This window comes from Gossypium hirsutum, chromosome D03, assembly GCF_007990345.1.
Source record: "Gossypium hirsutum isolate 1008001.06 chromosome D03, Gossypium_hirsutum_v2.1, whole genome shotgun sequence".
Classification (NCBI taxonomy): domain Eukaryota; kingdom Viridiplantae; phylum Streptophyta; class Magnoliopsida; order Malvales; family Malvaceae; genus Gossypium; species Gossypium hirsutum.
In genome coordinates, this window is record NC_053439.1 from 42,756,048 (window position 1) to 42,828,136 (window position 72,089).

The 72,089-nt window shown below is 33.3% G+C and overlaps 2 protein-coding genes and 1 pseudogene across 2 annotated transcripts; 1 reads left to right on the forward strand and 2 right to left on the reverse strand.

Annotated features, from left to right (window-relative positions):
- Positions 1–10,369: 10,369 nt before the first annotated feature.
- LOC107949659 (probable pectinesterase/pectinesterase inhibitor 33) lies at positions 10,370–12,337 on the reverse strand. The gene is made up of 2 exons (XM_016884384.2): positions 11,293–12,337; positions 10,370–11,192 (listed from the first exon to the last, which is right to left on the reverse strand). Exons 1-2 carry the CDS (start codon positions 12,161–12,163, stop codon positions 10,498–10,500), a joined length of 1,566 nt encoding a protein of 521 aa, XP_016739873.1. The 5' UTR covers positions 12,164–12,337; the 3' UTR covers positions 10,370–10,497.
- Positions 12,338–13,924: 1,587 nt separating this feature from the next.
- Positions 13,925–18,429, forward strand: LOC107949884 (endoglucanase 8-like; annotated as a pseudogene).
- Positions 18,430–51,169: 32,740 nt separating this feature from the next.
- LOC107949658 (21 kDa protein) lies at positions 51,170–52,131 on the reverse strand. The gene has a single exon (XM_016884383.2). It carries the CDS (start codon positions 51,976–51,978, stop codon positions 51,373–51,375), a length of 606 nt encoding a protein of 201 aa, XP_016739872.1. The 5' UTR covers positions 51,979–52,131; the 3' UTR covers positions 51,170–51,372.
- Positions 52,132–72,089: the final 19,958 nt, after the last annotated feature.

Below are 72,089 nucleotides of genomic sequence, written 5' to 3' on the forward strand. Positions count from 1 at the left end.
AATCTATCGAATAAAACCTAAACATAACCTATGCATGTCGGGCATCATTCCACATCCAAGCATCAACCAAAATATATTATTTAACATGATGCTTCCTCAATTATAAAGAGACTAGACATATAATCCAAGCAACCAAACAATCCATCAACAACATGACTAAAGTCATTACATATATACATAATATTCAAATAGCAACAAGCCACAAAATGACCATTATAAATATATAAACATCTTAGGTACATGCCAAGACTAAAAAGAACCATTCACTGACATTTGAGTTCGGGATTGTCGCTGAATGTTGAAACGAAGATCAAATCCTTAAGTACCTAACTTGCGCACGGACAGTAAAACTGTACATTGAGTAACTCAATGGTACTTCTATAATCCGAATATTAATAACTAATCTAACATATAATGATGTATAAGTTAACATACATAATAAAATGCAATATACCCATTACCATATACCAATTCACTTATTTATTTCTCAAATCTATCACATATTTACTAATACTAGAACATGTCATATTCACTTCATATATCATTTGCTAATTAGATCAGATGTTAGCATATTCCATCTCAAAATTTTACCATTGAATACATTCAAAGTTCATAATCATCCTTAACTTAAATGTTCCACCATCATGGTTCCAGTTTCCATTTTCAATTCCCTATTAACATGACTCGGACTCGGATGGATACGCGAATCCAGCCAACACACTAATTTGGGAATTAGTGCCTGAAGGATAAATCTGTGATAATAAATTGCGCTTTGCGCTGGCATGTTAAAATCGACAAATAAATGTGCCCATCACTGATTGATATAACCGACAAATGGAATGCCCAACACTCCCCAATACGTAGCCGTATAACCCTGAACTCTTCCTATCTTATGGCATGCCATTTATACCCGACCTTGCCTGAGCAGTTAATAAGGTAACATGTTTCTCGATTTGATTCAACATACCAAATCCTCAATATCAAAACCAAGTTTCCATCAATCCATTACCACGCATCTGTCAACATTGTTCATTTCTTAAATCAATTCAGTTCAATATATAATTCAATGTACATTATTTACATAGCTATCAAATTAAGTTTAATTTTACAACTAAACATTCAATCACATCCATTCAATTTAATTAGCATTTCACACAAATTTCCAAATAACTAACTCACCTTATCAAGTTATCATATGATGCAATGTTTATATGCAACAATTTAAATAGTTTGGATTATAGAAATACAAACCATGAACTCCGAGCTATTCGTCAACAATTTTATCTTTTCCTTTGTTTTTCGAGGGATTCGAGTCAACGTTAGCTATGGATTAAAAACCAAGACATTTCATCAATATAAAATTAAAATTTTCATTCAATTTCTAATTTATGAAACTTTTGCATTTTATTCAGTTTAGTCCTAACATAATTTTCACAATTTGTGCATTTTAGTCCCAATTGCACAAAATCATCAATTAACTTTACAATTTAGTCATTTTTCACTTTTAACCTAAAAATCTATCAAATTGGTCTTTAAAAATTTAAATATTCAACTAAGGTAACAACCTCAAATTTTAACAATACCGAAAAATACAACATGAGTCAATTAGCTCGAGGTATAAGATTTCGAAAATATAAAAATTATAAGAAAAGTACTAAATTAACTTACCAATTGAAGCTTGAAAAGTTTAATCTGTATTGACGTGTGTCATTTTCCATTTTCTTTTTGCTTCGAAAAGTTTGGGATGAAAGGAGAATAATATTTCTCTTTCCATCCACTAATATCATCGTTTCATTTCTTTTTGTTTTTATTTTATTCTTTTAATAATAATTTATCTAAATTTTATAATATAAAAGATATATAATAAGTTTTAACCCGTAACTCATATATATGGGATTTTTACCTAAATATTATAAAAAATAAAAAATAACCAAAATATTATAAAATTTTTATTATTTACGAAAATAATACAAAAAAATAAAACAGAAAAAAAAGCTACGGCCGATGTGATAGGAGCCTGAAGGAGGGGGTGCCATAGGCGGCACCGATGGTGCCTTTCCCATAGGCGGCACCACTTCTGTTATAAACCGAGATCCGTCCAGTTGAAGCAAAAAAATAAGAAGAAGAAGAATAAGAGAAAGAGGAGGTGCTGCCGGAAAAAGAGAGAAAAAGAGAGAAAGAGAAGAGAAAAAAAAGGTATTTTTTTAAGAATAATTGATTATCTTGTTGTTATGTTTTTTTCTATAATTTTTATTATTTTTTGTTGTTTAGTTATTAAGATTAATAGTTTTAGTTAGTATTATTATTATTAGTTTTTAGGGTTTAGATGTTACTTAGTATTATTGTTAGTAAAAAACTAATATTATTATTATGGTTAGTTATTATTATTATTATTGAAAAATTGCATATTGAAACATTAATTTTTTTTATTTCAGTAATTTATTTACCGTTCGAGATTTATTTTGACAGATTGAATATTGAAGATGGATGATAAGTTTTTTGTATGCGTTTATTTCAATGGAGTCATCTTGACAACAAGTGTTGGATGTGTATTTGAATGTCGACAACAAATAGCAATGAGATTTAATAGAAATGTCTCGCTGGATGAAATGAAGGCAAGGATTAATGCAAAAATTCTTAGACATTGTGGGAGAAGGATATCAAAATTTTTCTACAAGTTTCCAATTTCGACAAATCCGGTCAAATTCTCCGGAATGGAACTTGTAGACGACGAAAACGTGGAGACAATGATCGCTCTTTACTGTGGGGATGGGAGTGACAAGAATGCACTGATTCACTTATTTGCTGAGTTAGCTGGTATGGAGCAAAATGAAGATGTCAATGTATCTGATGAATAACACAGAGCTCAAGAACCGCGGATGGTGGCTCCAATATCATACGTTAATAGTGAATGGACTGTGGGTGGGATCGGCATCGATCTGAATATTACACCCGATATTGATGTGTTTGGTGGTGAAGAAGAAGGTGGTAGCGATCATTGGGATGAAGAGGTCGATAGTGACGGTGATCCTGATGTGGACGATGTACCTGATGACATTGACGATGAAGATGTCAACAACGATGGAAACATTAACGCTTCTTCGGTCGGGGACCAGATGCGACGTATTTTGATACATAATAATCTTGGGCCACACATGTCGCTCATAGACCCCGACGCAACGTATGTAGTTGAGTTTTCGGAGTACCCTGAAATAGTTTATCCTCACGGGCTGGCCGTAAATTCTGATCATGATGAGTTATTCATAGGCCAGAGATTCAGCTGTAAAGAAGAATGCGTATTTGCTATTAAATGACACAGCATGAACTTATCAGTGGATTATAAAGTCACAGTGTCTATTCCGACAATATATATTGGGGAGTGTTGGAAGGCAGCGGAAGACTGCAATTGGCGGGTACGAGCTGCATTCATTAAAAGTTCTCAAATGTGGGAGATACAAAAATTTATGATCCTCATACATACACATCAACACGTATGACAGAAGATCATATAAAACTTGATTCGAAAACTATCTATACGTGTATCATGCCAATGGTGAAGGACATGCCGACCATTAAAGTTTCGGTACTGATTGCCGAAATACAAGCACGATTCCAGTATCGAGTATCATATCGAAAGGCATGGATAGCTAAACAGATGGTAATGGAGCAACTGTATGGGGATTACGATTCGTCGTATAACGAGCTACAAAGATGGATAGCTGCTATACGGGAGTACATTGAGTTGTAGACAATGCCTTATTACGGCCCGGACGACCAATTACAGTTGGTAAAAAAAATTTTCCATCGGATATTCTGGACGTTTGATCCATGTGTGCGGGCATTTCCCCACTGTAAGCCGTTTGTGCAGGTGGATGGGACCTGGCTGTATGGAAAATATACACATATCCTACTTCTTGCGGTTGCTCAAGACAACAATAGAAACGTGCTCCCGATAGCATTTGCCATCGTAGATAAAGAGAACTTGGAGTCTTGTGAATTCTTCCTCACTAACCTACGGAGGTATGTTATTAGCAACGATAACATTTGCATCATCTCTGATAGAGGGAAAGGTTTAATTGCAACAATTAGGCGTTCCAGTGTGCCATGGAGATCTATTTACTGCATCCATCACATTGCGGCTAACTTCCACAAAGATTATAAGAATGCAGACTGGAAGAGACAAGTCATGACAATAAGTAAATGATAACGTTATATTTTCAATATAAGTTGTAATGTTTTATGTTATCGAGTTACTATAACTTATTTTTTCTTAATATGTATGCAGCATACGAATTAGAGCCACATATTTTCCGCCAAAGAATGATCCGACTTGAGAGTGACATGGAGGAGTAGACAAACACATCTTTCCGACAATGGTTGGGCACAATGGAGTCGTGGCAATGGGCTCAAAGTTTTAACGAGGGCTTTCGTTATGGCCAAATAACCACAAACTTAGTCGAGGTAATCAACGCTGTCTTGTTGAAAACACATCATCTTCCGATTGCATCTGTCTTTTCTGCTACTTTTTACAGGCTGGCTACCTTGATGCCAAGAAGGGGTCAGCAACAAGTCGACCAGATAGAGGCGGGACACGTGTTTTTCGAACATATCAGGGATGCAATGGTTGCAAACCGTCGGATGGCGAGGTCAATAAATGTAGAAATATATTCACGACGACTGGAAACATTTCGAGTTACTGAGACCATCAATCATCGACCTAGTATACCAACTAGGTCCTATGGAGTTGATCTCCGGAACAGGCGGTGCGAGTGCAGGAGGTTCGAAACACTTCATTATCTATGTGCGCATGTCATGGCAGCGTGTGCTAAAGTCAACCTTAATGTTGAACAATATGTCGATGATGTGTACACGCTCGAGCGCACATTGCGTGTCTGGGAAAATGAGTTCCTCGTCTTGCCTAACCTATCTACGTAAGAGGTGCCTCCAACGATTTTCGAGCTTCTCCTAGACAGAGAGCTACGCAGTAATCCAAGAGGTCGTCTGCAATCAAGTTGAATCCGTAATGAAATGGACATTAGGGAGAAATCAAACTATAAGCGTTGTGGAATATGCAGGTTAAGTGGTCATAGTTGGAAAGAATGCTCTTGGCGAAACTTTCATGTTGGACAGTCGTCCAGATCGGGTCGAAATTGACCTAATGCTGTAAAATTGTTATGTGTAATGTTATAAAAACTATAATTCATTTGAAATAATTAAAATTATTCAGCTTATGCTTATGCTTAAATTGTCCTTAAATTAAGTTATAAAATAGTATATGGCATTTGGAATTATTAAAAGTATATCGAAAATGGAGCCATTTAACCTTAAATTCAGCTTTAATATAATGTAAAATTAGAATAATTAAATTTATACAAAACGTACAAACTTTGTAATGTACAAAAAGTGCAATAAACCCCTAAAATTGATGGTTCAATAGTGTGGTCTTAGGGGTATACCTATTCGGAGGTCGACGATCACGTTCTGGGTGTTTGCGACAACCAACATCATCATTCGGCGCAGGTGGAGTTGTGACAAACATAGAGGAAAAATCTTGTGGCTTGTTCGGCATCGACAAACTTGTACCGGAAGGAGTCCCATGATGCTGCGGATACGGGTCGGATAGGCCGGGCATGCCGTACTGCGGCGGGTAGGATCCAAAGAGTTCAAATTCGTATGCAAATTTGCCCATTGAGAAGCTCGAAATATAGTCACTGCCCGCTAAATCAGGATGATAGCTATGTGAATCCACATGTGAATGTGATTGTTCGGGATCTGGCTGGGGCTCCTGCTCGGGCTCTGGTTCCGGATCATAATATGCCACAGGCTCAACCTCCATCGAGGCCGCTGGGTACGATCCTCCAGGTTGTTGCATGTGCAGGGGAACTACAGCCGACTGGCCTTCAAGTATATATGGCTTCCCGCAACTAAAGTACCATCGTATGTACTCTAATGATGGTTGCAAATCGGAAGCCATAACCATCTGAGGTCTTCGACGCATCCGATCGTTCCACAGCACAACAAATTTTCGATGCTTAATGCCCCAATCCAACTGTGGTTTCCCTCTTTTATTCATCCCGTGAACCGCCCCCACCTCGCATGGCGGATCCAGGATATGTTGAATGTAGCCAAACTATTGTAGCACCCGATCCCCGTGATACCACTCTACTACATTAAAATTTATAATTGGCGCGTTAGTGCACTATATGTCAGAATGAGCGTATGCGGACGAGGGTACCACATTTGTTAATTTTTGGCCTACGATATGGCATCCATATAAACTGCATGATTAATAACATGGTTATAATTAGCCATAACGTTTGAGTAAGATATAGAAAGTAAGATGTCATGAATATTAGAATAGCAGCTTACCCCTTCCCCAGCATGCTGTTCGATCATGAGTCAGTATATCGGGACAGTGTGTGACCTCCCGATACTCGGATAAAGACTCCACCTACAAAAAACAAATATAGGGTTTAGGGTTGGTAACATTAGTCAATATACTATGACTACAAATAATGACAAGTTATATTTTATCACCTGTTCACTAGTGGATAAACATATGGTTGGTGACTAACCGATGCCAAAAATGGCATTCGATAGAGCGCCCAGGACTGCAGCAATGTGAGGCATCCGCCTATGTCTACAATATTCGGGTTTGTCATCAGACAAACCTCCCAATATAACACAGCTAGAACGACGGAGCCCCAGCTATACGAGCGGACATTGGACAAATCAGCTAATAGGGGCAAGTACATCATATGCACCTTGTTGTTGTTTGCATCGGGCATCAGTACTCCCCCTAGGATATGCATGATGTACGCTCAAGCAGCGCACATCAGCTCGCCTTCAGTGGCATTCGCTGATAACTGTCCAAATTTGGCTTTCAACCATGTAAATTTTAAGCCTGTAAAATTTGACTCATTGTCCTCTGGCGACTCTCCAAGTACCTGATAACAAAGTGCAACCGGATCGGTAAATGGAGATACTCTCGTTACGGGAGTCCCATGGATTGGGAGCCCAAGTTGCATCGCAACATCCTCCAAGGTCACCGTGCACTCCCACACGGAAAATGAAAAGTGTGGGTCTCTAGGCGCCACCGCTCCACTAGCGCAGGTATTAAATCATAGTGCAAGTCGAAGGTCCAGATCAATGCTGCTTTCCCAAATCCGGCTTCCTCCAAGTACGACATCATTCATCCATCCGGAGCTTTCTTTAAACCATTCACACGACCCCTTATTACTCGGTACGAGTCCTGATAGTGTTAAAGTACAGAAAAAATTAGGATAACATGATTTATTTCTATATATTCGTATATCCTTTTTAAATAGAACCCGTGATTAACAAATAATAAATCATACCGCATTATTAGCCGTATCAGATATGTGTCTACCGGGTTGAATCAATGGAGCCATTGCCATGCCTGTAAATTCAAAAAAAAGTTAGTAAAAAACTCTCATTTCGGCAATTTATTCGTACTATTTTTCTGAATTTTTAAAAAATTTAGTAAAAGACTCTTACTTCGGCCCTTTGTTCGTATTTTCAGTGCATTATGTTTGAAATTTATTAATTTAGTTTGTTTTTTAAATTAATTTAGTGTAAAAAAAAACCCTTATTCCTGCCATTTGCTCGTATTATTTCCCCAAATTTTATTACTTTCAATAAAAATATATTATTTTTGTATTTTATTATTTTATATTATTTCAGTACATTTTGTTTGAAATATTTGTATTAATTATTTTTGAATTTTTAAAAAATTTAGTAAAAGACTCTTACTTCGGCCCTTTGTTCGTATTTTTTTCTCTACATTTTATTACTTTAAAAAATATCATAATTTCTAATTTTATAATTTTGCATTATTTCAGTGCATTATTTTTTAATTTTATTAATTTAGTGTGTTTTTTAAATTAATTTAGTGTAAAAAAACCCTTATTCTTGCCCTTTGCTCGTATTATTTTTTCGAATTTTATTACTTTCAATAAAAATATATTACTTTTGTATTTTATTATTTTATATTATTTCATTACATTTTGTTTGAAATATTTGTATTAATTATTTCTGAATTTTTAAAAAATTTAGTAAAACTCTCTTATTTCGGCCATTTCTTTGTATTTTTTCTCCGCTTTTTATTACTTTAAAAAATATCATAATTTCTAATTTTATTATTTTACATGATTTTAGTACATTATGTTTGAAATTTATTAATTTAGTGTGTTTTTTAAATATACCATTTTTTTCGAATTTTTTTACTTTCGGTGAATATACAATTTCCGTTTTTTTCTTTTCGTATTTTATATTTTCTTAAACATATTTTTTATCATTTTATTTTTAATGCTATTTTTCTAAAAAATCTAATTATAACATCTTAAATAAATTTCATAAAAAAATATTCCTAATCAACATACAATATACATAACATGGATTTTTTCATGCTAAATAAATTTCATAATATATATATGCTAAATAAAATAATAAAACACATACAATGTACATTACATACATTTTTTACACAAATATTACAAAAAATTTAAATTAATAAAACAAAAATTACCTTCTTTTTTTCCTTCCTTCCCTCTTCTTCTTCTTCTTTCTTTTTTTTTCTTCTCCTTTCCTTTTCTTTCCTTCTTTTTCTTTCTTTTTTCTTCTCCTTTCCTTTTCTTTCCTTCTTTCTTTCTTTCCTCTCCTTTCCTTTTCTTTCTTTCTTTCTTCTTCTTTCCCTCTCATTCTCTTCCCCCCACCCACCAGCTCAATGGCCCCATAAATAGGCAGTGCCGCCTGTGGGAGAGGCACCATCGGTGCCGCCTGTGGGAGGGCCACCATCGGTGCCGCCTCTGACAGAGGCACAACTGGTGCCGCCTATGGCACCCCCTCCTTCAGGCTCCTGTCACATCGGCCGCAGCTTTTTTTCTTTCTATTTTATTATTATTTTTGTATTATTTTCGTAAATAATAAAAAAATGTATAATATTTTGGTTATTTTTTTTATTTTTTATAATATTTAGGTAAAAATCCACATATATATTCATATATAATGGTTTATTTACTTTATAAGTCCTATATATTAAATTCTAATTGTAATTTCTTAATAATTCTTACTTGGTTTACTTACATAATTTAGTCATTGTACTCTAATTAAATACTATTTCGAAGAAATTACCTATCTGAAATTTAATTCACTCCTAACATAGATTCGTAAATATTTAATAAAAATATTTACGAATTCGATTTATGGAAACAGGATCCCGAAATCACACTTTCCGATGCCACTGAATTCCTGGTCGTTACAATCTAAATCCAAATATCCAATCACTTTCCACCAACTAGTTTTTTTATACATGAGCATGTAATTCTTTACTCAAATTGCCCACAATATAGTCATAAGGAATTGGTTTTATTCTTTTTCATTCTACATCATTCTTTGGAAACTGCATGAGATTAAATTTGTCCATTCTGTTATATAGGAACAATCTCCTTTGAACAATTATGCATATTAAATCTCTCTAAATCTTTTTTGATATGGTTTTTCTAAAACAATCCCAACAAAGCTTGTGATCTATTACGTAATATTTCAATTCCTATCACATAGGATGACTCTCCTATATATTTCATTTCAAATTTATTTGAGAGAAAAACTTTCATCACGTGCAATAACCAAATTCATTTACAACAAGCAAAATAAACCTACTCCCACTTATCTTTTGGTATAAATATTGATCAACGATGTTTTCTTGAAAATCAAAAGATTTTATAGTATCATTAAACTTGATGTACCATTGCCGTAAAGTTTGTTTAAGTCTTGGCTTCTTAAATTTACGCATCATATAACATTTTCCTTCAACTATAAAATCTTCATGTTTATTCATATAAACTTCTTCAAGATTTTCATTTAGAAAGATTGTTTTCACGTCTGTATGGTGTAACCTGCCACCTATACCATAAGATAATCAAATTCAAAAAAAAAAAAAACTATTCAATTTTCTACGGTACCCCTTTTCTTTTCTTCTTTTTCCATTTTCCTTATTTAATATTTTCCTTTTCCTTTTCTTAATTTTAGATTCTGTTCCTTCTCTCTCCCCAATTTTTAAAAAAAACTCCAATGGTTGAAATTGTTTCGATTGCTATTGCATGAAAATAATGATACTATTTAAGGAAATAACAGCAGAGTGGAATCTAATTATATCATAGTACTTCTAATATATCTTATTTGAAAAATTAAATTTTTTTTATAAAATGGAATATTAAAAATTTAAACTAAGAAAAAACTCTATTTTTCCCAATTTTAGTGGAGACAAATTCCACCTGTTTGAAATTGATTAGAGTGCCAAATTTAGAATAGTTAATTTCGTAGATTCACATGTCAATATATTATGGTATTGAAAAAAAAATCAAATACAATTTATTGTTCATAATTAAGAATGTATTCACAACGAACAAAAATCAAATAATAAATACAAATATAATGAATAATGCTAAATCTCCCCCGTTCGTGTATAGGACATACTCAGAGGCCAGCAGTGAATGGTACACCAGTGGTGGGTAACCATGTCCCGCCAGCAATAAGGCTATCAACAGTGAAACGTGATGCCACACTTGGGCTAGTTATCACATGAAAGCCAGGCCATTTGACCCTCCATTTAATTGAAGAAGACGGTCCATAATTCTTGTACTCCCCATAATACAATGTACCAAGAGCAAAATCAGAATGGCCCCATTTCGACCATCCTGCAGGACTAACTAAGCTGTCAAGATAAGTTTTGAGGACAACTGTTCGAGAATACTGCTGCCATGGCCTCCCTAAGTATGTGTTGAATGCATGAACCACTGGTTTAAGATCATTTGCAGCTAAGATTCTCGAATTATGGATTGCGATCCCGGTGTTTTGGTAAGGGTCACCACGGCCTTGTGCAGTGATTATGTTTGCCTGTCCTTTTAGGGGCCTTCTAGCAAAGATTGAGCAGCTTTGCAAGACTACTGCTGCATTGCCAAATATGATGTCTACAGTGCCATAGATATAACATTCTCGGTAGAATTGCCGCTGTGAATGTACCATGAGGGTGTCTTGATATCCCACGATGGCACATCTGTAGAAGACTGAGAGATCTGATGCCGAACGGAGAGCAACTGCTTGGCCTTTTGTTGGACCTGCTGTGTTACTGAATGTTATGTCCCGAGCAATGAATCCAGGGCCATCGATCCCTACACTCAAAAGGTTAATCGTCAAAAGAGAGATCATATGGCGTTAAAAGAACAACTATGCACTTTTCAAATAAGAAAGAGAAGGAGAACAAAGTTGTACCAGCAGTTGCAGAGCTGTAGATAGTGTAACCTGTTTTAGCACTCCGGCTACTGGTGATGATTGTACGTTTCATGCCGTCACCAACCAGCATAACGTTACGGTTAGCGCTGGAAACCTCAATATTCTCCCGATAAACACCTCTTTTCACATGTATGATAAACCTGGTATACCTTTTCCTCTTTGCGGCAGCATCTAGAGCAGCTTGAACGGTCCTAAAATTTCCCGACCCATCTTTGGCCACCACAATATGCGCCTTGGTTGAAGATAGCAATAGGCGCTTATGGTGCCTGGAGAGCCAACCAGGAAAAACTTGTGTAAGGTTTCTCTTACGCAAGAAAATCCCATTAACAGCTAAACTATTGCTAATCATCTGGGATATGCTATTGGATGAAGAGGGAGTGAAAAAATCAGAAACATTGAAATCCATGAACCCAGCTTCGCATGTTTGGATATTGGTCAGTGCTGTGCTAAGCCATGTTTGTGCATCGAAATCATTGCAGCCCATCCTCCTCCTGCTCTCTAGGCCTCGTAAAGTAGTGTTGAGTTGAAGAATGGTATTATCGAAGAGCTTGAGACAATCTCTCCATGCTGCCTTCTGCTTCCAATTCTCACAGCTCTGTCCAAACTCGTTGACTTTCTTTCCGGTCATAACGGCTCGATCAAAGGCCAGTTGAACCATTATCTTCCGAAATTGAGACATGTGTTTGGGAGCAAAACGACGGCTGCCGTGGCTCATCAAATATACGCATGGTTCAGGGTGAGGAGTTTGGTTGCACCACCATGTTATATTGCTTCTCGTACTCCTAGAAAGTGTAGTGGATAACATTGAAGAGAGTGATACGAAAAAGACTAACAATATCTTGATCTCCATGGCCAATATTGGTGAGTTTTTTTTTTTTTTTGTTTGTTTCTTTGATCTGGTTGTTGAGTACGTATATAAGGGTCGTAGATATCTTTAAGTAGGAGAAAATGGACATGAGCTGAAAGACTGGATTGTTTGCAAATAAAAGAAAATGACATAATAATTGCGAATGCAAGATATACAAAGAAGATTCACTAAGGCGCTTGCTTATTATGCAGTAATAGTAGTAAATTACGACATTATATTTTATATAATAGCATTCTTTACGTAAACTGTAAAATAACACAGACTTAAGGAAAAGTTATAATAAACCTTTAATTCTAAGAAGAAAATTGGGATGCATGGACTTCCTACTTTGCCTTGCATCATGTCAGATAAACTAAAATCACACTAACTTTATGACGTGTCACAATTTCATCCAAAGATTGCTTCAAACTTCTCAGCTTGCTTAATTCAAAGAATTTTTGCACTTATATATATCCCTTTGTTCTAATATATTCTACTTTTGAACTCGATTATCTATCTTTTTGATTTCCGTTGCCAACGGTGGAATGATTTTATTGTCAATTAAAATGCAAATCATAGCTGTTAAGCAAATGGTTGAGTGGAGTTAAGATTAGAACATGTTCCTTACAAAAAGAGGTACAAATCAGTAATCTTTTATCTGAAATATCTGTTATGCATATGGGGGGGGGTCTTAGTTTGTTGAGTATATTGAGCTCATGTAAGATGGAAGCAACAGTGCCTTGAAAGGAAATAACCATTATTCTTCCATCACTCGTGTTCAGACAACCCCAAAAGCTGGAGGAACCATGTGGCTTTGTAAATTATAGGTTAAGCAAACCGTTCACTTTACAATGTAATCTATGAAATTTCAAAGAAAATGAAAAGGATATAGGTCTATTCAATTAGTTCATGTTTTGAATTGGTAATTGTTCCATTATCAAATCTTAGATCCATGGGAAAGCACTAATTCTCATTCATTTTCCAAAAAGAGGAAATAAAAATATGGAATTAATTAATTTTCAAGGCAGTTTTTAAGCATTATAAACAAGTCCTAGCTTGACTTAATTTGGGAATTCATTTAAGTTCATACTAATTGAAAACAATTTGAAGAAGGAATATGTTACCATCTATATTCATGCAAACTTGGCAACATGATAAAACAGAAAAGAAACTGGACCGGAGGATACCCAAATTTATACCTCCATATCAAATAATGAGTACTGCACCGTATGTGAAAGAGATGAATAAAAATTTATCAAAATCCTGAGTTCCGATGATAATCAATCTAATTAAAATGTTCAAATATTAAGTACATGGTTTTTAATATAATAAATTCACATTCGACTTAATTATACGGCCGTGTTTAATATGAAGATACTATCATAATTAAAATCTTACCGTTTTAATATTTAAAAGAGGATAAAAGAAATTGCAGAATGACATAAGAAACCCAGATTTTCTGTGGTTTCGTGACTCAAACTTAACTATATGTAACCAGGGTGTATTAATGGTGTTTCACAAGTAGATTGACAAAGATAAGCTTTGTTAAAGGGCATGAATTTAGCCTTTTAACCCTTTTGTATTGTAAAGATTAAAAACGAGAACGTAACTGAAACCAGACAGCTAATGCTTGAAGTGTCATAGCCATATATGCATGTGTCTTTTCAAGCAAGAACTTTGTGTTGTCACTAGTATTGCACAGTGAAAGAATAGTGTATCGGAAAATAGAGTGAAGGAATTAGGTTTAATTTCAGGGAGAGAGCAATGGGCAGTGGTAAATGTATGACTCTGCTAACGTTGTTAGCTGTATTAGGCACGGTGATGGTTGACAAAGTTGGTTCCCAAAACTATGGTGATGCACTGTCAAAGTGCATTTTATTCTTCGAAGGCCAGAGGTCAGGAAAGCTGCCATCTAATCAGAGAATGATTTGGAGAAAGGATTCTGCTCTTCGTGATGGCTCTGACCTTGGTGTACGTCTTTCTCTATTTCTATGCTACTATCTATTACTTTTTTATATTTACATATATAACATTAAAAGCATGATTGAATTTCAGATGGATTTATTAGGCGGCTATTACGATGCCGGTGATAACGTAAAATTCATTTTTCCAATGGCTTTCTCAACCACAATGCTAGCATGGAGTGTAATCGAATTCGGCCAATTTATGGGTCCAGACCTGCAACATGCACTAGACTCCATTCGTTGGGGTGCAGACTACTTGCTTAAGTCCACCGACCTCCCTGGTAAAGTCACTGCCGCCGTTGGTAACCCTATTGCCGATCACAATTGTTGGGAAAGGCCTGAAGACATGGATACTCCGAGAACCAGTTACGTGGTGAATCAAACCCACCCAGGCTCTGAAGTTTCTGCTGAGACTGCTGCTGCACTTGCCGCCTCTTCTTTGGTGTTCAAATCCGCTCACCACTGATACTCTATACTACTTGTCAATAGAGCAAAGGTGGTAAGCAATTAAAACTTTCTTCTTTCTTTTTCCAAGCAACTCTTTACTGTTTTCTTTTTCTTGGCGTGGATTGTTAGGTCTTTGAATTTGCCGATAAGTTTCGGGGAAACTACAGAGACAGTGTTGGCCAAGGAGTGTGCCCATTTTATTGTGACTGGGGTAGCTATAGCTACATGGTAGGGCATCCAGAAATTTAATATATAGATTTGGGAGATTTAAATGAATTACTACCATCGCTATAGCTCAAATTTAAAATTATTATTTTATGCAGGATGAACTGATTTGGGGAGCAGCATGGTTGTTTAAGGTGACAAACACTACACCAAAACAGGCTTTTACCGGAGTTTTTAGCGGCATTTGGATAAAAAAAGCCGCTAAAGATCGATCATTAGCGGCGTTTTCCAGAAAGCGCCGCAAAAAACCTAAGCCCAACAACGTCATTTTCCGAGCTTTCGGGGATTTAGCGGCATTTTTGAGAAAACGCCGCAAAAAAACATAAGCCCAACGACGCCGTTTTATGAACTTTTGGGGATTTAGCGGCGTTTTTAAGAAAGCGCTGCTAATGCTCAGGGCTTTAGCAACGTTTCTGAGAAAGCGCTGCAAAAAAACATAAGCCCAACGACGTCGTTTTGTGAGCTTTCGGGGATTTAGCGGCATTTTTAAGAAAGCGCCGCTAATGCTCAGGTCTTTAGCGGCGTTTTTGAGAAAATGCCGCAAAAAAACCTAAGCCCAACGACACCGTTTTGTGAGTTTTCGGGGATTTAGCGGCGTTTTTAAGAAAGTGCCGCTAATGTTCAGGTCTTTATCGGCGTTTTTGAGAAAGCGCTGCAAAAAAACCTAAGCCCAACGATGCCGTTTTCTGAGCTTTCGGGGATTTAGCAGTGTTTTTAGTAAAGCACCGCTAATGCTCAGGGCTTTAGCGACGTTTTTGAGAAAGCGCCGCAAAAAAACCTAAGCCCAACGACGTCGTTTTCTGAGCTTTCGGGGATTTAGCGGTGTTTTTAAGAAAGCGCCGCTAATGCTCAGGTCTTTATCGATGTTTTTGAGAAAGTGCAGCAAAAAAACCTAAGCCCAACAACGTTGTTTTGTGAGCTTTCGGGGATTTAGCGGCGTTTTTGAGAAAGCGCCGCAAAAAAACCTAAGCCCAACGACACCGTTTTCTGAGCTTTCGGGGATTTAGCAACGTTTTTAAGAAAGTGCCGCCAATGCTCAGGGCTTTAGCGGCGTTTTTGAGAATGCACCGCAAAAAAACCTAAGCCCAATGGCGCCGTTTTCTGGGCTTTCGGGGATTTAGCGGCAAAAGATTCTGGGGGCTTTGGCGGCGTTTTTGAAAAAGCGCCGTAATGCTGGGGGCTTTAGCGGCGTTTTTGGAAAAGCGCTGCTTAAAATATTTTATCTTAATTGGTTTATTCATATTAAATAAAATTCAATTTATTTCTAATTGAATATTTAAAATCTTCAGAAAAAAATAATGACACGTAGAAATAATTTGAAATAAAACACATGGAAAAATTAAAATACTATTATTTAAAATAATTGTAAAAGAGATAATAATAAATTTGTTTAGGGTTTTTAGTTTAGGGTATATGATTTATTTAAGATTTAAGTCCGGTTTAAGAGTTCATATTTTAAGGTTTAGGGAGTATGGGTTTAGGGATTATGGATTACGGGTTGGGATTTAAGGTTTAGAGGTTAGATGGTTAGGGGTTTAGGGGTTAGACGTGCTAGGGGTTAAAAGTTAGGGATTTAGGGGTCGAGTTAGGGTTTTGGGTTCAGATTAATTATTTTTTTAATTTATATTTTAAATATGTTCTTATATAATTGTAAAAGAGATAATAATAAATTTGTTTAGGGTTTTTAGTTTAGGGTATATAATTAATTTAAGATTTAAGGCCGGTTTAGGAGTTCATATTTTAAGGCTTAGGGAGTATGGATTTAGGGATTATGGTTTAAGGGTTGGGATTTAAGGTTTAGGGGTTAGGGGTTTAGGGGTTAGATGTTAGGGGTTAAGAGTTAGAGATTTAAGGTTTAGGGATTTAGGGGGAGATTTAAGGTTTTGAGTTAGGGATTTAGGCTAAAAATCGCCGCTAAAGGCATAAAAAAACGCCACTAAAAACTTGTTTTGGTGTAGTGAAAGGAGCAAAAGTACTGGGATTACGTTCAAAACAACATTCCAAATCTACCAAGATGAGTTATAAGGCTTGTAAATGGTGATTTACAAGCTGCTAAAACTTTGGCTGAATTCGGATGGGATACAAAGGATGCCGGTATTAATGTACTTCTTTCCTGGGTAAATAATACTGATAATCTAATTATCCCTTCTTCAATTTGATTTTCAATCATAAACCAATTTATAACATATATGATATTCTAGAATTTGGTTTTGGTTGTGCTTTGCAGTTGGTAATGAACTCGACTAGTGCTGAACCTTATGTTCCCCAAGCCGACAGGTTCGTGTGCAGCGTCTTGCCTGAATCACCGTACAAGTCTGTCACATACTCTCCAGGTTGCCTACTTAATTTCAACTTAAATTGAACTTTGAACCTTACACCTTAAATCCTAAGACAATGATTTGTAAAATGAACAAACTAATGATAGGTGGGCTTTTGTTCAAATCCGGTGGAAACAATATGCAACACGCCACTGTCCTTTCATTTCTTCTTCTTGTTTACGCTCAGTATCTGAAAAAACATGATGGATCAGTAAATTGTGGCACTTTTGTTGCAGCACCATCCAGGCTCAAGCAAATCGTAAAAGGCCAGGTAAGTTGACATGAACATTAGGTTCTTTAGAAATAGACCTACACTTATCAGTCGGTTCAGACCTCCACTTAGTTTCACCCAAGCTTCATCCTGGTCATGGATAGATCACCCAAGTTCGGGTCCATAAGCAGTGACAATTGCCCTATGAAGACTCACTTTCGCTACGACTCCGGTGGGTTCCCTTAATCAAGCCACTGCCTATGAGTCGCCGGCTCATTTTTCAACAGGCACGCAGTTAGAGCCCTAGGCTCCTTCCACTACTTGGGAGCTTACAGTTTCATGTTCTATTTCACTCTCCGACGGGGGTTCTTTTCACCCTTTCCCTCACGGTACTACTTCGCTATCGGTTACCCAAGAGTATTTAGCCTTGCAAGGTGGTCATTGCTGATTCACACGGGATTCCACGTGCCCCATGCTACTCGAGTGAAAGCGTAAGCTAGTGATGCTTTCGGCTACTGGACTATCGCCATCTAGGGTTCGGCACTTCACTGCTTCGCCTAGCATCATGACGCTTTTATTACTCTCCGACAACCCCATTTTCAACGTTTAGGTTGCAATATTCATTTACAGTCCTATGAAGTCTGAACAAGATCCCATCTAAATCAAAACATATAAGCTTACACAAACATTTGATTAATGCAGGTAGACTACATACTAGGAAAGAACCCTCTGGGGATGTCATACATGGTGGGATTTAGTCAAAATTTTTCGAAGAGAATACATCATCGGGCTTCCTCTTTACCTTCCATAGGTGCACATTCAAGGCACATCAAATGCAAAGACGGAAGCCTGTACTATGAAACCTTAAAACCAAATCCCAACTTTCTCACAGGAGCTATTATAGGAGGACTAGATATGAAGGATCAATTTCTTGATAATCGGACGAATGCTGGTGAATCAGAGCCAACCACCTATATTAACGCGCCTTTGGTTGGGTTCATCGCATATTTCAAAGCATTTCCATAAGTTTGAGCCCCCCATTTTTTGTTAAAGACTTTGAGCTATTTGGTTTACACACAAAGATTAAAACTCATTTGTTGTTGGCTAATTAATAAAAGGGAAAAGAAAAATAGTCCTAATGGCGGTGGTGTTAGCGTCCTGCCTCTTATATAAGAAGAGTTATAAGATGTAAAGTAAGAGAGATATGCCATGGAAATCCACAAATGATGAATGATTCTACAATAATAATAGGAGAAGAAGAGAAACATGCATTGTTTACAACACCTTTTAATTTCTAGATTAATTTACATTAGAATTCTAATAATAAATCATATCAAAATCTTCATCATTAGGTACATCATAGTTCTGATCCTAAAGGTGTGGATATCTATTAATAAATGGGTTAAATATAAAATTTGAACTTGTCCATTTTTTCTAAATTGGTGCTTAAACTTTTTTTCCGTCCACTAGTTTGGTACTTAAGCCTAACAACGTTAAGATTTTGCTGACGTGACGGCATGCAAGCAACTTAAGTCCCTTTTGACCCGTATTGATCCGACCCTTGGTAAAAAATGATTAAAATAATCATTTATTAATAAATAAATAAATGTTTTCCTTCGGTTACTAAATCAATTGAAACAAAAATCTTTTTGATTTCTTAAGAAACCTTTTGGATTATCCTTGAACTTCAAAAGCCATATATGATTTTATTTTATTGACATTGAATCCTTTCACCACTCTCTTTTGCATCCTTCAACATTTGTGCGAGAAAGCCTTTTGATTCCATCTGAAAAGTTCTTCGATTACCCATCTGAGAAACCTTTTCGATTACCCAGCCATCTGAAAAATTCTTCATCATCTCACTGAAAGAAGCCTTGTTTCATCATCGATTAGTCAGCCCTTTCAATTACCCAACCATTTGTGATATTTAAATCAAGATTGCCCTATTTTCTCATCGATTACTAGTATTTTACTCAACCTTTCAAGGTGTTTTTTTTCATCATTGATCACTTAGCATAACTTTTTATTGATTGGGTAACTTTTTTTACCTATATAGAAAACACTTTTTATCATCGATGTGTTTTTTATTGTGTGTGTTTTAAAAATAGAAAGTTTTTGCTTTTTCTCTGCTTGAATTTTGACTCATTCTCAGGAAGTGACAAATTTTTTATTGGGACCATCGGTTTTCTGGTTTAAAGAATATTTAACATTTTTTTCTTATTGTTTAGATACTTTATTAGTATTATAACTAATTTCTAATTTTTTTGTTGTTGGCATGCATGTGTTTGTAGATAACTCCATACTGAAGGGAATTCTATTTTAAGGGTTAAACCGATTGAGGATGAAAGCCCAGTCTATTAGTATATCTGTTATGTATGTATATTATGTATGTTATGTATATTATTGTTTATGTCTGTATATTACGTATGTTATGTAGTATATTACTATTTTTGTATTTTATGTATGTTATGTTATGTTTATTATTGTTTATAATATGTATGTTTATCATGTATGTATATTACAATTTATATTTTGTATGTGTAGTGTTTTATCATGCCTTGGGATAAATGTATGGTGCATATTAATTTCGGTGGAATTTTTTGTCATAGACCATTGTGTAGCCTATGTAGTAGGGGAAGTGTTGCAATGGGATTTTGACCTAGATTTCCTGTGTTATTCCACTTTGTGTGAGATGGTAGTGGAAGCTAGGTATATAGCTGTAAAGAACTTTGTATACTGTGAGGCTAGGTTAGATTTTAGTAAGGGACTGAGTGTTTGCTATGAAAATTCATCATTCATAGCAATGATTAATCGTATTAGAAAAATAGTGTCCATACATGTATATGTTGAACACGAGGTAGACACACCTGATGTTATTGATGATACCATGTTGTTGTTTTCCACTAAGGAAAGGGAAGTAAATAGAGGGGTTAAGGAACCAAATTGTAATAAAGAATTAAATTGTAATGAGGGAGTTAATGGTAGGGCTGAAAAACCATATACCGAGTTAGGTGGGGAATCTAATATGGGACTAGAGTTGGTTGAGAGTAGTGATGCATGTGCTGAGAGTGGGGAAAGTTCTGAAAGTAGTGAGACTAGTGATACAAACAACTCATTAGGCAGTGAAGGGGTTTTAGAGGTCGAATCTGAAGATTAAAAGGTGAGAAATATCAAGGCTTGGTATAGAAATTATAAAGGCAATAAAAAGAACCAAAGAGAAGCAACAAATAGGGTTAATAATGAGGGTTAAAAGGTAGGTGAAGGTAGTGAAAAGGGAGAGAAAAATGGTGAGATTTCAGATCCAACAGCCAGGAGAACTGATTATGTTGATTCATTAGATTTTGGGCCTTATGGAAGTGATTCAGATGGTGAGGTAGTCTGTAAGAGAAGCCGAAATGTATGTTTCAATCCTAATAACCCAATCTCACATTTAGAGCTTGGTATGGTGTTTAAGGGACTAGAGGAATTCAAGACTACTTTAGCAAAGTATGTAGTAAAAAGGAGGTTTGATATTCTCTACCTTAGGAATGAAAAGGGTAGGAGTAGGGCTAGATGTAGGGAAGATTGTTGCTCTTTTAGAATGTATGCCATTGTAGATAATAATGTGAGTTTTTCAAGATAAAAAACCTTCATAGAAACCCACAAGTGTTCAATAACTTTTAAGAACAAAATGACATATTACAAGTTTGTTGGGGAGCATTACTTAAGTAAAATCAGAGTGATTCCAAAGCTGAAGTTAACTGAGATGCAAAAACTAGCCAATGAAGAGTAGAAAGTTAATTTAAGTAGGGGTACATACAGTAGGGCTGGGAGATGGGCACTGAAGGATATCAATGGAAGGGTAAGTTATGAGTTTAATAGACTATGGGACTACTCAAATGCAGTTAGAAAGATAGATCCAGATGGCAATATAGAGGTGATTGGAGAAAGACCAACCCATACTAAGGTTCCCAAGTTTAGGAGATTTTATGTAGGGTTTAGTGCATCGAAAAAAGAGTTTCTAAAGTGTAGTAGACCTTTTATTTGTCTAGATGAATGTTTTCTAGAAGGAAGATTCAAGGGGGAACTTTTGTTTGCTGTTGGTAGAGATGGCAATGACCAAATCTAACCTATTTCATGGGTAATTGTGGAGAATGAAAGCAAAGAAACATGGTGTTGATTTATTAAGAATCTAATTTTAGATTTACAAATTGGAGATGGTTCTAGATTCACATTCATAAATGATAAACAAAAGGTATGTTAGGGACATTACTTAAATAATGTTTTCATACTATGCTTAATTTATTAAACCAACCATCTAATACCAGTGGTTTTTGTTTGCATTTAGGGATTGATGGAGGAGATATCTGAGTTGTTGCTAAGGGTTAAGCACAAACTTTGTGCAAGGCATTTATATGCCAACTAGAGGAAAGAAAATCCTAGAGGAGACTTGCAACAAGCATTTTGGGGAGCATGCAAATCACATATAATAGCTGACTTTGAAGATCACATCCAAAAGATTGACCGTATCAAAAATAGTGTCAAGGTAAGTCTACTTAGGACTGATCTTGAACAATGGTTAAAGGCTTTTTTTCTGGTAGGTCTATATGTGATGCAACTGGCAATAATTTTTCCAAGTCCTTTAATGCAATGATTTTAGGAGCTAGGTCAATGTCTATCATTTCCATGTTAGAAGAAATTAGGCAATATGTAATGGGGAGAATTGTAAACAATTTCATCAAATGTAAAAATTGGAATGACCAATTTTGTCCTAAGATATGTGAGAAGTTACACAAGAGTATTCAAATGAGTTCATACTGTCATGTTAAATGGAATGTAGCAGAAGGGTTGGAATTTGCAAACTTTGGTGATTTTGTAGTTGTTGATTTATTTTAGTGATCATGTAGTTGTGAGAGATAATATCTTACCAGCATCCCATGTCCACATGTTGTTGCAGCCATTTTCTGGAAAAAAATATGATATTTTTTATTTTGTATATAAAGGGTTTAAAAAAGATGTTTGAAAAATTGTATGACTTTGTATTGCCTACTACCCTAAGTGATAAATTTTGGTTAAAAATCGATATGGGGCCAATTGACCCCTCCCCCATTCTAAATAAAATGCTTGGGAGACCAAAAGAGAATAATGTAATAGAAGAGGGAGAGAGGAGTGGGAGTAAACTGTTTAGAAGAGGGAGAAAGATAAAGTGCCACAAGTGTTTCATGGTTGGACATAACTAAGAATTTTAATGCAATTGTTCACTAATTTGAGAACACCTAACATGCTATATTTGAAGTGTACACCTCCACCAGCTCAAATAGCTCCTGCTTCACTAGCTCTAGTAGCTCCTACTCCATCAACTCTTTCTGATCTTGCTCTATCAGCTCCTTCTCAAACTGTTGCATCTGAAGCATCTGCATCATCACCACCAACGCCTTCAACACAACCAACTACTCCCACTATGCCAACCTCTTCAACACAACAAATACTTACAAGACTTAGTAGCAAGGGAAAACAAGTTGTGTAAGGGATTGGGTTATACACTAATGAAAGGACATGGATGCAAATTTTGAATGTAAGTTACCAATTATTGAATTGTTATGATTATTGTATTTTGGTGACATGTTTTTTAATTATGTATTTTATGCATTGCATCTCGGTATGAGAGGGGAAACCATGGTGACTACCTTAACCAAGTGCACCAATAAAAAGAAGAGAATTAGCAACTAGGAAACTGTTGGTAGGACTCAGGAAAATAGGAATTAAAAAAAAGCTAAGTCCTAAGATCCTCCTAAGCACAATCGTAAGTCATGGAGGTAGTTGATGTCAATCTAATTTCATAGAAGAGTTATGGACTCTGTTTTGTTGTTTATACCTCCTAATTGACTTCAGTAAGCCATGGATAATTTGATGGTTTTATTTTGATGGTTCTATTTTGTTGGATAGTTTATGTTGATCCTTTATATGATGGTTGTATTGGATGGTTCAATTTTGTTGATGTAGATTTTGGTATCTACATACTTTTATGATAAAATTTTACAACAACATAAAAATATTTTCCATTCAATTTAATTCATTCATTCTTAATAAGATCTGTAACAAATAAATTTACAACATTTCACCATCCAAAAGTAAGATAACCCAAAAACACCATCTATGAAACAATTAACAACAACTTATAAAAAACTATTACTTTCTTGTCTTTGACATTTTAGCCTTGTACAGTGTTATATTCTCTTCCAAACAAGTTACCTAAAATCCCATTCTTCGCATTTCCTCAATATTGAGCTCATCGTTCTCAAGTTTTAATCTCATATTTCTTGTCAATAGCATCTTATTTTGAAGCATTATTTCATCGATTGTGCATCCTTATTCTTCTGTAATTGAATCCATCCCGTAACTGTTACCTTCAACCTACCAAAAAAAAAATCAAAACCCCTGGTCTTCATTTCTCACATACAAAAAAAAACACAGAATATTAAAAATCTAAGAATACATCTTAAACCCAAATTGAAACAAAATGTCAATACACAAAAAATCCTTTGTTTCTCACAAACCCAACTATGGCAGACCAAAACACAGACCTTAATTTACCTATTTGAAGTTTGCACAACTAAAGAAAATTTTCCCTTAGTTCTTTGGAGTATTCGCGTTGCAAACGAGAGCCCTTAACCTACAATGGCAATACAAAATCCTAACGCTGTTAGGCTTAAGTACTAAACTAGTGGAAGGGAAAAAGGTTACGGTAAAAATCTGAGACAAAAAAAAAGTATAAGTACCAATCTAGTAGAAGTGGACAAGTTCAAGTACCAATTTTATATTTAAACCTTAATAAATATTATGCGTTGATAGAATATACTTTTAAAAGATTCTTGCATTACTAAAAACTTGTTATTTCAAGTCAAGAAAAAGAATAAGCTTAATTTATAAATTGGTATTTAATTTTTTTGTATTTAAATATTTTTAAAAATAAAGAAAATTTATTCAGTTAGTTCAACCAGTTTTTTAGCTTGGTTCAATCGGTTTGTATTGGCTCATGATTCAATTGATTCAACCCATATCTTTTAGACTAGTACCTTGGTCAATTCCTTGTGTAAACAGTTCAATCAATTAATTTAGTTCTAAAAACGCTAATTTTGATCAGTGAAAGAACTTTTTTGATCTTGTCAAGTCAAGTCAAGTCAAGTAAGTAGGTGTTGAATTTTAAAAACAAAATTATTCACCAGCATCTCAACTTGGGGAGGGTGAAGTTCAAGCATTGTCGGTATTGCCAAACATTATAAAAAATTAACCAGGAAAAATAGAAAAAAATAAAGAGAGAAACAATGTAAAAGAGAAATACAAACTATTTTTTAAAGTTTAAATGACATGATAGTCTACTATTGGCTGAACTTTTTTTAATAAATATAACATTTTGATTAAAATTAGTAACAGAAAAATAATTTAAGTATCATTTATCCATATTGAAAGTTTTTTTTAAGATCTTTTCAAGTAAACTTATAGACTAAATTCATATATGTTAATTACTTGATTTGTAAACTGAGAAAAAAATAGATTTCTAAGATCATTTATCTCAAAACCCTTCTTTAAATAATTTACTAGTTTATAATGTTTTTAAGAATTCTAATAATATTGAGATAAACATATATAATAAATATAACAAACACTAACCTAGAACTTCTTACAAAAAATTATGGGTGAATTGGATTATTTTTGTGATGTTCCTTCAACATATATTCATTAATCTAGATACCACATTGACCAGATTGTTCCAACAGATCTAGGTAAATACTACCTTTAATGAGGTTTTTCTTTTTTTCATTTTCAGGTACCTAAAGTTTTTTAGGATTTCATGATTAGGTGTTTATTCAATAATATGTATTTCTAATATACAGAAACTGTAATGCCCTTAACCCGATTTGATGAACCAGATCCCAATCTTGGGTATTACCACACAAATATAGACACAAGCTTAAACTACTTATACAATTTACAAATAATTACAACTTACTTAATTGCAAAATTTCAAACTAAAATACATTAGTAAATACAATGAGTAATTACAACTTCAACTCGAGGTAATTAAATTTCAGCAATACTAATTTAAAAACCTAATCTATTACAGATACCCCAAAGCATGGATTTCTAAGTAGCAATTTTAAACTTAAAGCAAGCTGCCAACTTGCTCTGTATGCATAATGACCTATATGCATAATGACTTGATACGCCACTTCTTAGTGTAGTCCTGAAATCGTCCCTCCCAGCGCAGACTCGCATCAATTTACCTGTAACATATCACAAACTTAACTTGTCAGATTCCATTCGGACTACACATGCAAGCCAACAAACATTCATACAATAGTATAACCTTTATATTATACTTTTCTGATGAAGGTTTCATAGTTCATTCAATTTCCACAAAAATATCAAGCATAAACGGTATACATGCAAGAGTCAGTTTAGGGAGTCACCTGATTCTCACCTACTATAGCTCAAAACTCTAAATCCAGACTTTCATCGCACAAATCAGCAACAACTACTTGACATGGAGTAATTATCGGTGAAGATCAAGATCTACAACTCCAGCTTGAAGGAAAGAGAAATATTGTAATTTCTTTAAGATTTAGGTAGCAATACTTCCTAAGAAAGAAAGAAGAAAAACTCTCCTTTTTCTATCCTAAATATTTATATAAATAACCTAAGCACTAATTGAAACCTGACACCTATATTAAACTTTCAAGACTGCCTTTATATATAAAGAAAATAGGTTTACAATTGTAAATGGAAATTCAATATTTTATATTTCTAGTCCAACCCTTCATTCCATCCTAATTACCTCATTAGTACGTAACTAAATTGATAACCTAATAAATTGGGCGTACAATACCTTTGGCAATAACCTAATTACCCAAAAGTCCTCATTATTCTTGCCAATCTCTTCTTCTTTACAACTCAACACATTTAGAGAACAATCCTTGCATAATAATCTAATGTCAACTATGTGTCCAACCTGTACACTGAAAGAACCAATTGGCCAGATTGGGCTTCACTCAAACTACTTTTGGGTTACCCGTCTAACTCAAGGCTCTCCAAAACTAGGTGTTATAGAAATCTTAACTATTTATTATTTTTCTTTTACAAAAATTTCATCTTTGGAATCAATTGAGCTATCATGTTTTGGTTAATGTTTTTTTGAACTGGACCGATGATTAAATCAGTCAGACCATCAATTCCCAATTGAATTGGTTCAAAATTTTAAATAATAAAAAATATTTAAATAACTATATAAGTTAAATGATTAAATCTGATTCAAAAGAGTCCAATAACTTTCTTTCTGTTCTTGTTCTTTAAAAAAATAGTTTTAGATCTAGATTTGGTTATTATCTCAGTTTTTTTCTTTTTTAATTTGTCTCTCTTGCTACAAAAATGGAGAGGAAGCAATCTTTATCTTATGATTTTCATTTCAATTTCATCAAACATCATATTTTCTTGATAACAATTTATTTTAATTTGGGTCTCAGTTTACATTTTTTTCTTCTTATTTTTTATATATTTCTTTTTTTTTCTTTCTTGGGAAAAGCACATTTTCTCAAAAAATTAACCACACTAATTTTTTACCCATTTTTTGGTTTGCGGTTTGTGATTCAATCGTATTTTTTTCGGTTATTGGTCTAAGAATTTTTATACTAGTATTAAGATTGGCTACTCAACTAATTCTCGGTTCGTCCTGTCCGATTTAAATAACATTGACTTTGGGCATGACTTACTTTCTTTTGCTCTTGGAAGTTATCCTATTGAAACATGAAACCAAAGTGGAGTATTTCAACTGGTACATGAGACTATTCTCATTAGGTTAGTAAATACATTTGACAATTATTTGCAATAGTTACTAAAGAATTATCTTAGAATATTCTAGCTCATATTACTTTGTATGAGTATCTAGATATAATAATGATAATTCCTTTTATTTGATTTCTCTATTCATTTGATTATTCTCTCCCCCTAATATTAGGAAAATCACCTCATGAAATGATAATTGACAAAATATGTCATAAATGAATCTCCAATTAATGTTCAAGATATTTAATAATAAAAAGAAACTCATATAATATATATATCACATGTCCAAAAATTCCAAAATGATATATATTTAACTCCTGACCAAAAGTCAATTGTAATTGTAAGTATTTATTATAGCTTTTTGACTTGATGTGTACAAATACTGTCGCATGTAAAATATTATTTCTCTATATATGTAATGACCCGATTTTCAGTGGTAGTAGAGAATACAGTTTTGAAACCCCATTTTTACAAACCGAGTCTGTAAATATTAAATATGAATATTTATAGAGATAATATCAAAATATATTAAAGATTGGTCCTGTAATTTTGTCGAATTAATAGTTAATTAAGACTCATGCATTAAATTGTAAAAGTTCAATCACTATAGATTTTTTAATTTATAAAAGGCTTGAGAATTAAAATAGCAATTAGCCAAAGGTTTTAAATGACAATTAAACCATTTTTAAATAGGAGAAAGTGGATGATGATGGTAAAATTCACTAAATTTGATTAAGTTAAATTAAGTTAATTAAATCATTTTTATGATGATTAAATTAGTTTAATTAAACATTATTCATGCTATATAAGCAAAGTTAGTGGGAAAAGATGTTAAATTCATCTTTCATCTTTATCTTCTTGTCATCCATGAAAAATAAAAACCTAAGGGAGCTTTAAACCATTCGGTCAAAAATTAGTAGGTAAAATCAATTCCTTTTCTTGTATTTTTTTATAGATTTGAGGTCATGGGAGATTGGTTTAGCTAGTCCATGTACTAATTTGGAAAATTGTTAAAGTTTTAGAAAGTTGTCATTTTTGATTTCTTGAAGAATTAGGTTTTAAATTGATAGATTTTAGACTTAGGTTATGAAAAAGACTAGATTGTAAAGTTAATTTAGCTTATTACTAACTTTGTTACATTAGGGACCAAATTGAATAAATGTAAAACTTGTCATGAAATTATGCTAGAAATAGAAATTCTAAGGCCTTAATGAAAGTATATGAAATTGGATTTTAATTTTAAGCTAAGAATCGAAAGTTATGTTTATCCCGAGTTTAAGGACTAAATTGAATAAAATGAAATTTTAAGGGAAACCAAAAATTAAATTTTTATAGAATCATGTATATCATAGCGTATGAAATTTTTTTTATTGATTGGTGTAATAAAATTATTATTTAGATCAAGAATTGGATGAACGTGGAGTTAATTGAGAAAAAGCTAAAATTACTAATTAGTCCTTAAAGAATCAACTTGTTTTGGTGTTTCTAATAGGTAAGTTCATATGGAACTTACTATTTTAATTTATGTTATGTGTGATTTTGTGTCTGATTTCATATATATATATTTAGATATAATTAGAATTCTAGAGAATTTGGCATGTATGACTAATTATTGACTGAATTGAAATGTCATGTGATTATTGGCTATTACATAAAAGTACAGGGTACAAATGTGAAAGTTGATTGATTATAGGACATGTAAATGAACTTTATGATCATGTACAAGGATTGGTAATGACATATATATGGAAATTATGCTCGTGTGCATTTAGTAAAAGGTTAGGATACGTTTGGCATGTCAATAGGGTTATACGCGTGCTTGATTAGGGATTTTACATGTTATAACAAGGTCTAGCATTTGTTGCAAATTATTGGGTTATATATAACATAGTTTAGCCCGGGCGGGTAACTTGATATAAATTATAGCTTGTGTTAACAACCCAGATATAAAGTTAACTTGTGTGAGCAACTTGGTCACCCATTTATCCGAGTTCGTTTTACTAGAGTTCCATTAGGAGATATTCAATTTAATTAAAATGGAAAACTTGAAAGTGAATTGGAAATGGAATATTATATGCTTATAACTTGATATGTGACATGTGATTTCCTTAATGTTAGTGATATTACTCATGATATGTAAGTATGACTAACCTATTTGGTTGTTAATGTTGATATGTATCTAGTTGTGCCAATATGTGTCAAGGATAGCCATTTTGAATGTCAAGATGATTGGTAGTTATTATACTTTAAATAATCAAGGTAAGTGTGAAAAATAGAACGTCGATAATGGCAATGTATCGTAAAGAAAAAAATGAAAAATAAAACACACATAATTTTTATGTGGAACCCTTTCTGGGAAAAAACCACGAGTAAAGGAGAAGAAAACCTTTCTGAATGATACAAGAGTAGAGACGATTACATCTATTTTTAGGTTTAAAACACCTTATTCTAATCAACATCAAATAGAAGAAGTAAACTTCTATACGAATTCCACTTCGGCCCTCAGCCTTTGCCTTCGTAGATCCTCTATCCTGCCACTTGTATTTATTTTAACAAGAATTTAGGTCACACAACTTCTAACAGTAAGTATAATAATTCTATTTGAACTTACTAAGCATTCTTAATGCTTAATCTAGTTATTTTCTTCCCTTGTAGATCATCATCTTGCGAAACTTGTTGAGCCAGATCAACTAAAAGCACACACTATCAAAATAAGGTAGAATTATGTTCATTTTTAATCCATTATTTTGGCATGTATATAAGGATAACTTAGTGTAAAAATAGTCATGCTCGAGATTTTGAAAACTTTACAATTTGGGCCTATTTTAGCAAAAGAGCTTTCGTAAGCTCGTATGAGACTTGGGAATGATTTAGCTTAATATGAATGTGGATTATATGTAATTGTGTTTGTGAATAGTTGTATGATGTTTATGTGATGTTAGTTCCACTAATAATGGTCGTGACATTCCATAGCTCAAATCTAGCCATCAGGTTGGGTATTGGTTGTTAAAATATATGTGAATTTTTTTTATCATAAGTAATGACCAAGCTATTAATTAGAGGCATTTAATCAATAATTTTGTACTAAATCATTATGTGTATAAACAATAGGGTTTGTAACATCTATTCAATTTTTTATACAATAATAATTAAAAGCTTGAGATATGAATTCACTAGCATTATCAATACAACTTATCCTAATTGCATAATATGAAAATTTTGTTCTTAATCTAACTATTTGAGAAAGTAATCTCACAAACGACAACTTATGATTTGATAATAAACACACAGCTTCCACATATACACATTGAATTTAATCCAAAAAGCATAAAACATAAGACAAAAGTAGTGAAATAAATAAAATAAGGAAAGAAGGGATGTATATCTATTACTTATTTGTTTACAATACTTATACAAATTTTCTTTATACATACGACAAGTTTGAAGGAATAAAATTAATCTTAATCATAATGAATATCATAATCTTAATCAAATATATAAATTTTTTTATAATAATATAAATAAAATTTATTAAAAAGGTAATTTTATTTAAACAATTAAACTTGTCAGGCCTAGTGTTAAAATATTTATTCTTTTAGATGTTGGTTGTCATATTGTTATTGATGTATTATATCATCATCACACCAACAATTTTTAGGGCATATAATAATTAAGGCAAGTTAGTGTCAATAGTAGGGTTGTCCTGAACTGAATCACACCTATTATCTTTGAGGATATGAATAGAAAGTTGCATAAACAAGTAAGTGATTAAGAGATATAGAATGTTGTCTTTAATCTTTGTGCTCATGATGGGTTTCTTGGACCCTTCTATCATCATTTTTGAGAACTTAATAATGAAGAATTCAAGGCATACATTTTAAATTTGTTTTTTCAAAGTTGGCACTTACTAAAATAACTTAATGCTACTAATATTTTCCTTGTAACGACTTGATTTTAATCGGTGTCGAAAAATTCAGTTTCAAGGCCGAGTTTACTAAGTTAAGGAAGCCCAAAAAGTTTTAATTTAGCAATTACAAGTCGAATACGAAATTAGGAAGTAGAATCATGAAGTAAATATATAAATATATTATTAAGTATAGTGCAGTGACTAAGTTGCTAGTGACTTGAATTTAAGGAATTAAAAATGGAACTTTACAAGCCTTAAGTGTGCAATTGAACCACGATTCAAAGGTAATTTTCTCATAATTATTTAAGTTAGTGGCTTAACTTAATCTTATCTGTATTGGAACATTTTCAAATATTTATAGTATTCCAATAACTATAAATGAATGAGTGTAATTAATAAAAAGATTATATTATTTGATTTTTTTTAAAAATATAACTATTTAAATAATATTATTTGAATATTTATAATATTAAATAAATAATTATGTGTTTATTTTAAAGACATTATTATTCAGAAAGACACCTATTGATGAAAGATGTCTCTATGAAGAGACATAAAAATTCCTATAAATAGGAATAGGATTTCATTTGGAAAACACATTAAAAAAATTCTAATATTCTTTATTCCTTCCTTCATTTTCTAATATTATTAGATTATTCTATAAAGTTTACTGCAGAAATCCTTTGTAGAAATTGAGTTTCTGTTATACATGCTCAGTGTGTAGTGGACTATTCTTGTCAGTGCAAAACGCAAATAGTCATTAACTTCATTGTATCCTCGAGGTTAACTTTCTTGGAACTCATTTGCACACGAAGATAGGTGGGGGCGAATATAACCTTAAAGATAGTGGCTTGATACACGCCTTGGAGCCTTGTCCTATTTTTTTGTTCGAGTTTCGTTCGTGTGTTCTAGATTTTCCTCACCGGAGATTTGAACTAACAATTTTAAGGTTATAAGATTCATGATGACTACCACAACACATGAAAGTGGAACACTAAGGGAGTTGGCTTCTAACTTTGTCAAACTTGATTGGTTTGATGGTGACAATTTTGGACAATGGCAGAAAAAGATGCACTTCTTATTATCAACTTTAAATATTGCTTATGTTTTGCATACTCAAAGACCTGAAACAATGATAACGAATCTGTTGCTGCAACCCGAGAAAGACAAAAATGGGACAATGCTGATTACATGTGCATGCGCTACATATTAATGGTTTATCTGATGGTTTGTTCGACACCTACCAAAACGAGGTCACCGCTAAAGAATTATGGGACAAATTGGAGACAAGATACATGACCGAAGATGTTACAAGTAAGAAATTTCTTGTCAGTCGTTTCAATAATTATCAAATGGTTGATGGTCGTTCTGTTATGGAACAATTTCGTGATATTGAAAAGATGTTGAATCAATTCAAGCAATATGATATGAAAATGGATGAAATGATTGTTGTATCCTTCATAATAGACAAACTTCCTCCATCTTGAAAGACTTTAAAAGAAGTCTAAAACATAAGAAAGAGGAAATATCTCTTGAGGCTTTGGAAAATCATCTTCTTATTGAAGAAGAATATCGAAAACAAGATCAGAACCTAAATTCTGAAAATGCCAAAGTACATGTTACGGAGAAAATACAAACTATTAAACCATTCAAGAGAAAGTTCAAACAGGTTGATAGAGCACCTAAGTTCAAAAAGAATCAAAAGGGCTTATACTATCATTGTGGAAAGCCGGGACATTGCAAGAATGAATGTCAATTTTTAAAGAAGAAATCATCTTCTAAGGCTAATAATAAAGAAAAGTTCGTTGCAATGATATCTGAAATTAATATGGCACAAGATGATAATACATGGTGGATTGATACCGAAGCAACCAAACATGTGTGCAAAGACAAAAGCATGTTCACAAAGTTCACACAATGTGAAAATGATAATGTCTTGTACATGGGAAATTCTGCCACCGCAACAATCAAAGGCAAAGGGTCTGTTGAACTACAATTCACTTCTAGAAAAGTTTTAACCTTAAATGATGTATATTATGTACCAGAAGTTAGGAAGAATTTAGTGTCTGGAAGTCTGTTGAATAAGTTTGGTTTCAGACTTGTTTTTTAGGCAGATAAGTTTATTTTGTCTTAGGGAGGAATTTTTGTGGGGAATGGGTATATGTATGAGAGTATATTCAAACTCAATATTATTAATAAGAATAAAAATACTATTTCTACTTATATGGTTGAATCGTTTTGTTTGTGGCATTATAGATTAACTCTTTTGAATTATAGAAAATTGAATGACATGTATAAGTTAGATTCAATTTTTGTTTTTAATAATAATATTGAAAAATGCAATACATGTATGTTGACTAAAATTACAAGAAACCCTTTCCCTAAGGTTAAAAGGAAAACAAAATTGCTTGATTTGATATATAGTGATTTATGTGACATGCATAATACTCCTACATTAGGTGGAAAGAAATATTTTGTTACTTTTGTTGATGATTGTTCTAGATATTGTTATGTATATTTATTGCATTCAAAAGATAAAGCGCTTGATAAATTTAAATTTTATAAATCTGAAGTTAAACTTCAGTGTGAATCATTTATCAAGTGCTTAACATCAGATAGTGCTAAGAATACTACAATCCAAGTTATTTTGAATCCACTGGAATTGTCCATCAAGTTTCAGCCCCTTACACACCACAGCAATATAGTGTAGCTGAAAGGAAAAACAGAGTCTTGACTGAAATGATAAATTCAATGTTATCATATTCAAGTCTTGGACAAGATTTTTGGGGAGAAGCTATTCTAATAGCTTGTCATATATTGAATAGAGTTCCTAATAAGGAAACTAAAATAAATCTCTATGAACAATGGAAGAAAAGGAAACCAAACCTTAATTATTTGAAGGTTTCGGGTTGAGGAGCTATTGTCAAAGTTTTAACACCTAAACGTAAAAATTTAGGTGAAAAATGAATTGAATGCATATTTATAGGTTATGCACATAATAGCAAGGCATATAGGTTCATGGTAATTGAACCAAATGATTCAATTTCAAGTAAATCTGTTATTAAATCAAGAGATGCTATTTTTGATGAAAATAGATTTAATTCTATATCAAGACAAGTACAGCCACAACAATTGATTCATTCTTCAAATGAGAATGATATTCCATTGGAACAAATTGGTAATGATGATGAATCTTGTCAAGAATTAAGAAGAAGTAAAAGGATTAAAAAGGTCAAATATTTTGGACCAAATTTCATTATGTTTCTTGAAGAAGGAAAAGGTGAAAGTATATGCAATAAGATACCTTATTGTTACAATACTGAATCTGATCCTATTACATTTGAAAAGACAATAAGATACCTTATTGCTTTATGATGTGCCTTTATGGCCTAAGCCAATTTCACCTATTTCTATCTGTTGTGATAGTGAGGTTACTCTAGCAAAGGCATATAGCCAAAATATAATGGAAAGTCTAGACACATTGGATTAAGACATAGTTATGTCTAACAATTAATCTCTAATGGAGTGATCACTTTAATTATGTGAGGTCAAGTAAAAATTTGGAGGATCCTTTGACAAAAAGTCTTGCTAGAGATGCAGTAAAAAGGACCTCAAAAGGGATGAGACTCAAGCCCATTAATTAGAGTCACCCATGATGGAAACTCGACTCAGCGCTTGGTATAATATCAAGTCTTGAGTTCAATGATACAACAATTGATTGTTCTCCAGAAAATGGATGAAAGAATATTAGGATTTCTACAAATGTTGGAGCATTTTACCGGATAGCTCTCCAGAACATTAGGTGTTCATAAGAATGTATCCCTAGATCTAGAGCACTAGGTGTCCTTGATCATATATTGATATAATAATCCATGTATTCACCTATGAATTCAGAATTAGTTAATAAAAGATCCAGGTATGTGCATTTCAATTGATTGTTCGATCTACAGTAAATTAATAGTTGTACTCTAAACGTGAATAATTATAAAGAAATGTATTTGAGATTAATATTGAATATAATGACTAAATTGAATGATATGATAATGGAACATGGTAAGAAATAGAAATTGTTATAGGGAAATGAGAATGAAGTTGAAATATGAGAAATGTTATGAAGGGTATTAAGTTATTTGATAAATGAAATTGAGATGCAAACCCTGAGGGTGCATCGATATGCTTATATACAAAATGGAAATCAAGTTATGATATCTGCATAAAAGCTTAAGGATTGATATTATGAGATATTGGTTTTATTATAAACTTTATGGTATGATATTCTATAATGGACTAGTAACATGTTTAATTATTTGTTTATTTGTTATGCCTTGCTTTGTTATTCAAATTGTATTGGCACCACTAAGCATCCAATGCTCAACGTACAAACATGTTTGTTCTGTGCGTAGGGACTAGGCATATATCGATCTTTTTTATATAGTTCAAAGGTATTCAAAGTCATACAACTCAGCTCAGCAAGGTCCTTATAATATTCTTTTGAAATACCTTTAGTAATGGCATGTACCTAGGCAAATAGAAAGTAGTTAAAGTCTATGTTGTTAATGTTAGCCATGTTGTTGTGTTGGATGATTGTACATATTTTCATAAGTTAATTTCAAAGCACATATATCATGCTATGTTCAATGTCTTAGTAGATTTATGAACTTCTTATAAGAAGAATATGCTATTGATAAGTTAGTAGCTTGCCTGCCAAGTAAGCAAGTTTGTTAGTTAAGCAAGATAAACCCTTTAGCATGTATGTATCCATAATGTTTGGAGGTATTATAATGTGTGTAAATGATGTTTTAAACTTCATTTTAGAGTTTATAAGTCATGGTATTGATTCGGTAATGTCTAGGGTCAAAATAAGTAGATACAAGGTTAATTTTTTAAGTGCAGGAGTTAGGGGTTCAGTACCTGTACTCTAGGTATCGGTACCTAGTAAAAAAAATTACAATTGTTTTACAGTAACTAGGCTAGTTACCTATGCCTAAGACCATAAGTATCGATACTTAAGCCCGCATCAAGGTTCCTACTCTATTTTGTTGCATTAAAACCCTTAGAATCCCATACTTGGCCTTGGACACCTCTGAATACTTAGAAATCATTTTAAAATGTTGCTAAATTATTTAAAAAGTCTTAATTATGAATTTTAATGAGTGGATAATGTTTTCTTAATTGACCTCTTGATGATTTCTTATCAAATACAAAGTGCAAAGTTAGTTTGAGTTCTTTCAGTAACGAATAATGTGGTGTCTTGCATTCAGACTTGGCGACTGGGACAAGTGTGGGTGTCTTATTTCTCAACTTTGAATAAAATAATCCAGAAGAAATATCTCATTACAGACCAATTAGTGTCAATAATTTTAGCTACAAGGTAATAGAAAAGATTATGGCTAATTAGTTATGCATAATTCTTGTCAATGTTGTTTCCCCTCTTCAATTGACATTTGTCATAGGACATCTGTAACACCCCAAAACCGACCTAGATGTTACGGTCTGGTTATGAAGGTCACATTAATACATAAAACTTTGACCATTTATTTTCATGAAAACTTAAGTTTAAATTGAGAGTAAATAAATTAAATTAAATTAACAAAAAACATATATACCAGAAAACGTAACCATCTTCCTAGTAGTGTTGTTGTTACCAAAAATTCAGGTAAGTGCGCTTTGATGAAAACATTGTTTTATTAATTATTTAAAAGCAAACCCAATTGCTTCCACTACTCAATTCGTAAAGCAACATTTTTAAATTCAAAACTTTGCAGCAGAAAAATGCTTTAGGGTTCTACATAGAGTTTCATCTATTATGCCGTCTTGTTAAAAAGACCAATTAAAAGTATACATTCGTAAAATAAAAACCAAAACCACAATAATTATCCCACAAACAAGTTAAAAAGTTTGAAAGCCCGTAAAGTCCTAAATAAGCCCAAACATACTTAAAGTTAAAATATCTTAACGAAGCTCTGGAATCGCTGTCAAATCCTAAGTTTGACGATTATTTGGAAAGTATCAAAACAAATGAAGTGAACTAGAAGCCAAGTGTGTGTCTTGGCTCATATACAAAATTTATTATTATCATGCTCAAATGCAAACCTAAGAACAGACTGAACAGAAAATCCATATATTCAGAAGCATATATCAGAATAGAACAAACCCTACTCTCATTCGCTACACACCAACTCTGTCCAACCAATAACAACAAATAGGACTACAAGAGTCCATCCATCTAATCACACCAGTACGTAGTGGTATGTCACTCAAAAAGTTGCAGCTAAGTTTCCATATTGATATTGTGGTATAACCGCCAAAATTGTAGTTATACTGCCAGAATAGACCTCCTCCATCACATATCATACCCCGCCCTGATGCATATACATAAACATACTAGCACACACCCATAACAAATAAGAAATATGGCATGCATACGTTATTGTCATATTCACAGATCATATCATATAGCCTACACAGAGTTTATTAAACCAAATCATGCTTTCTAATATACAAACACTTAAATTTACCAATTTTATGGTTTCACATGCTCACAAATTAATTTCGAATTTGATTTTAGAGTATCAAATCCGAGCCAAATTGGGCCGAACAAATTGACCAAATTGGGCTCACATGTCCGTGTAGCCCACACGGCCCAACAGGCCAAACTGTGTGGCCCACATGACTTTCATTTTTTCTCGTGTAATCACACACGCCCGTGTGCTCCACACGACCTAGCACACATTTGGCCACACGCTTGTGTGGTGCACTACAATTTCGAAAACAACTTGCATTTTTCAAATTTTCCCGAGTTCTAATCAATGTTTCGGGTTAGAATCACACACCAGATAATATTCCTGATTAGTTACACAACTGAGAACTCTCGAATCCTGTATACGACATTAAACCATGCCCATTCACAACCAAAAATTAAACCAACATTTAACTTAATAATTTCCTTTACTAAAAATCAGTTTCCAAAACTGATATTTGGGCACTTACTTCACAAAAATAGCATCCAAAACAACAACTAATCCGCTAGAGGATCCCGAATATCGCACCCTTTGCCTAATTAAAGACCACAAAAACATTTAACATAATGAAGAAAGAGAATTAAACACCATTTCAATTCTTACCTTGCTCAAAGAACGAGTTAAATCTCAATATCAGAAAATAATGACATTACTTACACTTTACTTGGATTACGATCTAACAAACAAACTCCATGCAATGATCTCAAATAAAGAACAGGATGGCAGCAAAGCAAAATGGAAACTCAGAAAGAAGGGAATAAGAAAAGGAAAGAAAATAAAAAGAAAGAGAAGAAAAGTGAAAAGGGAGTGAGAGTGGGTAAATTGGGGTGAGTAAAATTAGGGATATTTTGCTAATTCAAAATAAAATAATTTGGTAATATCGTTACCCACCAGATTGTTTAGAATTTGAATCTAACTCAACTTCGAACACATGGCAAAGAAACAAAAAAAATTCCACTTTTGAGCACAACAAGGCTCTAACTCAAGACCCCCGGACAGACTAAAGCTTTACCACTAAACCAATAGGCTTATTCTTGTCAGCAACTCACAAAATCAAAAGATAAGCCCTAAGAATCAAGTTTGACATAATTCCAAAATTAATGGGAAAATTCCAAAACAAGGGAATCGAACTCAAGACTCAAGTAAAACATCCAAAGCACTTAACCATCATACTAAGGGTGGGTTTGGATGGGCGATTGGGTATGGTGCGGTGCAGTGCGTTTAGCTTACTTTTTGTCTCACACTACAGTATCACTAACTTTATCGACTTAGTAAGATTCGCATAAGACTTTTGTCTATCAAAAGTGGCTTTAAGTCGATCTCGAATTAATCTAACTTTATCCTCAATCTCAGAAACTAACTCCGATCCCAAAATCTTCCTCTCACCCAACTCGGTCTAACAAAGCGGAGTGCGACACTTATGACCATATAAAGCCTCATAAAGTGCCATCTGAATACTAGACTTAAAACTATTATTATAAGTGAATTCAGCTAATGGAAAAAACTCCTCCCAACTACTCCAGAAGTCAATAATACAACTCCAAAGTATATCCTCTAAAATCTAAATTACCCTCTCGGATTGACCATCAGTCTTCAGGTGAAATGTTATATTGAAGTCCAGCTGAGTATCGAGAGTTTCGTGCAGTTTCTTCCAAAATCGAGAAGTAAATCAAGGATCTCGATTGGAAATAACCGTTATTGGAATCCCATAAAGCCTAACTATCTTAGAAATGTATAACTTCACTAGCTTCTGCAAAGAATAATCGGTCCTAACCGAAATAAAATAAGTAGACTTAGTCAACCGATCCACTATAACCCATACCGGATCCTTTTTAGTAGGTGTTAAGGGCAACCCACTAACGAAGTCCATAGTTACATGTTCCCATTTTCACAACGGAGTCTTAATGGGCTGAAGCAAACATAAGGGCTACTATGCGTTTCCCGCAGAATGGATTGCTTCAAATCCGCATCACTCGGCACACAAATCTGACCTTGGAAACCTAGAATACCATCACTATTAAACCTAAAATTCAAAGTTTTACCCTCATCAATCTGCTAAACTTGACCGATCAGAGACTCATCCAGAAGTTTTTTTATCCCTAATCTCATTCATCCAAGTTGGCTTAACTTACAACTCGGCAAAAATTCCATCATCATCAAACAAACTTAGGCGAACAAACATCGCCTTCAACTCAGACATAGATCTCCGACTAAGAGCATTGGCCACCACATTAACCTTACCAGGATAATACTCTATCGTGCAACTATAATCCTTAAGCAACTTGATCCATCGACATTGCTGAAGATTCAACTCCGTCTGAGTGAGGAGATACTTGAGGCTCTTTTGATCAGTGTAAATGATACACCTTTCACCATATAGATAGTGCCTCCAAATCTTAAGAGCAAAAACAACCACAGGTAGCTTGAAATCATGTGCTAGATAACTACCTTTATTATGCTTAAGATCTCTGGGTGCATAAACTACTACCTTACCCTCTTGCATTAGAATACAACCCAAACCGGTGTCAAAAGCATCACTATACACAACAAATTCTTTCCCAACTTTGGGCTGGACTAGAATGGGTGTCTGAGTCAAACCAGATTTGAGCATCTCAAAGCTCGATTGCTTCACATTAGTCCACACACACGGTGCATTCTTACACAATAACTTAGTTAAGGGAGCTTCTATAAGTGAGAATCACTTGCCAAAGCTTCGATAATATCCCGTCAAACCAAGTAAACTCTGAAGCTCAGTTACATTTCTAGGTTACTTCTAATCCAAAATAGCCTCTATCTTTCTAGGGTCCACTCGAATACCCATGGCAGAAACCACATACCGTAGAAACTTAACTTCACTCAACAAAAATTCGCACTTACTTAACTTAGCATAGAGCTCATTCTCTCAAAAAATCTAAAGAACCACTATAAGATGCTCATTATGCTCAACCTTGGTCTTAGAGTATACCAGAATATCGTCGATAAGCATTACTAAAAACAAATCCAGATATGGTTGAAAAACTCACTTCATGAGATCCATGAATGTAGTCGAAGCATTCATCAAACTGAATGGCATGGCATGGAACTCGTAATGCTCATAACGAGTCTTAAAGGCAGACTTATACACATCAACTTCATTTACTTTCAATTGATGATATCCAAAATGAATATCAATCTTTATGAACACTGACGCCTCTTGAAATTGGTCAACCAGGTCATCAATCCTCGGAAGTGAGTACTTATTCTTTACTGTCAATTTGTTCAACTAGTAGTAATCCACACGCATCTTCATAGAACTATTTTTCTTTTTGACAAAAAGAACCGATGCTCCCTATGATGACACGTTAGGTCACATAAACCCCCTATCTAGAAGTTCTTGAAGTTATAATTTTAACTTTTTCAGCTCCTTTTTGTTCCATACGTTAAGAAGTGATGGATACCGTAGCAGTTTCAGGCAACACCTTAATTCTGAATTCAACCTCCTTATCGAGTGGTAACCTCGGTAATTCCTTAGGAAAGACATCCGAAAAATATCTAACATTTCAAATTCCTTCTATAGCTGATTCCATAGCACTCGTGTCATACATATAAGCCAAATATGCATCACACCATTTTCAGACCAACTTTTTCACTACCGTAGCGGAGATCACATTAGAGAGGTAATCTCAGCGCTTGCCGACGATCACAACCTCCTTTTTATCACCAACCTTTAGAGCCACTCTCTTATAATCACAATCCAAACCAATCAATCCATACCCAATTTCAAATCGAACACTCTAAACAACAATTCCATCAAATTAGCCAGAAACATAAACCCCTAAATCTTAAGTGGACACCTCCTAAATACCTTACTAACTTAAACTGACTGCCTCAACTAACTAATCACAGAAATCTCACAACTAGTATCCTCAGCCAAAATCCCTAGATTACCAGATACACTACTAGTAATATAAGAATGTGTGGAGCCACAATAAATCAAAGCAAAATAAGGATGTGAATGCATAGTAAACGTACTGGCTATCACATCGGTCACATCTCTATCCTTACGGCGCCTAATCGTGTAAACCAAAGTAGGTTGTCTTGCCTCAGTCTTAACCCCACCTTTGCCCAGTGCCCTCAAATCATGACCACCTCCATTATCACCCCTAAGCTAACCACGACCTCTAGCGGGCTGCTAAGTTGCCCCCAAAGGCTGAACCTGATCCTGAACTAAAGCTCACACTGGCTCAACCAAATGAGGCAACTCGATGCTCAGTAGACCTACATCTAAAACAAGCTCCAATCCTCATCCAACGTTCGCTTGAATGGCGTCTATTATAGTACTCATAAATTGAAACCTGCTCAACCCTAACAATCGTCTCAACCTATTAAGGTCTATCAACCCTGGCCCATTTCATAAGCCACTTAATAGAAGTAGAAGGACCTTACTCACTCTTATTCTTATTCTGGCTCCTTTTCTTATCCCTTTTCTCACGCTCCACACGCTTAATCTCCTTAATGATTTTCAAAGACTCACTTTTGCTGCAGAGTTACTAATACCTTGATTCATACATCAACCCCTCCTTAAACTGGACACTCTTGTCATAGTCTGTCTCAACCAAACTCCGAGCATACCCACTCAACCTCAGAAATTGGGCTTCATACTCGACCACAAATCTCTCACCCTGAGTTAGCCCAATAAACTCGCATCTACGGGCCTCAATGTAACTTTCCCCTACATACTTATTCTGGAAGACGTTTCGGAAGTATGCTCAAGTCACGCACTTAAGCTAGGTGCCCTACTCAACGATCATCCACCACTGATATGCTTCGTTGTGAAGGAAAGATACCGTGCTCTTTAGTTTCTGCTCGGGGGTGCAATCCAGATCGTTCATTATTCTTTCTGTGGCCTCCAACAAGTACTCAGCCATAGGCAGGTCGATCCGAACGACACCCTTAAATAACTCTACCCTATTCAACCGAAGTCATTTAGTTACTGACCTCGGCTCCCAGATCCAAAGTGGGTCTCAGCGACCCTCTTTAATACCCTCAACGTCCTCGATTCCTTATGCACACATATCTTATCTATAATTTCAGAGTTTTATGAATTAGCTCAAGTTGTAAAAATCCTAACTTTAGAGTTTTATTGAAGTTATTTATTAGAGTTTACAGAATGTTTAATTACTACAGTCTCTAAAGGTAAATAATTTTACTAAAGTAACTAATGTAAAAGTATCTAAAATGCATCTAAAGTTTGAAGTTTCTTACTTGAATCGGCTTCGAAGTATCAGTTCCACTTTACAAAAATTCACAATATTGATTTCAATCAAAATTTTGAATTTTTTTAAAACATTTTGAACCCAAAATTCACAGCCCGAGTTTTGCAACCTGGCCTTTATACCACCAATTATAGCACCTCAAACCTGGCCTAGATGTTACGATCAGTTTATGAAGGTTACACGATACATAAAACTTTGATAATTTATTTTCATGCAAACTTAAGTTTAAATCGAAAGAAAATAAATTAAAATTATTTAACGGAAAACATATATACCATAAAATGTAACCATCTTTCTAGTAGTGTTGTTGTTACCAAAAATTCGTGTGAATGCACTTTGATGAAAACATTATTTTATTAATTATTTAAAAGCAAACTCAACTGTTTCCACTATTCGATTTGTAAAGCAACATGTTTAAATTCAAAACTTTGCAGTGGAAAAATGCTTTACAGTTCTTATTTTTGAAAAACATAGAGTTTCAACGATTATGACGTCTTGTTAAAAATATCAATTAAAATTATACGTTCGCACAATAAAAACCAAAACCAAAATAATTGTCCCGCAAACAAATTAAAAAGTTCAAAAGCCTGTATAGTCTGAAATAATCCCAAACATACTTAAAGTTAAAATATCTTAATAGAGCTCCGGAATCGCCACCAAATCCTAAGTCTGAGAATCACCTGGAAAACATCAAAACAAACGAAGTGAGTTAGAAGCCCAGTGTGTGTCTTGGCCCACATACAAAATTTATTATTATCATGCTCATATGCAAACCTCAGAACAGACAGAACAGAAAATCCACATATTCAGAAGCATATATCAGAACAGAACAAATCCAATCTCTATCCGTTACACATCAACTCTGCCTAACCAATCACATCAAATAGGACTACAAGAGTCCATCCATGAAATCACACCAGTACATGGTGGTATGTCACTCAAAAAGTTACAACTGTGCTGCCAGGCTGATATTATGGTATAATCGCCAAAATTGCAGTTATACTACCAGAATACACTTCCTCTATCACATATCATACCCCACCCCAATACACATACATAAACATACTAATACATGTCCATAAAAAATAAGAAATATGACATGCATACGTTATTGTCATATTCACAAATCATAATATATAGCATACATGGAGTTTATTAAACTAGATCATGCTTTCTAATATACAAACACTTAAATTTACCAATTTTATGGTTTCACATGCTCACAAGTTAATTTTGAATCTGATTTTAGAGTCTTATATCTAACCCGAATTGGGCCTAATAAACTGAACAAATTGGGCTCACATGTCCGTGTGGCCCATACGACCTAGCAGGCCAGACTGTGTAGCCCACTCGTCCTTCCTATTTTGCCCATGTAATCGCAAACACCCATGGGCTCCACACGGCGGTGTGACACACTGTAGTTTCGAAAATAGCCTGCATATTTCAAATTTTTCTGAGTTCTAATCGATGTTTCGGGTTAGAATCACACACTCGATGTTATTTCTAATTAGCTACACAAGTGAAAACTTTCGAATCCTACATACGATATTAAATGACGCCTACTAACAACCAAAAATTAAAACGACATCTAACTTAAAAATTTCCTTTACTAAAACTCAGTCCCCAAAATTGATATTTGAGCACTTACTTCACAAAAAAAGCATATAAAACAGTAACTAATCCACTGGAAGATCCCAAATCTCGCACCCTTCACCTAATCAAATACCACAAAAATATTTAACACAACGAAGAACTAGAATTAAACACCATTACAAATTCTACCATGCTCAAAGAATAGGTTAAAACTCGATATCATAAAATAATATGATGTTACTTACACTTTAATTCGATTACTATCTAACAAACGAACTCCACGCAACGATCTCAAATAAAGAACAAGATGGCAGCAAAGCAAAAAAGCAAAGAGAAAAGAAAGGAAGAAGAAAAAAAATTAAAAAGAAGAAAAGAAATGTCAAAAGGGAGTAGGGTGATGGACAAAAAAGTTGGGTGAGTAAAATTAGGGATATTTTGTTAATTCAAAATAAAATAAAATAATTTGGTAATATCCTAACCCACCAAATTAGTCAGAATTCGAATATAGCTCATCTTTGAACACATGGAAAAGAAACCAAAAGAATTCCCACTTTTGTACACAACAAGGCTCAAACTCAAGACCCCCAAGTAAGCTAAAGCCTTACCATTGAACCAGTAGGCTTATTCTTTTTAATAACTCAAAAAATAAAATAAATAAACCCTAAGATTCAATTATGACATAATTCCAAAATTAATGGGAAAGTTTCAAAACAAGAGAATCAAACTCAAGACTCAAGGAAAACATCTAAAGCAGTTAACCACCATACTAAATCAATTTATTTGACATAATTTAACAATCAAACCTAAGAAAAATTGGGGCCTTACATTTTCAAATCGAATATAATATTTGTATAGCATTTGAGGCATTTCATGCATGAAGAAATGTTAATGGGGAATAAAAGAGATAATGGCTCTCAAATTAGACCTAAGAAAAGCTTATGTCTATTTTGAATTGGAATTCCTTCAAGATCTTTTAAGATAATTTGGGTTTTACAATGGTGGTTGATTCAAATTATGGAATGTATTTTTATAGTGAAATTTACGGTGGTTATAAATGAAGAGAGAAAGCCAACTTTCTCCATCAAGAAGCCTCGATGGTTATAAAGCGAATGTGTTTCTTAGTGAAATTTGCAATGGTTATATTTTAACCTTGAGTTGCATCAAATGGATGTCAAGATTGTGTTTTTCAATGATGAAATTGATGAGACGATTTATATGGTGCAACCAGAAAACTGTGTCATGTGATACAAAATTAGTAGTTTACAAATTAAGGAAATCCATTTATGGGCTTAAACAAACCTCTTTTTAATGTTATTATAAATTTCACCAAGTAATTACCTCATTCAGTTTTAATATGGCTTTGGTTATTGATTATATACCACAAGTTCAATAGGAGTGAGATTTTGTCTTTGGTTTTATATGCCGATGACATATTGGATTTCAATAATAAGTTTAGTCTTGATTAATTCCCCAAGAATGATTTTGAGACTAATGAAATGCAAAATTTCTCTATACTTCAGTAGTGGAGAGTCTAATATATGCTCATGTATATTGCTTTCATGTATTATGTACATTGTTGGGATGTTGTGTAGATATTTGAGTAAATCGAGTATAGATAGTTGAAAAGTAGTCAAATTTTTCATATGTTATCTTTAGGAAACAAAACATTACATGTTCACATGTCAGAGGCCTGAGAAGTTAGAGATTGTCAAGTATACATAATTTGATTTTGCAGGAATATTGATGCAATTTTTTTGTCATTAGGCTGCAAATTGTGGTAGCCATTTATTCAAATAATGATAGGAGCACATCAAAGTTAATGTGCATAAACTTTAAATCCATAGTTGTTAAAGAAAAAAAAAATTAAAGTGGTCAAGTGTTTATGAAGCATATTGAGTCAAACTCTGTAATGGCAGATTTTCTCACTAAGATACTATCACCCAAGGTTTTTTATGAGGACACTGCTCATTTTAGGGTAATGTCATTTTAAGATATTTAGTGTTAGTGGGAGTTTGTAATTTTAAATGGTTTTCTATCATAGAAACATTTTTTTTATTTCAATTTACGGATACTTTAAGGCTTTTTTTTTGCAAAAATAAAGTTTATTTGGTTTGTTCACACTTTGATTTTGGTAATGTTTGATCACACTAAGGCTTAAGGAGGAATGGTTGAAAATAAACATGTTTAGATCGCATTGCATGTAATTTTTATGTTACACATCCATACTTGATATATGTCATTTGGTTGTGTTAATATACGTGATCAATGATGGATTTGGTTATGATATATGTAATGAAAGTTGTCTTAGTTCTATATTAATATAATTAATGGACGAGATTGCTCGAAATACCTTTTGGATATGATAGTAAAGTTTTCAGCTCACGAGGTTATATAATGACATGTGGTCCAAGTAGAAGATTATTGAATTATATAGACGTCACATATATAATTAAAAAAATTACATGTTATTATTTACTATTATAGAATGTTAGCCCAAATCGAAAGTGATCTAAAGGGTTATTGGGCATTATTTATTAAACAAAGCATAAGTCGAATATGTGTAGATACTTTAGTAACTAATTTCTAGTAGATAATGGTCTAATTAGAAATTAAGGTTAACGTGGAAAAGCTATATATTAGAATTATAGTCCCCAAATTACACATACATAACTTTTCTAACATCTCATATTTAGAAAGGAAAGAGAATCACCTCTTCTAAAATACTTGTATTGTTAAGTGTGACTCCTATTTTCAGTCAAATTTGACAAAAAAATCTTTTAGTTAAACTCTGTTTATTTGTTTCAGTCAAACACTGATTAGTTTAGATTATTTTATTATTATTTGACATATGAATTCAGCCTATAAACAGCTCTTTTACAACCTTAGTAAAGACACCCATTAGATTAGAACTCATAACACATTCAGAGAATTTTGTGTTTACGTTTTGAGGGTTTTTTGTTTTTCGGGTTTTCAGGGTTTAGTTTTATCTCCATCTTTTGTACTCTTCATTCTTTTGCCATTATAGTAAAATTATCTTTGCCCGTGGTTTTTTATCCTCTTTGGAGGGGTTTTTCCACGTTAAATTTGTGTGTTCATGTTCTCAATTTCTTCCGCTATTTTTACTTGTTTGTTGCTTAATCGGGACGATTCCTAACAAGTGGTATCAAAGCTAGTTTAATTTTCATAGATCAGCCCATTTAGATATGGCAAAAACAAGGTTTGAAATTGAGAAGTTCGATGGTGAGACAAATTTTAATCTGTGGCAAGTTCGAATGATGGCAATTCTAGTTCAATCCGGTTTGAAAAATGTTGTTACCGGGAAAAAGCCTGAGAATCTAAATAAAACAGAATGGGAAGAACTTGATGAAAAGGCCTTGTCTGCAATCTAGTTGTGCCTCGTGAATACGGTATTGCAGGAGGTATTTTAGAAGACCTCATCCGCCTTGTGGAAAAGGTTAGAAACTCTTTACGCGACTAAGTCTTTGGCTAACCGTTTAGTGTTGAAACAACGTCTATTTACGTTTCACATGAACAAATGTGAGCTTCTTAGAGATCACATCAGTCAATTCATTACTCTTTTAAATGATTTAAAGAACGTTGAGGTTCATATTGATGATGAAGATCAAGCTATGCTATTATTGTGCTCTTTACCCCCTTCATACAAGTCTTTCAAGGAGACCCTGATTTATGGCAGAGACAAAATCTCGTTCGAAGATGTGAAGGGTCATTTGTTGAGTAGAGACAAACTCGATAATGAGCTTCATTTGGATAGTAAGGCAGATAGGCAAGCTTCCGTTTTAGTAGCATCAAGGAAACGAGACAAAAGGTGTCGCTATTATAAAAAGTTAGGTCACGTCAAAGCAGATTGTTATAAACTGCGAAATAAAAGAGCTGCTGAGAGTAACGAGAAAGATGTAGCTGGTGCTAATTTGGCTGATGAAAGCGGTGATGATTTCTTGTTAGTGTCAACGAGCGATAAATCCAAGCTCACGTCCAAGTGGATCCTAGATTCGGGATGTTCTTTCCACATGTGTCCCAATAGAAAATGGTTCTCTACATACAGTTCGGTTGAAGGTGGAGTTGTGCGCATGGGAAATGATTCATCTAGTAAGGTAGTTGGTGTTGGAACTGTTAAAATCAGGACACACGATGGGACAATTAGGACACTCTCAGATGTTAGGTATGGACTTGATTTACGAAAGAATCTCATCTCCTTAAGTATTTTAGACTTGAAAGGATGCAAAGTCAACATCGAGTCGAGCGGTATTAAAGTAACTCGTGGAGCTCTCATTTTGTTTAAAGGTAAAAGAACTGGCAGTCTTTATATTCTGGAAGGTTCTACAGTGACCAGTGAAATCGGATGTCCCTTATCCGTTACAGAGTCGAAGTCAACTTGTTTGGAGCGGAGGCAACTTGGTCATAGGAGGGAAAAATTTATGACCGTTTCGTTGAAGAGAGGTTCTCTTTTGGATGCAGGTTTTGAAAAGTTAGGGCACTGTGTTCGTGAAAATCAGACCCAGGTTAGTTTTGATTTGGCAGTGTACAAGTCGAAGGCTAGAAGTCTTCCAGTTTCTAAGCACAGATTCGACTCAGTTAATTCCCTACATAGTTCAAGATAGGCTCATGGCGGGCTTTGGAAAAGATGGCGTTGTGGAAATATGAGTCAATGTGGAGATTTCTTAAGTATGACTCCTATTTTCAGTCAAATTTGACAAAAAATCTTTTAGTTAAACTCTGTTTATTTGTTTCAGTCAAACACTGATTAGTTTAGATTATTTTATTATTATTTGACATATGAATTTAGCCTATAAATAGGCTCTTTTACAACCTTAGTAAAGACACCCATTAGATTAGAACGCATAATACATTCAGAGAATTTTGTGTTTACGTTTTGAGGGTTCTTTGTTTTTCGGGTTTTCGGGGTTTAGTTTTATCTCCATCTTTTGTACTCTTCATTCTTTTTCCATTATAGTAAAATTATCTTTGCCCGTGGTTTTTATCCTCTTTGGAGGGGTTTTTCCACGTTAAATTTGTGTGTTCATCTTCTCAATTTCTTCCGCTATTTTTACTTGTTTGTTGCTTAATCGGGACGATCCATAACATGTATAAATTTAGAAGATAAAAAATATAAGATTTTGAAGATTTCAATATGTTAGTGGATTCAAGTATACTTTTGCATCTACTTTTTTACTCTTGATGATCATACATGATAGATCCGAATTTATTTGTTATATCAAATTTTATGGTTCTAACATGCTCCCGATTTACTTATATCGAGTTCCCTAATTAAATAAAAATTAAGGAAGGCCTATTTTTGTTTTTTCTTTTTTATTTGTTCATAACACATTAAATAAATTTTAAAAAAACTATTTATATGAAATAAATTCTTCAAAATTTATGGTTATTGTACAGACTGATATACCAACAATATATTATATACATTAATTTTTTCATTTATGATTTTTATTGAAAACATAACATAAGGAGAGGATACTCCTATTTTGGATGCCAAAATTCCCCACCGAAAAATGATTACAGGGTTAGTTTTTCTCTCTCTTTTTATGTTCATTATTGGGATTATTTTTTGAAGGATACAAGTACCCAATGTCTGATTACTTAATCCCGTAATGATTGGATAAATAGAATACAAACGATATTAGAGTCCAACACCACTTACCACCTATTATTGGTCTTGGATTGAATGGTGAATATTTGTGTTGATACAGTGTAGAATAAGGGAGGAGAATAAGGAGGAGAAATGGAAGTCAGTTCACTTAAAGATGTCAAGAGTCGGAATAGGGACAAGAGGATATGTCGATCAAGATGTAATTTTAGGGTGTTGGCCATCGATCCTTTCTTCCTTGTTCATCAGGTTATTTATAAGAGAGGTCTCTTTATCCAATAGCGTGACGTGGTGGAATAAGCATTCAATCCCACTAAATGTGCAAAGGAAAATTATGAGCCTATATCATGAGACTCATTCTACTATGTTTTCAATCAGTTGAGAGTGTTATGCCTAAACGGGCTCATTGTAGCCTTACAAGTGTGTTTCTAATTCATTTTAAATGGGCTTATTTTAACACTTGAGACTCGAACTTGGTCCCGATCACCTCCGAACACCTAGAATTCATTTTAAAATGTTTTTGATTCATTTTAAATGAATTGAAATTGTTTTTAATCACTTAGTATTGAAATGGGTAACAAATAATTGATGTTCAAAATTGCAATTGAAGTGGAAGTCACTTTGAGTTACTTGGACAACAAATGTTGTACCTTATATTTGGATCCAACAATCGAGTCAAGTGTGAGCATATTTTTACCGAAGAAAAAAACAACTAATAAACTAGGGACAGATATTTATTCTAATAATTAAACCAAGAAAGTATGCAACTAAGTACGGGCTAGGCAATCATCATTGGGTAGGGACTAAGGGCCCAGAATTTGAAGTGGAAGTTGAATGCTCGAATATATTAATATCGAAAATTCTCATAATTTCAAGTACAAGATATTTTTGAATACCAAATTAATCTTGACGTTTGAAACAAAATTTGCATTTAGTAAAGTTATTAAGTAGTTTTAAATGAGTTACAAAAATATGAGATCAAAATAATACTACTATGTCTATTCAACATCAAGACCAGATGTACTTGCAACAAACTAAAACCTCTGCTTCTATGCTGCAACAGAGGCTTCATCAACTTACTTTTACTATGTTCACAAAAAGCAATGTATTGTACAGATACAACGTGTGCAGATAATATAGATCACTCCATTCATTTTCATTAAGACACCAAGATCACACACAAACACACAAACACATCTCCATTCCCTTCTTTGGACCACATATATATTTTACATTTACCAGGAAAACAGAAGTAATTTCTAAAAATCCATAAATACAATTGCTAGTGTAAATAATGACTAAATTTCCCCTGTAGAGTTGATTAAATAGCTAACCATGAAATGAAGCATAGCTGTTGACCAAAGCCAAGGCATTACTAGTCAAATGAGCGATTGTGACAATCTTGGATCTCACAGCAGTCTTTACACTGCCGTTCATGTTTTTCCCTCCAAACCCGTCGGCGCAGGTGTTCTCATCCGTCAAAGCAGCGCTAACCCATGTCTGTATATCGTTAATCATTAGTCCAAAATTGGAGCCTTTAAGCTGACCCATCTCGCTGATTGACTTTCTCAGCTCATCTATCGTGTCCTCCAATTCCTCCACGCAATCTTGCATGGCGCCCACCTCTGTAGGCTTCAATCCTTGGCTTTTGGCAAGCTTCACCATCAAGGCCGAGGTTGACTTGGCGGTTGAAAGGGTCACGTTTAGGGCTGCATGGGCGATGAGTTGGGGGCTTGTTTGGATCATGCTAGCCTGTGTTAAGAGAGATTCGTAACAAAGTTTAGGGTAAGTCGTTGAACTACAAGATGTTCTGATAAACTCAATGCTAGTTTTAGGGGCAATTTGCCTACCAGCTGAACTTATATTTATCAATGAACTAAAGGCGACAAGAATGAGAAGGAATCCAAAAGAATTATAAGAGAATGCGCTTGCCATATCTCTTGCTCTTTATTTTTTCTATTTTTTGTTTTTTGTTTCCAAAGAAAAATGAGAGCAGCTGGAATGATGAAAATGGTGGAGGCAAAGCCCTGCGATTTATAGGGAAAATGTTACCGCATGTGCATGTGCGTAATTCTAGCATACGTGATGTAATTGGTCCTAACTAGGCCTTAAGGGCCAACCCTTATTGGAAAATTAGGGACAAGTTGTGTTCACGAGGTAACACAAATCGGTTACAGTTGAAAAAAAGAAAATTGATACGATATGGCCCTTTGTCTTTTAGGTAGACATCTTAAAACAAACTGACAAAATTCTGTCGGCTGCGCTTGATTTTTTAAATATTCATTTTCTTTTTAAAAAATATAGAATAGTTTATTGAATGAATCAAATAAATTACCCATCAAATTTTCTAGATTCGAGGCTGTATATTTTTTCAAACATAATAATAATTACAGTTATTTGATTACTTGAACTTTTAAAATGTATAAAAAAGCTCAAACTTTTTAAAAAGAGTAAGTAAGCCCCTCCTTTTTATTTTACACTCAATTAGGTACTTAAATTTTCAAAATTTATCAAAAAGACCCTCAAACTTTTTTTTAGAAAAAAAACAATTAAGTCCCTATTTTTTTCACTCAATTGGGTACTTCAACTACCCCTAATTTTTTTCAGTTAAAGTCACCACGTGTCACAATCACAACATGACATGTGACAAAAATGGTAAAAAATAAAAATCAATGAAAGTTATAAAAATTATTAAATTTTAATTAAAAAATTAGAAAAATTATAAAAATTATAAAATCGTAAAAGAATTTATAAATAATTTTAAAATTTTATAAAAATTATAAAATATATAGAAATATAGAAAAAAATTATAAAATTGTATAAAGTCGTAAGAAAATTATAAAAAAATGTAAAGAAATATAAAATTCTTAAAAAAATATAAAAATTATTGTACTAAAAAAAGTATGTCACATCGTGTTGCGATATATGATAACTTTAATTAAAAAAATAGGGGTTGTTAACTTTAACGGTTAAAGTTAACAGTTAAAGGCTTTTTTTATGCATTTTATAATTTTTATGGTATTTATAAAACAATTCTAATTTTAATAAATTCTAAATATTTTTATAAATTTTATTTATTTTTATTTTTTATAATTTTTTTCCACATGTCTCGCCGTGGTTGTTACACTAAGTGGCTTTAACTAAAAAAGATTAGGGGTAATTAAATTTAACAATCAACTGTTAAAGTTAACGGTCAAAGGGCCTTTTTGAGGCATTTGACAGTTCAAGTACTCAATTGAGTGCAAAAAAATAAAACAGTGGCTTAATTGCTTCTTTTATTTTTTTTTAAGTTTGAGGGTATTTTTAATGTATTTTGAAAGTTCAAGTACACAATTGAATGTTAAAAAAAAAGAGACTTGATTTTTTTTGAAATAATTTAAATATTTTTACACCCTTAAATCAATATTCTATTATCCAAATTTATTATGTTCAAAATTTTTAAAACCAACATAAAAAATCAAATAGTGAAACAGATAAAACGAATCCCGATATTAAACCATTCATATGGAATATTCCCATCCTAAGTTACAACTGTTGAATATATATATTTGTTTTGTTGATTATAAAAATAAGCTCTCTTTTTTTCAATAAAACTAACCTAAAATATTAACTAACTACTTACATGATTTTTTTTTATAAAATACAAAAATGACTTAAAATTAACAGTAAAAGTTAGTGGAGCTAAAGTGTTTGGCACCACTAACATGTCACATCAACATTTGGGATAAAAAATTAATTTTTTTGTGGAACTATGTAGAATGGTGCCACCTATATAAATATTAGGAAAATATTACGATTTTTGAAAAAATGAGGTGCTTTAAACAAATTTACTTTTTTTTTGGTGGAGCAAAATAATTTGACCCCACCAAATTCTAACACCCTATTCTGCTTTTCTTTTCTTTTTTTAATTTGTTTTTCATTTTTTACTTTTTCTGCTTTTTTCTTGCCTATTCTTTTTTTTTCACCAAATTAAATATTATTTTAAATATAATTTAAAAAAATTTGAATATCTTTAAAAATAATTTTAAAAAATTATATTTAAAATTTTAAAAAATAATTTTTAAAATTTTAAAATATACATTTAAAATATTATAAAACAAATAATAAATTTGAAATGTCATATCTTTAAAAATAATATGTTTTAAATGTTTTATAATATTAAAAATATATATTTAAAATTTAAAATTTAAAATATACATTTAAAATAGTATAAAACAAATAAAAAACAAATAAAGAAGAACAAATAAAAAATTAAATAATTAAATAAAGAAAAGCAAATTATAAAAGAAAAGGACAAAAAAATTAAAAAATCAGAGAAAGGAAAACAAATGAAAAACAAATAAAAAAAATAAGGAAAAGTAGAATAGGGGGTTGGAATGACGCCAAATTATTTGGCTCCACTAGAAAAAAGTAAATTTACTTAAAGTTTCTTATGTTTTTAAAAATCATAGTATTTCTTTAATATTTATATAGGTAGTGCCATTTTAAATAGCTCTATCAAAAAATAGATTTTTTTATCCCGATTGTTAACGTGGTATGTTGGTGGTGCCAAACACCTCCACCAACTTTTACTATAATTATTTTCATATTTTATCAAAAAATAGATTATTTAAATAATTAATTAATTTTTAGAGTTAATTTTATAAAATATCCCAGGAAAAAAATATCTGCAGCAGTCATCAACTTAATAAATGCCATAAACAAAGAATTCCAATTGGCCCAGTTTTCCTTGTCAAATGGCAAATCAAGTGGGAGAAACTTCAACGCTGGCCCAAGAAAAGAAGGCAAATTGTTATCAACATTTCACCTTCAAAGCATGAGTGTGGGGTCTAAGTAGAGCCGAAGACGCTTCACCCGCCGGGTTCCCACACCCTTTTGGCCATATTTCCCCACTTGAGTCAGCAAGCCACATCCATATTAGTCTTTGTTATACCCTCTCTTTTAAATCCCCTCCGATTATTCAACAATTATAGGAATATGAGAATATATGAGTCCCTTAATCTATAACATCTTGACGAATGTTCCATTTAGCATTTTCAGGTGAGGAGAAATTAAAAATATTGTAAAATAGAGTTAGATATAAATTTATTCATGAGTTAGGTCAGGTCGAATCTTAACTTGATTTCAAAATTATTTTTCTTTAAATATTAGCTCAATACAATAAAGAAAAATGTGTTTAAAAAAATTCTTCCAATTAAATACAAACATGCATCTAAGAGCAATCAATACAAAGGTGCAATGATCAGACAATAACGATGACACTTCAAAACCCTCTACAAGCCTCGCCAAGGTTCGAGTAAGGTTTGCCAATGAATTAGCTCAGGCCAGGTCACTTTGTAACCTGTCTTTCAAATAAGGGGTAGTTGTTATACCCATTGCCTAGACCACCTCACTGGATCATTCAACAGCTACAAGAAGATGTGGCCTCTCCAAGAGGGTAGTAGCTAGGGGTGAGTATTCGATCGAGTCAAGTCGAATCGAGTTAAAAAAATTTCGAGTTAGTTGAGTTAACAAATCCTATTTTAGCAACCAAACTTAATTTGAAATTTTTTCAAATCAAATTGAATCGAGTCAAAATTTTTGGCTCAAGTTGAATCGAGTTGACGAATTCTATTATTTATACTCAATGCTGTGTTTATATGGACCAATTATTTAACTAGTAAACGAAGTACAATATTATTTAACTATATAAACAATATAATGGTTTTACCTTTTAACTTAATGGGTAAATATTTATCAAAATGGCGTAGTTTTGACTTTTACCTTAAATGTTGACTTTTAATTTTAGAAAAGGTAAACATTTATCAAAACAATCATAGTTTTGTCTTTTCTTATTCAGATTTTTGGATAATTCGAATTGTGTAATTCATATTCGAGTTAAACAAAAAAAATATTTTTATTCGAGTTGATTCAAATAACTCGACTAACTCAAATAGCTCGAACTATTTAATTCAAAAATTATATTTTTTTACCGCTTTTTTCGAATTGAATCAAATTTTACCCACCATTAACAATAACCTTGCCTAAACATTCTGTCATACTAAGCGGATCCACATGATTCTTAAGAGTTACAAGAGAAAGAGTTTCTAGTGACACTCTTAAATCCATCACATTAACTTAACGAATGTCTCGTCTAGCCCTTTCAAGTTAACTCAATACCCTCGACTGACATCCATCACTCTACTATTGCACTTATGAGATAGGAAATTTAATGGTTAGGACTCGTGCTCAACCGACCCCCCTATATAAATACCTCTCCTCAGCTTTGGAGTAAGAGAGACATACACCGTACATAGTCTATACTTTATCAAAACTTAACCTTAACCTTCTCAAATTTATATTTTTATGACTCCCCACATAATTTACAATATAAATCACTCTTACTTTAGTGAGTCTTCACATCTCTTCCACTGTCATAGTATGATTTAAAATTTTGTATAACTTTAGTATTATAACAGTCCTTTTCGCAACCCCATCAAGGGGGGTTGAACAAAAAATCATTATCCTGACTAGCTATTATGTTTATGGCAATGCTAATAGGTTCGACTTTCACTTTCTGTTGCAGTAGTTTTTCTAACAGTTTTCAATCAAAATGGATTTCCCATTTTTGTAGGAGATCTGAAATCATGTGAATTCTACTTGACAATTCCGAAGATGGATTTAGAATATATCCTAATTTAGTAAGACATTGATTGGACATTGAATCTATCACAGGGTCATTTTTGTTCGTTAGTAGTTTAAGTTGAATGTTGTAGCTGCCAAAAGGAATACATATTCATACATTGAATATGCATATAATTTGTATGAACTAAAACAACTTGAACAGTGGATGCATGTGAAACGTCTCAATAGTGATATTACATCACGGGGTCCGATATCGGTACACAATATGGCCCGCATGGGCATGGGTGGGACTGAGACCTTCAACGCCAATATTCTTATCCTTTTTCTGGACCAGTCTTATCTCACATTATTGGTTTTTTTGCTATGTTTAAACTATTAAAATAAATAAGATATTTTCCGACAAAAATCAGATAAAATATCTTATTTTATTTTTAAATTGAATTGGTGTTTTATTGATTTTTAACATTAATTTAATTAATAGTTTATATATAATATTTATATTATTATTTTTTAAATATTTAATTGAGTTAGTGTTGTTAGTTATCAACCAGATACCAACTCAGTTAAGAAATTACTAAATTATCTAACATATTTGAAATAAGTTATATTCTTACAATTATTCTTTTGTATTTGTACATTTATAATAAAACCAATATAAGTTTTGCATATGTTGATATTTGAAGTCATGCTATCAGTATTTATAAAATTTTTACTTTACCACTTTTATCGAAGCTTTATTTTGATATTTTGATATATTTTAATGTCATTACACAAATTATTTCATTCACATTATTTATATTGATAATATTGTTGATTGTGTTTGTGTCACAAGTCAACTCAAGAGAAATGATAACACCATGATAAATAATTGTAGTGCATTTAATAGTCAATATATATATTTTAAAGTTAGATATTAGTAAATTGATAACTATTGTCAAAATATATATATGTATGAGTTTGGAAAAAAAAATTGAACTCACAAGAATATTTATTATTTTCGATCATATTACTAAATTCATATTTAAAAATAATTATTTTATTTTATTTTGAATTATCAATTTAAAAAGTTGAAATGAAAGAAAAGTTGTGATATTTATACATTTAAAAATAATTAAAATTTAAGTTACAATTATTAGTTAAAAAGATTTGTGATAATTATAATTATAATTCACAAATATTAGTTTAAATTTTTTTTTACATAGACAAAAGTTGTTCTAAATTTAATGATGTATTACTTGAATAGAATTCTAAACATCTTAATTATTACTTAATTAATATTAAATTTAATTATTTTAATTAGTTATTATTTTGAATAATATTACTTTTCATTTATTACATAAAGTAAAACTATATTGCATGTTGAATATGTTAAAAATGATTTAATTATATTTAATATTTTTCTATTATAATATTTGAATTATATTCAATAATTCAAATTCCAAAATTTGCCAATCATTTGTTTCATCTCAAGTAGTGAAAAACAACTACCAACAACAATTTACTTTGCCTTAGCTGTTGATAATGAAATGGGTGATTGCTTCTTGTTATACCAAGATACAAGATTCGAGCCAAGGTAGAAACATCCATCATATATGTTTTTCTAGTCATCTACATTTCCTACCTAGTCTGTATCATTAATCTACCACCATTCGTTGTGGCAAATTAGAGTCATTTTGGCACTTAATGAGCATGTTTTCTAGCTCTTTTATATGTTTTTATTTCGTTTTCCATTTTTAGTAGTTTAAGTTTAATTTTGAGAAATAAGTGTTTTTACCCACTATTCAGTTTTTTAACGGCCCGTAAGGCTAACTTTGGCCACGGGTATAACTAATGGGTTATTTGAGTGTGTAGGACATCGATTTGAGCTTAAGTATGCAAGGCACGAAGGTCATGTCACGGCATCAACATACGACGTCTCGACACTGAACTTTGAATAATCAAGAGCTGAAAATAGGGCTGACATCGTGACGTGGGATTTTGGCGTCGTGAAGTCTTGACGTCATCGTGACAAATTGCTGACATCAGTGGTCGCGTGAACAAATTTTAAAGATTCAGTTTACTGAATACAAATTTGTTAGTATCAGGGGTGTTTTAGTAATAATTGACATTGATGGTTGCCCTAATTTGTGCTTATATAAACACTCTTATAACTTCGTTAGACAATTGTTAAAAGTTAGACGTTTTAGAATTAAATAGTTTATTTAGTTTTCTTTGTAGTTTTATTTTATGTTCGTGTAGTTGAGATTTTTCCTGTTCTGATGTGAAGACAATCACGAGCGAATATTGCTCTTGAGTTGTGCCTATATTTATTCAAGAGCTTTCTCCCATTTTTCTTATTCTTTTATTTATATTTTCGTTGGCTTGATCAATTGATGTTTATATGAATATTAGAATAAGTTATGCGTATTGATGTCTATATGAATATTAGAATAAGTTATACGTATTTTTTATCTGGTATGTTTCGCTTATGAATCTGATTTATTAATTAAGTAATTATTTACCTAAAATTAAGATTTCATTCAAGAGTACTTATTATATTAAGGAGTGATGCCCCTAATAGAATATCAAGACAGGTGAGACCGAAAGGGGGTAGCTTGTCAAGTGTAACTTATGCCCAGTGATGAGACCGAGAGTTATCCGTATGCTTAGAAAGAGACGAGAGGGTGACTTAAGTGGTAATCCTTAGTGAAGATTGGACTGAGAGGATATCCGTAGCTAAAGGTGGTAAACAACTCAGTTGAGGGTAATTAATGACTTAGTTGATATTTAGGGATTTAATTGATTATAGACCGAGAGCTTGTATTGTCCACACTAGGAATAGGAAATTTCATTAGCTTAGTTTAGGTTAATTAACTTAATTAGTTTAATAAATCCTTTAATTTGGATTTGTACTACTAATTCGAAACTCGATTAGATTAGTACTTATTTTCTGTAATTAATTTAATAATAATTTTCTCCAATATGCAATCCCTTGGGTACGATCCATGGAATACTTTCCAAGTGTTTCATTGTAAACAAACTATATTACAATTTGACCGGTATGCTTGTGGACATTGTTGCTTTATTTATTATCTTTTTGTTGCAGTATTTTCAATCCAGATGTTCACACATTTGGCGGCATTCAAGTTGTTAGCGTCGTTGCCAAGGATTACAACCGTGAAAATTATTATTAGATTAATTACTTCGTAAAATAATATTAATTGAATAATGAATGAGTTAGATAGTGTATTAACTTTATTTTTCATTATTTTTATTTTTATTTTATTTTATTTTTAGCTACCTTATTGACTAACTAATTTACTCATGGATTGGGTTGATTATAAGTTTGATGATAATAGCAGTTGGGCTGAAGAATGCAAAATGTCTGCATTGTATGATGAAGAAGTATACAAGGAATGATTTTATAAAGAAGGGGAGATCGAGGAGAACTAAAGATTGCTTATGATGGAGCTACAATAAACCCTATTGGATGAGGTTGTGCATGATGTTCCTAACTTCAATCGGGAAGACCCTTGTATTGCGATTAATCATCTTGAACCAGATTGTACAAAATCATTGGATTGGAACATTAACGAAGAATCAAGTTTGACGAACGAAGATTCGACGGACCAATAGAGTTATAAGGAAGAATCCGGTATGCCCGAACATTCAATCCAGAAAGAATTCGAGTTAATCATGGATGACGATGTATACTGCTATTTGTGTGAACAACATAGAAGAAATAAAAAATCATGTCGAACAAACGGAGTTTCAACGAATCAGCAGAGTCATGATTGAAGGTGTGGAGAATATTTATCCACATTCCATCCTGAGTCAAATGCATTCCAAAGTAATCTAGAAAGAATTTAAAAACAGACTAGTTAGAGAAATTTCTCCAAAGGCAAGCAGAAGTAGAAATCCCATTGGAAAAGGTCGTACATGATGCCTCCAACTATAATTATGAAACCTACAGTAGCACCATCGACCATCCGAAAGTAGATTATGAAAGTCAGCAAGAGTTTGAAATCGGGGACAAGAAAGAATTAAAGATCGCCATAGTAGTCTCTGATCCAATTAACTTTGGCATAAATGTAATAGTATGAAGTAGATGTAACATTAACCACTAACTTGGAGCTTAAACTGATTCTAAGTGAAGATGTCAATGAGTTGACACACCTTCTGGCCATAGAAGACGAAACACCAACTGAAGAAGTTGAGGAGTTCATATCATTCTCGTTCGATGACGATGACAAAACTTAGGTTGATCGATCTTCACAGGACATTGAGGTGAAAAAGCTTAAGCTAATAATATCCCAGAAAACCATTTGCAGTTGGCTCAAATTTGGCATTAAATGACTCGTAATGTGGATGTCGCGTCGGTAAAAAATAAGGCAATATCATTGGAATCGACCAAAATGATTGGTTTAGATACATCGACAGTGAATCAAACGAAGGATCAAAGTGTCGAGGACCAGCTGGAAGTTCAAACGAAGGATCAAACCTTTTATTTTATTTTTTATTTTTTTAATCTATTTTTTTTATTTTTTAAATTTTGTTTGTTCTTTTTGTTTGTTTGTTTTGTTTTCCACAAGCAGGTGTTGATATTGTGGAACATCTTTAAAAATACTTGAAAAAGCATAGAACTAGACTCAAAGTCACAACGATGAACCATGGGGTTGTGACATGGAACTTCAAAGTTAAAATACAAGGAGAATGTCACAGAATTGAATATCGGTGTCGCGACACTGGATTTTGAACCAATTAGCTAGGAACTTTGAAGTTTAATGTCGCAACATCTAGTTGAGATTCTTTAAAAAAATGTGTTTTTCTATGTAGGAATCCTATATTTTGGATGACAGAAAATTTTTTAAAGCTAAACCAGGGAATATGAGACTACCCAACATCGTTTGTGGAACTATCACGTCAAATTAGGTAATTTCATTCCTTATTTTATTTTTAAGCACATTAGGGACAATGTGCTAAATAAAATGTGGGGGTAACATTGAATTTTTCAAATTTTTTCAAAACTTTTAAATTTTTGTTACTTGTTTTTATTTGTTTTAATAATTAATTTTAATTTTGGTGTGCTTATGTGTACTCGAGTTTGTAGAAATACAAGTCATTTATTAGGAGCATGCAAATAGGATTTTGTGAATAAACTAGAAATCTAACTCGATTATAAGTGATTTTTGGTTGTTAATGTTAAAGTAATTAGTTCACCTTGTTACACTGCAAATGAAAAATAAGTACATAAAAATTATATATGTTTGTTTGAGTCACAAGTTGTTAGAATGTAAAATTTAGTTAATTGATCCATGAATTGAGACACTTAAGGATTAACTAAAGCATTGTTTGGCCACCACTAGAACCAACAAAGCCGACCTTATATATAAATTCCCTAGTACCTAATTTTGAGCCTAATTCCATTTTCCTAATGAACCTTGAATGAAATCGTAAGCCTAATGTATAATCTATTTATCCTTTTTGTTTTTGATCCCAGCACAAACTTAGACATCAAGTCATTAATATTGAGGGTTAGGTAGACACATCATGGATGTTTCAGAATACAAGAATTGAGAGTGAAAACTAATGGATATTCTAGTATTGTGAGTGTAAGATTCTTGGAAAGTTGTGCTTGAATGTAGAAAAAGTAATAAATTGAAGAAACACTTTGAAAAGGCCAAAGCCAAGCGAGAAAATCTCAAATTCATAGAAACAAAGTGAGTAAAAAAAACTTAGTTTTGCACAAAAAGACTCGTTAAGATAATAATACTAATGAATACTATATTGTACCTTAGGAAATGGAGAGAAAAGGAATGTGAGAAAAGTGGATATAAGGTGGTGATCTTAATTGGGACATTGTGGTAATAGCAGGGTCAATATAATGTGCCAAACTATTTTCACGCTGTAAACATTTTGTAGAGTCAGTTCTTCAATTCCGAACCAACCTAAGTCATAGAATGTTACAAGTTGAAAAGTCCTATGTCGCTTAAGTGATACAACTCAGGGATGAAAATTAACTAAATATTGACATCTCTGATTACTTGTATTCTTTGAATATATATGTATATTTTGTGTACTTGTTTTGATAGACTAATATACTTGACATTCTTGAATTCGTTTGCTTTGTAACCTAGTGAACTAATGTGTTTGATATTGCAAATCGAAAGTCAACTATATATTGTACTAAAGTTACATGTTTATTCATATTGTCTTGTTCATATTGTTCCAAGTCAGTCTCATGTATTCAGCATGCTCAAGCACTGTTCAGTTATTTTGTTTTCTTGCTTTCATTTGTTTTTGTTTTGTTAGTTGAGGACAAGCAAAGAGTTAAGTATTGGGGGAGTTTGATCTGTCACAATTCATTGTGAAAAATTAGAGTTTTTTACACTTAATGAGCTTGTTTTCTGGTTCTTTTATAAGTTTTTATTATGTTTTCAAAATTTATTAGTTTATGTTTAATGTTAGTAAAATAAGCATTTTACGCAGTTTTTAGTGTTCTGATGACTCGTAAGGCCAACTCGGGCCTCGGGTATTACTAATGGGTTATTTGAGTGTGTAGGGCATCAATTTGGGCTTAAGTATGCAAGGAACGATGACCATGTCGTGACATTAACATCTGGCGTTGCGACACTGAACTTCAAAATATCAAGGGCTAAAAACAGGGTTGATGTCGCGATGTCATGACGTATGTTTGACTAGATGATTATGTCAGCAACCGCGTGAACAAAATTTTAAAGTTACAATTTGTTTCTTAAACCAAAGGTGTTTTAAGAATAAATTACCTTAATGTTCCCTAGGTTTTGCCTATATATACACACTTATAATTCATTAGAGGTTGTTTAAAGTTAGATATTTTAGAACCAAACAATTTATTTAATGTTCTTTGTAGTTTTATTTTATGTTCATGTAGTCAGGATTTTTCCTATTCTGATGTGAAGACGATCGTGAGCAGAGATTGCTCCGGAGCCATGCCTATATTTATTCAAGAGCTTTCTCCCATTTTTCTTATTTTTTTATTTATAATTTTTTTGGCTTGATCCCTTATGTTTATATGAATATTAGAATAAGTTGTACTATTTTATATCTAATATGTTTCGGTTATGGATCTAATTTATTAATTAAGTAATTATTTATCTAAAATTGAAACTTTATTTAAGAGTACTTAGTATATTAGAGAGTGACGCCCCTAATAGAATATCGAGACAAACGAGACTGAAAGTGGGTGGTTTGTCGAGTGTAACTTGTGCCCAGCAGTATAACTGAGAGGGTATCCGTATGCCTAGGAAAGGACTAAGAGGGTGACTTAGGTAGCAATCCTTAGTGAAGATGAGATTGAAAGGGTATTCATAGCTAAGGGTGGTAAATAACTCAATTGAGGATAATTAATGACTTAGTTGATAACTAGGAATTTAATCGATTATAGGCTGAGAGCTTGCATTGTCCACTCTAGGAATAGGAAATTCCATTAGCTTAGTTTAGGTTAATTAATTTAATTAGTTTTAATAAATAATTTAATTTGGATTTGCACTAATAATTCGATACTCGATTAGATTAGTACTTATTTTTTGTAATTAATTTAATAATAAATATCTCCAATCTACAATCCCTTGGGTATGATACTTGGAATACTTTTTAAGTGTTTCCTTGTAAACAGACTATATTACAATTTAACCCGTATACTTGTAGACACCGTTGCTTTATTTATTATCTTTTTCCTGTAGTGTTTCCAATCCAGATGTTTGCACGTATGGCAGCGACCAATCACTAAACCCAACCATGCTCATAACACTATATTTAGACATCCAAATCCCAAATTCATGTGTTCCTAGTACATACCTGAGTATTGATTTTACATATTTGACGTCTTACTCTTTGGGATTAGATTGTAATGAGCACAAACTCCCATAACGAAGCTTGAGTTTGGTCTGTTGACTGTCGAATACAATAAGCTTCCAATCATGTATAAGTTCTTGGATTAGTTGGCACTCCTCCTAAGTCTGTACAGATTTTCTCACTTGGAGATGTTGGTGTCCTGACTAGCTTAGTGAGATTTTTTACATACTTTCCTTGAGATAGAAATATTCCATCCTCAAGTTGCTTGATTTGAAAGCCAAGAGAGTATGATAACTCTCAAACTAGACTCATATCAAATTTCATCTTTATCATCTCTACAAACTATTTGTTGCCTTGAATAGATGTTAAACAAAAAACTATATCATCTATGTATATCTGAGCAACAACAAATGTACCATTATGTATTTTGATAAAAAGAATTTTGTCCATTGATCCCCATTGGAAAACTTACTCAAAAAGGAAACTTGATAATCTTTCATACCAAGCTCGAGGTGTCTGATTCAAACCATGGAGAGCTTTGTTTTGTTTGAAGACATAATCAAGATGCTTAGAGTTCTCAAAACCCTTAGGTTAAGTAAAATGGACTTCTTATTTTAGAAAGCCATTATGAAAATCACTCTTCACATCCATATGATAGAGCTTGATGCTGAAGTGTGTGGCCACCCCTAGCAATAACATTATGGCCTCCAATCGAGCAGAAGAGGTAAAAGTTTCATTAAAGTCAACCCCTTCAACCTATGTATACCCTGGAGCTAAGAGCTTTAATTTGTTGTGAGTTATAACTCCATTCTCATCAGTCTTGTTTATAAATATCCATTTTGTTTCAATGATGTAATAGTTAGTTTGTATTAGCACCAATTGTAATACATCATTTCTTTCAAACTGTTAAAGTTCTTCTTGTATTGCCTAAGTTCAATCTTCATCGAGCAAGGCTTCTTCAGCCTTTTTTTGTTCAATCTAAAAGGTGTAACAAGCATATCAGACCATGTCCTTATAATTAGGTTTGGTTTTTTCTCTAGTTCTCACCCTGTCATTGATATTTCTATTCACATAATCTATTAGATGATTTTTCCTAAACCTTGAAAAGGGTTGTGAGTGATAATCATTATGAAGTTCATTGACATCCTCAACATCATGAAATCTAGTCTACAACTTCTCAGTTTCTTACTTGGTGATAGAAGGAGTAGGCACTAGTTTTAGGAATGGTCATGTTATACATTCATATTCATCTATAACACATCACCGAGTATCAATAAAAACATTAAATGATTTCATTACCTTCTGAGTTTCCTTTTTTATAAACCTAAAAGGCTTTGTTGGTCTCAAAATACCCTAAGAAGATCCCTTCATCGCTCTTATAGTTGAATTTTCCTTGAAATTATGTATTTGAGGATGTAACAGAGACTGCCAAATATATGTAAATATTTAACATTTGGATTCTTTCCTCTCCACATTTCATAATGGGTCATCGTGTCTTTAGCCTCAAATGGACTCAATTAATAATGTAGATAGTTGTATTGACAGCTTCAGCCCAGAATTTGTGTAAAATATTCTTGTTGTTTTGAAGAACATGAGTAATTTCTTGGATTGTCTTGTTCTTTCTTTCAACTAAACCATTATGCTATTGTGTTTTAGTGGTTGGGAACCCATGCTTAATGTCTTCATCATCATAGAATTTAAAAACTCATCATTCTCGAATTCTCTACCATGATCACTCTTGATCCTAAGAATGGTCCTAATGGTTTTCCTTTTCTCATTCATCAGCCTTTTACTTAACTTTTTAAATTCACCGAAATTGTCTCACTTTATCCTAAAAAAATCTTACCCAGGCTATCGAGAATAATCATAAAAATAAACTAAAATATGGTTTTTTACCACCTATACTTTTTGTGTGCATTGGCCCAATAAGGTCCATATGAAGTAATTCCAAGGGTGTAGTTGAACTATTTGCAACTGTTTATAAGGTTCCTTGTAATGTTTTCCTCTAAAATAGTCTCCACAAGACGTTGGCACTACCCTCTAACTTACGCATTTCTCTCATAGCTTCATATTTTATCAATTGTTTTAGCCCCTTGTAATGGATAAGGTTGAGTTATTCATGCCACAACTCGATCTCAGTGATACCTAATTTGTTGCAGTAAGATTGCTAAACAACCCTATAGAATTTATCTAGGGTTCTTACTCCTTTCATAATATTTTCACCTTCCTTAGATCTAGAACAACATTTTTCCTTGGTGAGGTAAAGTTTACTAGCATGCCCTAGTCACACAATTGGCTAATGTTGATAAGTTTAGCCTTTAAATCATAAAAAAAAAAAAAGAAAAACATTAGTTAACTTAGGTAAACTAGGTACATCTAGAATTCCTTTTCCAAGTATTTGACCTTTCTTACCATCTCCAAAAGTTACACATATTATAACATGATCACCGAAATCAAACAAGCGTTGAATGTTACTAATCACATGGAGAGGACCACTATCAAAGTACCAAATAGGATCAATTATAGCTTTTAGGGATTGATGGGCTACTAGAAATCATTTTCGATTATTTTTCCTCTATATGCACTTTTAAGCTTGCGTAGTGCTACTATTAGTGTGCACCTTTTGTAACAGCCTTACCCGACCTGATCACCGAATTCAGGTATGGAGTGTCACAACTGAACCAGGTATGTGTACAAGATTAGAACTCATTATTTTAAAATCAGATTGTACCTATTTATTTTAACACCTTTACAACAAATAAAATAATTTTAATTAAAAGTTCACATCCTCAACTCCCAACTATAAGGGAACTACATGGTTACAATATATTCGACCCCATGGCGAGGTCTTTAAAAGTACCCCCATCCTATGTGCATGACAGTTTACTAACGATGCTCTTTGATACATCACGGCCTGGCTTATCCCCTCCTCGAGTTCCTTATTTTGCAAATCTTGCAACTGCAAGTCAAAACCCTTGTAAGTGCGAATGAACTTAGTTTGTTTCTTTACTTCATTACGTGAAATTAGACCCCATCTTGTAAAGGGCTTCAAATAGAAAATAAAAAATATAATACTCCCTGATTTATTTTGACAATCTCGATTCGTCTGGGGTGTTTGACTTTTATTAAATGTCCGCCTATCTTTAATGGTTCTGTGATTGCTAGGTGATCTTTACCGGTCAACTTATAACCCTTTGACTACCTATGGTGGGTTCTAGCTGATTTATCATCCTTATGGATTCCCACCCTTCTTTTCCCCATTCACCTTCTGTATTCTTTTTCCTCTCAATTCTTTTCGTGCATATCCTTTCTGATTTCATCTTGGCACATGAACACGCCATGCCTCTGGCAGATGAATTTACATTCTACACATATGGATTTCTAAAAAAGGGCCACATTGCACAGGCAATTTTTATCTTTGATTTGTCCATTCTACTCTTCCCCTACACTTGGCTTGCAATGTTGCTTGGATTACTCCCCTGTAATCCACCTTATATATGAATACTAACTTTGACTAAGTGAAAGGCCTAATTGTATTTGACCATTTTGATCCATGGCTTACAGCAAAACTGTTACCTGAGCAGCCGTTCTAGCTACTAATCTATCTTATAGGATGGTACCTTATGGACTAATTCCAGGGCAAACAAATTCATAATGGATTTTCCTTAGAGAGGAATAGTCTTGACAGACATATCTGTCACTTGTATCGTCCCTCTTAGTACCTCTATATGTGCAAAGTCCCCAGCTGACCCCTTTATGCCAGGTAAACTTTTCGTGGTGCTTATGGTTGTATCTCTATCCTACTAGTTTCGTTGAGCACTTGTCGGTAGTTCTTAACGACAGATCCTTATTGCGATTCTCAGTTAGCTCTCCTTTCGTTTACCTATACACCAAACACTATTAGCTCGTCAATTTCCATGACTAATTCCTATTAGGTTACCACCCTTATGTCTTATTGACTTCCATGTTTACTGTTTTGGCTAGTTGTTTCCCTTTTTACAACGTTTGTCTTGTCTGGAAAAATTTCTCAAAATTCATTTTTCAAACACTTACATTATTTTTTTAACTCCTTTTCCATGATTACTGTTATGTCGATTTACCTGAGTTTAATATCATGCTGGACTCTATTGGTTGCCACAATTGAGTTGCCCTTTCACCCCCTGTTTAATGTCCCGGCGGACTACCCTATGTTTACTATCCCAGTGAACTACATTGGTTGCATAGTTGAGCTATGGTCTTACACGTTAGCCTTTTCTAGAAGTGTCACCCTATAAGACCTTATTGTCGCTACGTTGTCGCCTTATAATGCCTACTAACTGTTGTCGTGATGTTGCTCTATGGAACCTTATAACCCTCAATATTGAACCATCCCATATTCACCTTGATGCTCGAACACTAAAGTGTCCCCCTCTCCCCGCAAGGTCTAGAGCTTCACACATCATGATTTGTACTCAATAGCTCGTATGGTGATATATAACAAGAATTCCATTGTCTCTATCCCTCTGTCCATTCCTCTATTTCACTATTCCCAACCTTGATGCTCAAATACCGTAGTGTCCTCTCCTCAAGGCCTAGACCTTCGTACATCACGGTTTGAACTTAACAACACTGTATGGCGATATTTAACAGAAATTCCCATTCCCAGGTCCTAACTTCATCTGTCCCGTCAATTATTCTCCCACTGTTATGATCATACAATACATGTGCTTCACTTACATACTAGCATAGAGTATGTTATCCTTTTAAATAGGAAATCCCAATTATTTCATGCATACTGAACTACGTGGCGGATACCATATATCAAACAATCTTATGTATGTTTGGCATACGAAATCATCAAAGTTTATACATCATCACAGAATCATGCCAACCATACAACATTCTAGGGATGGAGTATAGAAACTCACCTAACACTTATTTGCCTCCTTTGCTTAGCTCTTTCGGATGTTAGAGTTCCCACTCTTTTGGCAACTAAGCATGACAACCCAAAATAATGAGTTAAACTCAGTATTCTCAGCTTAAAACTTAGTTTTCTAAAAACACGCAGAACCCTAGAATGGTTCTGAAAACCCTTAACTTCATTTACTTACCTCTATGTGTACAAAAGGACTACCAAACCTTACAAGTTTAGTGGACTCTCCATTTTCTGACTCAAACCTCATGATTAGTGCTCCATGTAGAGCTTCTCATAACTATCTCTTACTCGAAACAAACCGGGTAAGGGATGAAGAAGAGAGGAAAATGAATTAAAAATGGAGATGAATCCTCTCCGAGAAGTCATTCCCTAGCTATTTATAGACCTTCATGCATGGTCTTCCACCAAAAAACGACCATCCATTGATAATCATTTCGTCTCCCACTAAGGAACCAATTAGTTTTAATCCAACCGAACCAAATTTGGTTATCACCCATGACCAATTTAGTCTACAAGTTTTCCTACTTTTTAATAGTGGCCACCAGCTTATGGTTTCTTTCAATTTAACCCCTCAATTATTTCTTAACTTCTAGACTTAAAAGAAATCAGGTGTCACACTTTTCATGGCACTGCTTGCTTTCATCTTAAGTCATGCAATATTTTGTAGCATTTGGGTTTAATATATCCTAGAAATCCACAATAGTGATATGTAATCTCATGATTAACATGAACCTTTTTTCCAATATTGATCACTTTGGCTTTGGTTGAACATTCTCTAGGATAGTTATTTGTACCTTCGACAAACATAGTTATGCTAATAGTAAAAATTTTACCTTTTTATTCAACATATCTTAAACCTCTTTTTTTTAAGACTTCTTCTACCAACAAATAAGGTCTCATCAAGTTTTCTACTTCTAATATTGAACTTTTCATGCATCTCTTTGGTGGATTGAAGTTCATTTCGAGTTTTCTCATGGTTGACAAGTTCAACAACTAGTTGAAACTAATTATCCTCAAATTTCTTGTTCAACTTTTGGATTTCTTCTTTGGTTTTACTATTCTCGGCCACAAATTTTGTGTTAACATCACAAACCATCTACCATTTATCAAGAATTGTCTTGTTATTTAAGACCTCAACATCATAAATTTCTTTTGTGACTTCATTATAGACATTTAGAACTGAAAGCCACATAATTACTCAAATACTCCTCATCAAAGTTTGATTCACTACTTGAATCTTCATCACCCTAGGTGACATAAAGAAACTTCTCGTTCTACTTTAGGTGTTTGCACACTCTTCTTAAATGTGACCAAAACCATAACATTCATGGCACAAAATCCCTTTCTTTTTATCTTTGACTGCTTCCTCATTAATAGTGACTCTTTAAAATTTCCCTTGATGTGAGTTCTTGATTTTTTCAAATCTTTGACTTCATTTGGATTTGAATTTGATGCCTTGTTGAAATTATAAGTAAGCAATCCATTCTTGTAGAGCTTCTATAGTAGCGCCAAACTCAGTGGACATAGTCGCTACCACTTGTAAGGCAATATTCTTCTCTTTAGATCTGCTACTCTTTGCTTCATCAAGGTTTATCTCGAACGTTTGAAGAGATCCAATCAATTCATCAATATGCATGGTATCAATGTCATTGGCTTCTTTAATGACAGTAGCCTTGATGCTGAATCTGTTAGGTAAGGATCGAAAAACCTTCATTACCAGTATAATATTGCATACTCTTCTATTAGAGCAAAGTCTTAACTAGACAAGTTACATAACTTGGCATCGAATTCCCTCATTGATTCATTCGCCTGCATTATCATATTCTTAAACTTAGTAATAAGAATTTGGAGCTTTGATATGTTTACAATATTTTTACATTCATGTGTTGTTTGGAAAATATCCCAGGCTTCTTTTGCACTTTTTCATTTAGAGATTTATTTGAATTCCAATCCATCCACTCCACAAAAGGTAGCATAGAAGGATTTTGAATTAGCACTTTCAAACGTTTTTTCTTTAATGGTCCACTATGCCTCAAATTTTGGTGTTTTTACACCAAATTCTTCAGTTAACAGTGTTCCCAGCCATACACAACAAATCTCCAGGCATGTTCATTAGTGGCCTTGATGAATGTAGTCGTCCTAACCTTCTAGTAAGCATAATTAGCACCATCAAGCAAATGGGGGCATAACACTAATGCACCTTCCATTTCTAACAAATATCAATACCAGGAAGTCTACTATGTGTGTTTAATGGTAGGCTTTGATACTAATTGTTCGGTCTAAATTGATATTTGAAGGCAGATTTGAGTAGTGCCAAAAACAGTTCCAACTACTTTAGGCATGAGTAATGAAAAGAGCAAAAAAAAAGTGTTTACACAGTTTGGTTTCTTTACATCTGTGGGGCCTTGCCTAGAGAGAATATTCATTATATTAGTATATTTTACAAGTGTTTCTAAGCTCTAACACTCACTAGTGTAGACTTTTTTCTTTTGTACCTCTGATCTAAATATCTTCCCTCTAAGTTTCCCCTGAATATTTATAAAATAATGCACTCAAAAATATGTTTTTCACTGAACAAAATAAAGTTCTCTCATTCAGCAAAATACCTATACAAGTTCTCACCATATATAATGTCACACTCAGATTCCTTTAAACTCGAAAATTTAGAACATTTAAGGGGTAAATTGAAAGA

Excerpts from the sequence above, each read along its gene's own strand:
- LOC107949658 (XM_016884383.2), bottom strand. The coding sequence starts at position 51,978 with ATGGCAAGCGCATTCTCTTATAATTCTTTTGGATTCCTTCTCATTCTT.
- LOC107949659 (XM_016884384.2), bottom strand. The coding sequence starts at position 12,163 with ATGGAGATCAAGATATTGTTAGTCTTTTTCGTATCACTCTCTTCAATG. Across the intron at positions 11,193-11,292 it reads CTACAGCTCTGCAACTGCTG|GGATCGATGGCCCTGGATTC; the intron begins GTACAACTTTGT and ends TTTTGAGTGTAG.